At 47.5% G+C, this 72,089-nt stretch overlaps 1 long non-coding RNA gene across 1 annotated transcript; it reads left to right on the top strand.

Annotated features, from left to right (window-relative positions):
- The first annotated feature begins 46,771 nt into the window (after positions 1–46,771).
- LOC144166125 (uncharacterized) lies at positions 46,772–53,579 on the top strand. Its single transcript, XR_013321588.1, has 3 exons — positions 46,772–46,833; positions 50,524–50,587; positions 53,408–53,579. It is a non-coding gene; the product is annotated as an uncharacterized LOC144166125 (long non-coding RNA).
- Positions 53,580–72,089: the final 18,510 nt, after the last annotated feature.

Here is a 72,089-nt window from a genome sequence, read left to right as displayed (position 1 = left end):
TGATGTTTTTAGCTGATCAACCCTTAATTCCAAGTAAACGTCTTTTTGCTTACCTGGGAGACATTGGCTTTTTAAACCGCATATCATACCACGTGTAACCTCGGGGCCCCTCAGAGTGGGAGGACGCTATGAGTGTCTATTTATTTCTTTATTTTTTTACATTCTTACCCTGCCATTCCCATTCCCCCAATTTTATTGTTGTTTTAAATGAGGGGCTGTATACACCCCCACACTAACCTCTTTTAAAATCGTCACATTTACAGCACCATTTTATTAAAACATCATTCAAAATGATCAACCATTGCGTTGGCGCTCTTTGGCCATCGTTGCCCTTGCGCCATAAAACAAACAGATACATACAGATTCCTGTAAAAAAGGAGCACAAGTTTTTAGGCCTAACATTCGACAACAAACTAACATTTGTTCCTCATCTGAAAATGCTTAAGCAAAAATGCCTAAAAACTATGAATATCCTTAAAGTTGTCTCTCACCAATCGTACGGTGCAGACAAGCAGCTATGGCGCTCTTTGCCCTTAGTGGGCCTTGCGCCATAAAAACCCAACCATCATCATCATCAGACAAGCAGCTACTCCTGCGTCTTTATACTGCACTGGTAGGATCTCGCTTGGACTACGGCAGCGTCGTATATGGGTCTGCAACGAAAACGGCACTTAAAATGCTTGACCCAGTTCTGCATTTGGGGCTTTACCTTGCTTGTGGCGCCTTTCGCACCAGCCCTGTTGAAAGCCTCTATACAGAGTGCCACAAATGGTCCCTGTATCACCAGAGGATATACACTGACTTGTTTTATGCCTCTAAAATCATGTCTTTGACAAATCATCCTCTTAACTCGACCATTCATGATGCATCCTCACAGCAGCTCTTTTTAAACCGTCCATCTATTCCCATGCCGTTCCCTCTCAGAGTGAGAGCAGAAGCTTCTGATCTAGCAGTGTCATTTTCATATATTCACAAGATAGCGATCATTCATTTTATTGCACCCCGCACGGGGCACCTTGAGCAATCATGGTGACGGTACTGGCGATACCGCGGACCCCGAGCCCCCAAACATACGCTGGATCCAACCGTGGCAATGTGTTTATAGGTGGAGGGTTAGAAACCACGAACGGTGGCCGTCGGAGCCCAGGTCAAGCTCCGGCGGATGGGCTCCCTGTCTGTTTACCAGGCAGGGAGCTCCGGGACCTCTTTGGCTACCAGGGTAAGGTCAAAGAAGAAAGTACCCCAGTCTCCCTGCTTTTATACTATGCTATATGGCATTTTCAAACCCCCCCCCCCAAACGTGATCGGTCCCTGAAAAGGGGCCGCACCGAAGTATCTTTTCCTTCATTGCCATCTTTGACATTTCCTGAACCGGATAATTTCTCTCGATTTCTTGTGATGGAATCGCTCAATCCAACCCACCCTCTAGCATCTCAGTCAGTCTTCTTGATTGCAAAATATCTTGAAGCCATAGTAGGAAAATCATATAAGTGCAAAAAACAAAGGTCTGGTGAACTACTAATTGAGGTAAATGACAAGCAGCAGTCCACGAAGCTTCTAGCTCAGACTAGACTGGCTGATCTAGACATCAGGGTCACACCCCATCGGAGCCTCAACAGCTCGAAGGGTGTGATATCCGAGACAGATCTCTTGAATGAAACGGATGCGGATCTCCTTGCCGGCTTGAAGGATCAGGGCGTCACTGCCGTGAGACGCATCACTATCCGCAGAGACGACAAGGAGATTCCCACCAAGCACATTATCCTCACTTTTGACCGCGCAGTTCTTCCACAACACATACATGCAGGTTTTATCTGTTGCTCCATCCGTCCATACATCCCGAATCCGCGGCGCTGTTTTAAGTGCCAGAGGTTCGGGCATGGTACAAACTCTTGCCGTGGCCGAACGACGTGTGCAAAATGCGCGGCGCACGATCATCCGACTGACAACTGTCCATCCGACACCCTCTCTTGTGTTAACTGCGGGGGGGCGCATGCAGCCTATTCCCGCAAGTGCGAAAAATTTCAAACCGAAAAAAAGATAATCAACATCAAGGTAACTGAGAACATCACCTTCAGAGAGGCGCGGAAGAGGTTCGCCTCTTTCCCCCTGGGGAGGTACGCCGACGCAGCTCGCCGGGGGGCGGAGCGACGTCTGGTTTCCACAGGGACCCAGTTCAGCGAGTCTGACCTGGTCCCGCCCCCGCCCCCCACTGGGCTGCCTCACGCAGCCCAACCCAGCACCACGCCGCTTGCTGAGGCAGCAGCGGTTGTGGTGCAAACCACTTCTGTCGGGACCGGTGCCGCTCCCGCCTCTGTCTCCCCGTCCTCCAGTGCGTTGGAGGGTACCGAGGTGATGGACACCACGGGCCCCGCACCGGCTCCCACCGTCACCGCACCGCCCGTGCCACCTCTGGCGCCCACGACGGTGGCGGCGGTGGCGGCTCAAACGAAGGGCTCCCGAAGTGGGGCCAAGTCCGGGGGACCCGGTTCGACGGGCACCCCTCGGACATCCGACGACGATATGGACGTCGCGCCGTTCCTGCCTGCAACGCAGCGCAAGGAGCGGCCTCCGACGGCCAAGCCAGTAGAAAGGCCTAAAAAGCCTAATCCAAGAGTAACAGCCCCGAAAGACGACACATGAACACACACACACACACACACACTCCAGTCATTCTTAAACGTAAATAATGGGAACAGAAAACATCATCCAATGGAACTGCAGAGGCCTCCTTAAAAATCTTGACGATGTGTATGACATTCTGCATGCCAGTCAGCCAAGTATCATGTGTCTTCAGGAAACCCACCTCAATTCTAAACAAACAAATTTCTTAAATAGGTACATGGTATTCAGAAAGGACAGGGTTGGCTGCACCCACTCTGCAGGAGGTGTGGCCATTATCGCCCGCAAATCATTAGCATGCCACCCTCTCTCTTTAAACACTGTCCTCGAGGCTGTAGCGATCCGTACAATAATATTTAATAGGTTGATAACGGTATGCTCCATTTACATTCCTCCTGATTTTGCACTTCTGAGCTCTGATTTCGAGGCACTGGTTGACCAGCTGCCCGAACCATACATACTAACAGGCGACCTTAATGCGCACAACTCTCTTTGGGGCTCCTCCAGAACGGATGCCCGAGGTCGCCTGATAGAGAAGTTTCTTACATCCTCCGGAGCATGCCTTTTCAACAAAAAACAGCCTACATACCATAACTTAGGACACAATACATACTCGCATCTTGACTTGGCTATTGGTTCCGCAGTTCTCTTTCCATGTCTTGAGTGGGGTGTGGGCACGGACCCATATGGTAGTGACCATTTCCCCACTTCATTAACGTATATAGGTACAGGCCCAAGCAGTCCATCTTCCCATAACAGGTTTAATGAATCACAAGCAAACTGGAGCACATTCACACAAACATCTCAACTACACCACACATCCATAAAACACCTACTCGTTGAGGAGGCCGCCCAACTCGTCACGGCGCACATCCTCGACGCTGCCGAAAAGTCCATTCCCCAGGCCTCCAGTGGGTCCCGCACCCCAAGGAGGCCCTGGTGGAACGAGGACTGCAGGCGGGCGCGAGAGGCCCAGAACAAGGCGTGGGGTGTCCTTCGCCGGTACCCCACGTCACATAACCTCATTTCTTTTAAACGGGCAAAGGCTTTTGGGAAGCGAGTGCGTCGTGAGGCGAAAAGGGAGAGTTGGCGCACCTTCCTCACTTCCATCAACTCATACACTGACACACACAAAGTCTGGACACGAATACGAAAACTAAAAGGACAACAGACACACAGCCTGCCCCTGGTTAGTACAACAGGGGACACACTGGAAGACCAGGCTAACACACTTGCGCAACACTTCGAACACGTGTCCAGTTCAGCACACTACACCAACACTTTCATTAAACACAAAGCATCATGTGAGAAAAAGTCCTTGCGAGACACTAATAAGTCGAACTCATCCTATAACACCCCCTTTTCACTTCATGAGCTGAATGTCGCACTCGGTACTTGTAAACCTTCAGCTCCAGGTGCAGACAGGATTTCATACACAATGATACAACACTTACATGCAGACACGCTTGAAACACTTCTTCACCTCTACAATAAAATATTTCTTTCGGGGCACTTCCCACGCTCTTGGAGGGAGGCCATAGTAGTGGCTTTCCTAAAGGAAGGGAAGGACCCTTCCTCTCCCGCCAGTTATCGCCCCATTGCCCTGACAAGCTGCCTGTGTAAGCTCTTCGAGAAGATGATAAACAGGAGACTCGTGTACTTCTTAGAGTACAATGGTCTTCTCGAGAGCTGCCAGGCAGGCTTTATGGCGGGGCGATCTACGAACGATCAACTCGTTGCGTTAGAGTCGTATATTAAAGATGCCTACCTCCATAAGCAGTACTGTATGACAGTATTCTTTGATCTTGAAAAGGCGTACGACACTGCTTGGCGGTACGGCATCCTCAGCGATTTGAAGTCCTTTGGTATGTCGGGTAACATGTGGAACACGCTTGCCAGTTACCTCTCTGAAAGAACGTTTCACGTCCGAGTTGGAACTGCACTCTCTAGAGTTCATGTGCAGGAAAACGGTGTTCCGCAAGGTGGAGTTTTGAGTTGCACTTTGTTTATTGTAAAAATGAACTCTCTTCGGAAGGCTCTGCCACCAACCATTTCCTGCTCAATCTATGTAGACGACGTGCAATTATCCTTTAAGTCTTGTAACCTGTCTATCTGCGAGCGCCAAGTCCAGCTTGGTGTTAACAAGCTAGCTGGCTGGGCAGATAGCAACGGTTTTAAATTTAATCCAGTGAAGTGTACTTGTGTTTTGTTTTCGAAAAGGCGTGGCATTCGGCCGGATCCAGACATCAAACTCAATGGTGTCTCAATTCCTGTCAGAAATGAACACAAGTTTTTAGGTGTAGTCCTTGACGAAAAGCTCTCGTTCATTCAACATATAAAACAACTTAAACATAAATGCTTAAAGGCCATGAATATACTCAAGGTTCTCTCCCACTCTTCATATGGTGCTGACAAACAACTTCTTTTACGTGTTTTTACTAGCCTGATAGGTTCACGATTAGACTATGGAAGTGTTGTTTATGGGTCAGCAAGTAAGACATCCCTCAAAATGCTGGACCCAGTGCTTCATCTGGGGCTCCGGCTGGCATGTGGCGCTTTCCGGACTAGCCCGGTCGAAAGCCTCTATGTGGAGTGTAATAAGTGGAACCTACAACGTCAGCGAGCATACACAGATCTCCTTTTTGCTTTTAAAATTTCATCTATGCCACACCATCCTTTTAAATCAGCTTTTTATAATACATCTATGACTGCACTACTCCTAAACCGACCATCGTTCTCTGCGCCCTTCTCTTACAGAGTTAGAGAGGAAGCGTCAGAGCTTTCTGTCTCCTTTTTAGACACCATGCAAAGTTCTCAAACAGATTTTATAGCACCATGGCATCTCCGCCCTGTCTTATGCGACACATCTTTTACACATGTAGATAAAAACCGAGCTCCCACATGTGCAATTCTGCAGCACTTCTTGTATTTGCAGCAGAAGTATCAATTTTCTGAATTTTATACGGACGCCTCTAAAACTGCAATCTCTGTGTCCTGCGCGGCGCATGGGCCCTGCCTTAATGTCACTAGAACTCTTAATAGTAATACCAGTATCTTTACGGCAGAGGCTTATGCTGTACTTCTTGTTGTTAATCATATCCTTCAAAGTCACATCCCACAATCCATTATATATACAGACTCCCTCAGTGTCGTGCGGGCGTTGTCGTCAACAAAGTCTTCAAAAAATCACGTTGTAAATCTAATTGTCAAGGGTATTATGTCTGTGTATGTCCATAAATTTGAACTAGTCCTTTGCTGGGTCCCTGGCCACTGTGGTATAGCCGGGAACGAAGCAGCGGACCGAATGGCTGCTGCTGCTACACTCTCGAATACAGTAGACATAACCACATTACCCTACACCGACGTGAAACCACACATCAGACAACAACTCCGCAAAACATGGCAAACACACTGGAGTGAACAAACAGACAACAAGTTACACGTAATAAAACCTCACTTGGGACCATACACCACAGACACACGCAATAGATACTCTGAAGTCGCCTTGGCCAGATTACGGATAGGGCACACTCATGCAACGCACTCGCACCTTCTCACTGCATCTCCAAGACCTCTGTGCAGCAGGTGCGGAGAGGCCCTATCCGTAGTGCACATACTAATCACATGCAAGGCACTTCACACAACAAGACACAAACACTTCAGAGAACTCTACAGACAACATATCCCACTACATCCATCGCTGTTTCTAGGTGACGAAGCCATTGTTTCTGTTAAACGTGTGTTTGAGTATTTGTCAGACGTTAAGTTTTTAAACCTCATTTCCTATCATGCATAATCAAATCTGGCCCTATACACCAGCCATCACCATTATTGTAACTGATTTTACTATGTTCGGTTGACATGTTTTTTTTTACCTACCTTTTTGTGGTAACCACTTCACTTCATTAGATACACTTTCCTCTGGCGCTCTTTGCCCTTAGTCGGCCTTGCGCCATAAAAAACCCAACCATCATCATCATCATTTTATTGCACCATGGCAAGCCAGGGGTGTTTCTTGTGACCTGTCCTTTGTGCAGTTCGACAAAAACAGGGCACCAAGGGCAGCTATTATGCAGCATTTCCTCTTCCTACAGGATAAGTACCAGTGTGCAGAGTTTTACTCTGACGCATCAAAGACAGGTGATGCTGTGTCTTGTGCCGCGCATGGACTGAACTTTAACGTGGCAAAAAGAATGAACTTTTACAACAGCATTTTTACAGCTGAAGCACACGGCATTTTACTTATTTTAGACCAGATTGTCCAACATCAAAATCCAAAGTCCATAGTTTTTACAGATTCTCTTAGTGTTGTACGTGCACTTTTGTCTAGAAAACGCCCAAAAAATTATGTAATCTCTTGTTTTTAAGGGCCTTGTGGCGGCATACGCATCAAGTCGTGAAGTAACAATATGTTGGGTTCCTGGCTGTGATGGACTCGTTTGGCCTTGTGGGTGTACGACGCGTAAGAACGGTACTCGAGAGGGTAAGAGAAAAGAAAGTATATTCACAGCGCCACCAGAAAACGAGACAGCGGAAAAGCGGTACAATTGCGAAGCACAACAGCAACAAGACACTAGTCCGATACCCCTAACGAGCGTTCAATAGAGGAAAAAAAAATGTTCTCACAGCCGCCTCGACGGTGGATGTTCGGCGACGTCGATGGCGGGTCGTCGCCGGTCCGAGACACGGTCGAGCGCTGGCCGTCTGTCGCCAGCTCTGCCCGAACGAGACGGAAGAAGATGCACCACGTCCTACGTGGCGGGTGCAGCGCTGGTTCCGCCCTGGGCCGTGATCCCGAGCCTCGGCCAGTCGCACGATCGCGCCCCGGGCGTCTGCGGGTCCCACACGGGTCGGCGGGCCCCGACTCACACGCCTCGTACTACTCGAACGGGATCACAGGAACTGCGGGTTCGCCCCCGGTCCTTGCCCGCTCGTCAGCTCCGAGTCTCCGCTGCTGCCGGCACCGCGTTCCACCTCCAGCCCTTTTCTTCCTCCTCCACGTCTTCGTGCGCCAGCGGGTGGTCCACTTTTTCCAACAATGATGGCCAATCCTCACAATCACCCCCCACTTCAAGAGGTTGTTGCGCTCAAACAACCTGCTCAGGCTGTTCGGAGGTTGTCCGTAGGCCTTGATGTGGAGCGTTCAATGTCTATCCCAGCTCGCGCACACACGCGAGCTCGATGTTCAAAGTAACGGGTACCAAAAAAACACACACCCGTGGATGAGCAAAGGCAAAGATAAATTCCAAGCAAAAATCACACATCACTCTGACCACAGCAAAAAAAGGAACACTATGGTAGTGTTGGGAAAAAACAAAGTCAAGGGCTGTACACGCCACTAGAATATAAACCAACGTTGAGCAGACCGTCTCATGCGGTGACCGGCGCCCGCTGGCATATGCAACGAGATGGGCAATTCTTTTCTGCCATTGCAGGAGTACCCTGCCGATCGGTGCGGTAAAAGGGCCAGTTCGAAGGATAGAAGCTTTGCCGGTTCACGACATACGTTCGGTGAAAAGAAACTTCATACGGCTGTTGCCATCCCGCATCCTCCGTTTGGAGTGCTATAGAAGCTTGTCGACGTGTTTGTTCAGCCGGAATTTGGGGTTCATACTTTTTCAACATGTTTATGTGGAACAAGCTGGTTTGCGTGCCCAGGTCGATGACGTAGACGACATCATTTCTTCTTTCCAGCACAGTGAAGGGCCCCTTCCATGTCAGGGTGAGCTTGTTCGTGTCGGACGGGAGAAGAAGCAATACTTGGTCTCCAGGGCTGAGTTGACGCCTTTTCGCCCTTCTGTCGTAGTAGCGTTTCTGCACTACCTTGGCTTTGCTAAGCTGTTCGTGTGCAATGCGACAGGTGTCTTCCAGGCGTCGTCTCAGATCGACAACGTAACCGTACGATGTCTTTGTGTCCTGATCCATCCCTTCTCCTGTCCATAACTCCTTCAAGATGGCCATAGGACCCCTGACGTAGCGTCCGTAGATCAAGTCAAAGGGTGAGAAACCCAGGCTGGCTTGAGGCACTTCGCGGAAAGCGAATAGTAGCGGCGCCAGGTACCTATCCCAGTTTTTAGGGCTCTCCTGGCACATGCGGTGAACCATTTGCTTCAGCGTGCCGTTGAACCGCTCGATAAGCCCGTTGGCCATGGGATGATATGGTGTCGTGGGCAACTGTGCAAACAAGAGGAGCCTGCTCAGCTCCATCAGGCCTGATGTAAATGACTTTCCTCGGTCGCTAACAATTTCTCGTGGAAAACCAACGCGGGAAAACATTTCCATCAACCCTTCGGCAACCTTCTCTGTCTCAATACTCGGTAGGGCAACTGCGTCTGGATAACGTGTTGCAAAGTCTACCATTGTGAGGACGTACCGATTCCCCTTCTGGGAGGTTGGGGAGAGACGACCGATAATATTGATCCCTACCCGTTGGAACGGGGTCTCGATGACTGGCATACTTCCAAGAGGTACGCGCCCCACCAGATGTTTCGGTACGGTTCTCTGGCACACATCACACGATCTTACAAAGCGCGTCGTATCGGATCGCACGCCTGGCCAATAAAACTCCTCTAGCACCCTATCCGTTGTTCTTTTGATGCCTTGGTGGCCGGAGAGAATCCCTTCGTGGGCCATTTTTAGAACGAAGTCCCGGAGACCGCTAGGAACGACTAGTTATTTCATCTTTTTCTTCGATGGGAGCCGACATCGGCGGAAAAGAATTCCGTGCACGAGGACGAAGACCGTTTCTGCTGTCTTCACGGTAATTTTCCTACCAACCGAGTCGAAGCAGGACTGAAGCGTGCGGTCTTCTTTCTGCATCGAAGCGAGCTCCGTTGGGCTTATGCTGAGTGGGCTGATGGAAGCTACAGGTAGCTGGTCCACGCGTTTCGCCGCACTCGCGCATTCCTCCTCCTCCTTGACGGATGGTGGTGGCGCAAATTGGCTTGGCCTACGTAAACTGTCGTTGACCTTGCTGGACTTCGACTTCCGCTTGGAAGAGGGATGTCCTTTCGGAGAGACGGAAGTGCGTTGCTGACCCTTCCAGTTGACGTCCGGCGCTGCAGCATCACGAACGCCAGCGATATTTCCCAAAATCACCTCGTAAAGAGGGTTGTCCATGCAGGTCGCTGTTACGTGGCCGGTGAAGAATGGGCAGTCAACATACACATCGGCTTCAGGTAGGCACAGAGCAGTGCGGTCAAGAAGGTGCACAGTGCTCATTCCTCCTGTAAGCTTGGAATCGGGAACTAAAGAGCGGTTCACGATTACAGTGTTACAGCCGGAGTCGCGTAACACGGTTACTCTCCTTCCTTCCAGCCAACCGTTAGCGGTAGGCATCCGGTCCTTGGAAGCCTGGGAGGTTTTGCGGCTGAGGGCCAAGTTCTTTTGTTCATAAAGGGTTGACATCTTGTCCTCATTACCATCGCGACACTCCGTTGGACGGCTCAGCGAACATGACGCTTTGTTGGCAGAGTGTACGTTTGGGCATGTTTCCGCTTTGTGACCGGTTTTGTGGCACTTTAAACAGGAAACAGTCTTTTGGCCTGTGGAAGCCCTGGTCTTCGACCAACAGTCGGCTGGCTTGTGCCCTCGCTTGTTACAAAGGAAGTAGTGAGGCTTTCCTTCGACATCCTCGAGGTCAAACATTCTTGGAGGCAATGGCGGCTTGCCAGACTCCTTCTCCTCTCGGCGTTTCCCTAGGTTTGTAAGACCTTGGGCCTCGAGGTAGTTGTCAGCATTCTCGGCTAACTGGTCTAACGTTTGACAGCCCCTTTCCTTTAAGAAAATGGCCAGCTTATCATGACACTTGCTCAAAAACTGCTCCGAGACTATTTTGTCACGGAGAGCTTCGTAGGTTCTGGTGGTCTTAGCGAGTTCCTGCCAGTTATCAAAATAACCAACAAGCGACCAGCGAATTGGCGGCCTGTCTCAGAGTTCTCTGGTTTGGCTCCACAAATCTTGGTGCGGTACCCCTCTTCAGTGCAGCGAAATCGCTGAAGCAGGGTCTGCTTCAGCTTGGCATAATTCAGCGCATCATCTGCAGCCATGCGTCCGACGACACTCAAAGCTTCACCAGTGAGGCACAGGTTCAATGAGAACGCCCACTTGTCCTGCGGCCAATTCTGGCTCGTTGCGACGCGTTCGAAACGCTGGATGTAAGCGTCAAGTTCATCGCGCTCTTCATTGAATGTCGGGATCAGCTTGTGGGGGCTGTCGTACCCATGGGCGACGCTTGTAGCTGCAGACGTGCCTGACTCTGCGCTAGCGTTGGTCTGCTGCTGTCGTACTCGTAACAGGAGTTCAAGGACCGACCGCTCCGTTTCTAAGCGAGCTGCCGCTTCGCGATTCGCTTCCCGTTCCGCTGCGCGTTCTTCCCTGAGTCTGGCACGCTCTCTGTCAACAAATGCTTTCAACTCAGTGCCGGAGAGGCCAAATTTCTCCCCTAGGCTCACCAACTTCTCGAGCTCCATTTTTGTCCGTCACACACACCGTAACAAGGCGAGGCTCTTTAAGGTGGAATTAAGAGCAAAGTCCTGCCGTGGACGCCAAATTGTGATGGACTCGTTTGGCCTTGTAGGTGTACGACGCGTAAGAACGGTACTCGAGAAGGTAAGGGAAAAGAAAGTATATTCACAGCGCCACCAGAAAACGAGACAGCGGAAAAGCGGTACAATTGCGAAGCACAACAGCAACAAGACACTAGTCCGATACCCCTAACCAGCTTTCAATAGAGGGAAAAAAAAACGTTCTCACAGCCGCCTCGACGGTGGATGTTCGGCGACGTCGATGGCGGGTCGTCGCCGGTCCGAGACACGGTCGAGCGCTGGCCGTCTGTCGCCAGCTCTGCCCGAACGAGACGGAAGAAGGTGCACCACGTCCTACGTGGCGGGTGCAGCGCTGGTTCCGCCCTGGGCCGTGATCCCGAGCCTCGGCCAGTCGCACGATCGCGCCCCGGGCGTCTGCGGGTCCCACACGGGTCGGCGGGCCCCGACTCACACGCCTCGTACTACTCGAACGGGATCACAGGAACTGCGGGTTCGCCCCCGGTCCTTGCCCGCTCGTCAGCTCCGAGTCTCCGCTGCTGCCGGCACCGCGTTCCACCTCCAGCCCTTTTCTTCCTCCTCCACGTCTTCGTGCGCCAGCGGGTGGTCCACTTTTTCCAACAATGATGGCCAATCCTCACAATCACCCCCCACTTCAAGAGGTTGTTGCGCTCAAACAACCTGCTCAGGCTGTTCGGAGGTTGTCCGTAGGCCTTGATGTGGAGCGTTCAATGTCTATCCCAGCTCGCGCACACACGCGAGCTCGATGTTCAAAGTAACGGGTACCAAAAAAACACACACCCGTGGATGAGCAAAGGCAAAGATAAATTCCAAGCAAAAATCACACATCACTCTGACCACAGCAAAAAAAGGAACACTATGGTAGTGTTGGGAAAAAACAAAGTCAAGGGCTGTACACGCCACTAGAATATAAACCAACGTTGAGCAGACCGTCTCATGCGGTGACCGGCGCCCGCTGGCATATGCAACGAGATGGGCAATTCTTTTCTGCCATTGCAGGAGTACCCTGCCGATCGGTGCGGTAAAAGGGCCAGTTCGAAGGATAGAAGCTTTGCCGGTTCACGACATACGTTCGGTGAAAAGAAACTTCATACGGCTGTTGCCATCCCGCATCCTCCGTTTGGAGTGCTATAGAAGCTTGTCGACGTGTTTGTTCAGCCGGAATTCGGGGTTCATACTTTTTCAACATGTTTATGTGGAACAAGCTGGTTTGCGTGCCCAGGTCGATGACGTAGACGACATCATTTCTTCTTTCCAGCACAGTGAAGGGCCCCTTCCATGTCAGGGTGAGCTTGTTCGTGTCGGACGGGAGAAGAAGCAATACTTGGTCTCCAGGGCTGAGTTGACGCCTTTTCGCCCTTCTGTCGTAGTAGCGTTTCTGCACTACCTTGGCTTTGCTAAGCTGTTCGTGTGCAATGCGACAGGTGTCTTCCAGGCGTCGTCTCAGATCGACAACGTAACCGTACGATGTCTTTGTGTCCTGATCCATCCCTTCTCCTGTCCATAACTCCTTCAAGATGGCCATAGGACCCCTGACGTAGCGTCCGTAGATCAAGTCAAAGGGTGAGAAACCCAGGCTGGCTTGAGGCACTTCGCGGAAAGCGAATAGTAGCGGCGCCAGGTACCTATCCCAGTTTTTAGGGCTCTCCTGGCACATGCGGTGAACCATTTGCTTCAGCGTGCCGTTGAACCGCTCGATAAGCCCGTTGGCCATGGGATGATATGGTGTCGTGGGCAACTGTGCAAACAAGAGGAGCCTGCTCAGCTCCATCAGGCCTGATGTAAATGACTTTCCTCGGTCGCTAACAATTTCTCGTGGAAAACCAACGCGGGAAAACATTTCCATCAACCCTTCGGCAACCTTCTCTGTCTCAATACTCGGTAGGGCAACTGCGTCTGGATAACGTGTTGCAAAGTCTACCATTGTGAGGACGTACCGATTCCCCTTCTGGGAGGTTGGGGAGAGACGACCGATAATATTGATCCCTACCCGTTGGAACGGGGTCTCGATGACTGGCATACTTCCAAGAGGTACGCGCCCCACCAGATGTTTCGGTACGGTTCTCTGGCACACATCACACGATCTTACAAAGCGCGTCGTATCGGATCGCACGCCTGGCCAATAAAACTCCTCTAGCACCCTATCCGTTGTTCTTTTGATGCCTTGGTGGCCGGAGAGAATCCCTTCGTGGGCCATTTTTAGAACGAAGTCCCGGAGACCGCTAGGAACGACTAGTTGTTTCATCTTTTTCTTCGATGGGAGCCGACATCGGCGGAAAAGAATTCCGTGCACGAGGACGAAGACCGTTTCTGCTGTCTTCACGGTAATTTTCCTACCAACCGAGTCGAAGCAGGACTGAAGCGTGCGGTCTTCTTTCTGCATCGAAGCGAGCTCCGTTGGGCTTATGCTGAGTGGGCTGATGGAAGCTACAGGTAGCTGGTCCACGCGTTTCGCCGCACTCGCGCATTCCTCCTCCTCCTTGACGGATGGTGGTGGCGCAAATTGGCTTGGCCTACGTAAACTGTCGTTGACCTTGCTGGACTTCGACTTCCGCTTGGAAGAGGGATGTCCTTTTGGAGAGACGGAAGTGCGTTGCTGACCCTTCCAGTTGACGTCCGGCGCTGCAGCATCACGAACGCCAGCGATATTTCCCAAAATCACCTCGTAAAGAGGGTTGTCCATGCAGGTCGCTGTTACGTGGCCGGTGAAGAATGGGCAGTCAACATACACATCGGCTTCAGGTAGGCACAGAGCAGTGCGGTCAAGAAGGTGCACAGTGCTCATTCCTCCTGTAAGCTTGGAATCGGGAACTAAAGAGCGGTTCACGATTACAGTGTTACAGCCGGAGTCGCGTAACACGGTTACTCTCCTTCCTTCCAGCCAACCGTTAGCGGTAGGCATCCGGTCCTTGGAAGCCTGGGAGGTTTTGCGGCTGAGGGCCAAGTTCTTTTGTTCATAAAGGGTTGACATCTTGTCCTCATTACCATCGCGACACTCCGTTGGACGGCTCAGCGAACATGACGCTTTGTTGGCAGAGTGTACGTTTGGGCATGTTTCCGCTTTGTGACCGGTTTTGTGGCACTTAAAACAGGAAACAGTCTTTTGGCCTGTGGAAGCCCTGGTCTTCGACCAACAGTCGGCTGGCTTGTGCCCTCGCTTGTTACAAAGGAAGTAGTGAGGCTTTCCTTCGACATCCTCGAGGTCAAACATTCTTGGAGGCAATGGCGGCTTGCCAGACTCCTTCTCCTCTCGGCGTTTCCCTAGGTTTGTAAGACCTTGGGCCTCGAGGTAGTTGTCAGCATTCTCGGCTAACTGGTCTAACGTTTGACAGCCCCTTTCCTTTAAGAAAATGGCCAGCTTATCATGACACTTGCTCAAAAACTGCTCCGAGACTATTTTGTCACGGAGAGCTTCGTAGGTTCTGGTGGTCTTAGCGAGTTCCTGCCAGTTATCAAAATAACCAACAAGCGACCAGCGAATTGGCGGCCTGTCTCAGAGTTCTCTGGTTTGGCTCCACAAATCTTGGTGCGGTACCCCTCTTCAGTGCAGCGAAATCGCTGAAGCAGGGTCTGCTTCAGCTTGGCATAATTCAGCGCATCATCTGCAGCCATGCGTCCGACGACACTCAAAGCTTCACCAGTGAGGCACAGGTTCAATGAGAACGCCCACTTGTCCTGCGGCCAATTCTGGCTCGTTGCGACGCGTTAGAAACGCCGGATGTAAGCGTCAAGTTCATCGCGCTCTTCATTGAATGTCGGGATCAGCTTGTGGGGGCTGTCGTACCCATGGGCGACGCTTGTAGCTGCAGACGTGCCTGACTCTGCGCTAGCGTTGGTCTGCTGCTGTCGTACTCGTAACATTGATTACGAGTACGACTACAAGTTACCTTAGCTAGGTTGCGGATAGGGCACACACATGTAACACACTCACACCTGCTCACTAGCTCTCCAAGACCTGGGTGTAGCAGGTGTGGGGAGGGCCTATCCGGAGTCCATATCCTAATCACATGCAAGGCACTCGACACAACAAGACACAGACACTTCAAGGAACTATACAGACAACACATTCCGCTACACCCTTCGTTGTTTTTGGGTGATAATGCCATTGTCTCTGTGCAACGCGTTTTCAAATATTTGTCTGATGTAAACTTTTTAAACCTCATTTCCTATCATGCGCTATCAAAACTGGCCCTATACACCAGCCATCACCATTGCCGTTAATTGATTTTACTGTTATTCTGGCTTTAGTAGCCACTATTTTCTTATAGATACTTTTGTTTGGCGCACTTTGCCCCAGCTGGCCTTGTGCCAAAAAACTCAACCATCATCATCATGAGAATGGGGTGGGGTGCATACGGCAGACATTCGGAGATAATGAATAGTAGCCTACCATTGTCGCTAAAGAAGAAAGTGTATGACAGCTGCATCTTACCGGTACTCACCTACGGGGCAGAAACTTGGAGGCTCACTAAGAGGGTTCAACTTAAATTGAGAACGACTCAGCGGGCAATGGAGCGGAAAATGATAGGGGTAACATTAAGGGACAAGAAGAGAGCGGAGTTGGTCAGGGCGCAAACTAGTGTTAAAGACATATTAGTAGAAATTAAGAAGAAGAAATGGACGTGGACAGGGCATGTAATGCGAAGGCAAGATAACCGCTGGTCATTAAGGGTAACAGAGTGGATCCCTAGAGAAGGCAAGCGTTGCAGGGGGCAGCAGAAAGTTAGATCGGCAGATGAGATCAACAAGTTTGTGGGGATAAATGGCTCACAGTTGGCACAGGACCGAGATAATTGGAGAATAATGGGAGCGGCCTTTGCCCTGTAGTGAGCGTAGATAGGCTGGTGATGATGATGATAATGAATCTTTTAAATGTTTAAAATTCCTTTCTGCACCTTACATAGGTGTGAGGTTATTAAGATGGCCCTGCCGTTGGAAAGCAGCTATTGATCGCCCGTTTTAAAGAAAAGAACCTTTGCATGTTTCGCTGCTGTAGGGACAACGCCGGTGAAGAGCGATTTTCGAAAACCGATAATGAGCTAACGGCATGCCCAAAGCGAGTAGTGTACGAGGGATGCACTTGGGGTATAATTGTTTCCAGCCCCTTTTTGGTATCTAAGTGCAATATAAGGTTTTATACCGCTTTCTCAATCTCTGAAACATCACTCAAACAATCTCTGAAACCTACAAAGTTCAACTCGAAAATGACGGAACAATAGCGTTATCATCAGTAAAGACCTAATTAAAATGTGTGTTGAAATACTTGGATACTACATTACATTGGAGATTATTTGGACTCCTGAAACAATAGATTGGATGAAGTGGTAAATAGCGAAACTGGTATCTAGAACTTACACGGGTTAATTTTCATACCCCTTCAGCTGGCAGTGAAAATAAAAGATTTAGCCTATTATAATTTCGGCATAAAGAAGCTCGTCGCCTTTTCAAAGCGGTCAGTGCCCTAAGCATTCTCGAAATTTTTCCGACGGCGTAAACGGTAAACGTTTAGCGATGCATGTAAAATGTCGCGTTTAATTCAAGATATGTTATGGTACTTTTCTTTGTTTTAACAAAAACGAAGCGGTCAGTATAATATTCAACGACACTCTCTAAGTAATTTTTCAGATTATATACATCGCCATTGAGATTAGCATGACAAAATCGATAAAAGAGGTATCAAGAGCATGGTTGAGGTCCATAAATGTACGTGGTTTTAGTAATGGGCAGAGAATAGAAACAAGAAATGCTTTGTGGCCCGAGAAACCATCAATTATATCTAAGCAAATAGTCCGTATCTGCCAGGAGTTTACCAAGAGCAGGTCAAGCATTGCATTCAGTCTATTAGGATCACCGACAATCTGAAAAAGACGAATACACCAATTGGATGGCGACCAACTCGCTCACAATTTCTGTGGAACTGCCAGAAAACTTTAAGGAGGCCAAGTCAATGCCTCGGATAAAATTATTAATAAATTATCCCGTTCAAAGTTGTGACTGAGACAAAAAGTGCTTATGTTTTGCAATGTATCAATTAGAGAGCGAGATCCCTGGGTAAAAGAGGCCTACAACTAGAGATTGTTGGATTAGTCACCAACATAGTGGTGGCGCCATCATGAACGGTTAGAACGGCGGAAGGCAGCCGGAGGCATTTGCGGTGGAAGAAAATGTCGGAAGGCGTAAAAAAATAGCGGCGTCAGCAACAGAGGTACAGTGCAGAGGCACGATGACGGAGGAGCTGGGCGGAACGTCGATGTCTTCAGCGATGAGAAATTTTTAGGGGCATCACACGAATCGTTGGAAAGAACCGAAAAAAGCACGACTTCAGCACGGGAACAATTATGGGTAGACCTATTGTGGGAAAGAAAGTCCCACTCGAGGATGATGTCGTGACAGCAACTGGGTAGCACGATGAATTGAATGGTATCCCCGCACGGGGCACCTTGAGCAATCTTGGTGACGGTACTGGCGATACCGCGGACCCCGAGCCCCCAAACATAAGCTGGATCCAACCGTGGTGATGTGTTTTTAAGGTGAAGGGTAGAAACCTCTAACGGTGGCCGTCGGAGCCCAGGTCAAGCTCCGGCGGATGGGCTCCCTGTCTGTTTACCAGGCAGGGAGCTCCGGGACCTCCTCAGCTATCAGGGTAAGGTTTGGAAGAAAGTACCCCCGTCTCCCTGCTTCTATACTATGATATATGGCATTTTCTAAACCCCCCCCCAGACGTGATCGGCCCCCGAAAAGGGGCCGCACCGAAGTTTCATTCCCACCTCTGTTAACAACTGTCCTTTCAACAAACATGAATAACTATTCTCGTTTTCTTGTGATCGAGTCAGCTGACCCAACGAGACCCGTCGCTTCACTGTCGGTATTCCTTGTCTCGAAATTTCTGCAAAGCACATTAGGTGAAAAGTATGAAGCCAAAAAGCTCAGGACAGGAGAAATCCTTGTCGAACTCAACAATGAAAAACAATCCCGCACACTTCTTGCCCAAACTCGCATCCATGATCTGGACATCAAGATCACGCCCCACCGGAGCCTGAACAGCTCCCAGGGTGTGATTTCAGAGTCGGATCTGCTCACAGAAACAGATTCCGACCTTCTTGAAGGTTTAAAGGACCAGGGCGTCACAGCTGTGCTGCGCATCACGATGCGCAGGGACAATAAGATAATTCCAACCAAACACATTATCCTGACGTTCGACCGTTCGACACTTCCGCAATATATAAATGCAGGCTACATCCGATGCTCTATTCGACCGTACATACCGAACCCGCGCCGCTGCTTTAAGTGCCAGCGGTTCGGGCACAGCACAACCTCTTGCCGCGGCAAAACAACCTGTGCGAAATGTGCAGCGCAGGACCACCCCACTGACAATTGCAATTCTGACAACCTCACATGTGCAAACTGCAGGGGCCCTCATGCGGCCTACTCCAGGAAGTGCGAGAAATTCCAAGTGGAAAAGAAAATAATCCATCTAAAAGTGACAGAAAACATCACCTTCCCAGAGGCGCGGAAGAGGTTCGCCTCTTTCCCCCTGGGGAGGTACGCCGACGCGGCTCGTTGGGGGGGATGCGGAGCGGCGCCTGGTTTCGGCGGGGACCCAGTACCGCGAGTCGGACTTGGTCCCGCCCCCTCCCCCCCTGGGTTGCCTCTGGCCGCCCAACCCGCCACCACGCCGCTTGCTGAGGCAGCAGCGGTTGTGGTGGCAACCTCTTCCGTCGGGACCTGTGCCGCTCCCGTCCGTGCCTCCTCATCGTCCAGTGCGTTGGAGTGTGCCATGGACACCACGAGCCCCGCACCGGCTCCCACCGCCACCGCACCGCCCGTGCCACTTCTGGTGCCTCCGACACCACCGGCGGTGGCAGCTCAAACGAAGGGCCCCCGAAGGGGGGCCAAGTCCGGGGGGCCCGGTTTGACGGGCACACCCAGGACATCGGACGACGAGATGGACGTCGTGCCGTTCTTGCCTGCAACGCAGCGCAAGGAGCGGCCTCCGACGTTCAAGCCTTCAGATAGGCCGCCCAAAAAGCCCAATCCAAGAGTCACAGCCCCGAAAGACGACACATAAACATACACACTCCAGTAGCTCTCACACTAAATAATGGGAAGAGAAAATATTGTTCAATGGAACTGCAGAGGCCTTCTGAATAATCTTGACGACGTGTATGAGATTCTGCATACCAATCAGCCAAGTGTAATGTGTGTTCAGGAAACACATTTGAATTCTAAACACACAAATTTCTTGAATAGTCACCGGGTATACAGGAAAGACAGGGATGGCTGCACACACTCTTCTGGCGGTGTGGCCATAATCGTCTGGAAATCCTTAGCATGCCACCCTGTCACCTTGAACACTATCCTTGAGGCTGTAGCAATACGCTTAATAATATTTAATAGGTTGATAACGGTATGCTCCATATACATTCCTCCTGATGTTTCACCTACGAGCTCCGACTTCGAGGCGCTGGTTGACCAGCTGCCCGAACCATACATCTTTACAGGCGACCTTAATGCTCACAACTCTCTTTGGGGCTCTTCCAGAACGGATGCCCGAGGTCGCCTGATAGAAAAATTCCTTACATCTTCTGGAGCATGCCTTTTCAACAATAAACAGCCTACATACCATAACATAGGTCACAACACATACTCATGTCTTGACTTGGCTATTGGCTCCGCAGTTCTCTTTCCTCTTGTCGAGTGGGGAGTGGGAACTGACCCATATGGCAGTGACCACTTCCCCACCTCACTCACATACATAGGTAAAGGCCCAAGCAGTCCATCTTCCCATAATAGGTTCAATGAAGCACGAGCTAACTGGAATACATTTACACAGACATCCAAACTACACCACTCATCCATAGGACACCTACACGTTGAAGAAGCTACCCAACTCCTCACGGCGCACATCCTCGACGCCGCCGAAAAGTCCATTCCCCACGCCTCTGGAGCCCCGCGCAACCAGCGGAGGCCGTGGTGGAATGAGGACTGTAGGCGGGCGCGAGAGGCCCAGAACAAGGCGTGGGGTATCCTTCGTCGGTACCCCACGTCGGGTAACCTCATTTTGTTCAAACAGGCCAAGGCGTTCGGAAAACGTGTGCGCCGTGAGGCAAAACGAGAGAGTTGGCGCACCTTCCTTACATCCATTAACTCATACACAGATGCACATAAGGTATGGACAAGAATACGCAAACTTAAAGGACAACATACACATAGCCTGCCCCTGGTCAGTACAACAGGGGACACACTCGAAGACCAGGCTAACACTCTTGCACAACACTTCCAACACGTTTCCAGCTCCGCACACTACACAAACACTTTCCTGAAACATAAAAATACTTGTGAAAAGAAGTCCCTACATGACAATAACAGGTCAAAATCTGGTTACAATTCTGAATTGACACTCTATGAGTTGAGGGCTGCACTGAGCACGTGTAAACCTTCAGCTCCCGGCGCAGATAAGATTACATACACCATGATACAACACCTACACCCGGACACTCTTGAAACACTCCTACACCTATACAACAACATATGGCTTTCGGGGCACATCCCAAAATCTTGGAGGGAGGCTATTGTAGTGGCCTTCCTGAAGGAGGGTAAGGACCCTTCTTCTCCCGCCAGTTATCGACCCATCGCCCTCACAAGCTGCCTGGGCAAGCTTCTCGAGAAGATGATCAACAGGAGACTTGTGTACTTCTTAGAGTTCAATGGTCTTCTCGAGAGCTGCCCGGCCGGCTTCAGGGTGGGGCGATCCACAAACGACCAACTCGTCGCCCTTGAGTCGTATATCAAGGATGCGTTTGTCCATAAGCAGTTTTGTGCTACGGTGTTTTTTGATCTCGAGAAAGCCTACGATACCGCTTGGCGATACGGGATACTTTGCGACCTAAAAGCCTTCGGTGTCTCGGGAAATATGTTTAATACACTTTGTAGCTACCTGGCGGAGCGAACCTTTCGTGTGAGAGTTGGCACTGCCCTTTCAAATGTTTTCCTGCAGGAAAACGGCGTGCCTCAAGGCGGCGTCTTGAGCTGCACATTGTTCATTGTCAAGATGAACTCACTTCGAAAGGCGTTGCCACGAACCATTTCCTGTACAATATATGTAGATGATGTGCAAATATCTTTTAAATCTTGCAATATGTCAATTTGCGAACGCCAAGTCCAGCTTGGTGTCAACAAACTAGCAGGCTGGACAGATCAGAACGGTTTTAAGCTGAACCCAGTCAAGAGCACTTGTGTTGTGTTTTCCAAAAGGCGTGGGATCAGGCCAGATCCAGACATCAAACTGAATGGTGTCTCGATTCCGGTCAAAAAAGAACACAAGTTCCTCGGTATAATTCTTGATGAAAAACTTTCCTTTATCCCTCATATGAAACAACTAAAACAAAAATGTCTTAAAACAATGAATATCCTTAAGGTTCTCTCACACCAATCCTATGGTTCCGATAAAGAACTCCTGCTCCGCTTGTATACTGCTTTGGTTGGGTCTCGTTTGGACTATGGCAGTGTGGTGTATGGGTCGGCGAGCAAAACGGCGTTACGAATGCTTGACCCAGTACTACACTTGGGGCTACGGCTTGCGTCGGGTGCTTTTCGCACTAGCCCTGTCGAGAGTCTGTATGTTGAATGTGATAAGTGGAGCCTTGAGAACCAGCGAACGTACATGGACTTACTTTATGCTTTTAAAATTTCATCGCTGAATAATCATCCTTTTTATCCTGTCCTCAACGATACATCCACATCTCTGCTGTTTGTAAATCGCCCGTCCATTACTCCGCCTTTTTCACTTCGAGCGAGAGAGCGAGCCTTGGATCTGAGTGCTTCGTTTTTAGACGTGTACAGGTCATCCTCTTTAAACGTTTTACCGCCTTGGCAAGTTCGCCCCGTGTACTGTGACCTTTCTTTTATAAAGCTTGACAAAAATCGGGTACCGCGTGCTGCAATACTGCAGCACTTTCTTTCTTTGCAGTTCAAATACCCACTTACTGAATTCTACAGTGACGCTTCTAAAACCTCCACTATGGTGTCGTGCGCTGCTCATGGTCCGAATTTCAATGCAGCCAGAACCATGAGCGTGCACACAACAATTTTTTCAGCAGAAGCGTACGGAATTTTACTGATTGTACGGCATATCCTTGAAAATCAAATTCCCAATTCTATCATCTACACAGATTCTTTGAGTGTTGTTCGCGCATTGTCATCGCATACACCCCCCAAAAACCACATAGTTAAACTTGTATTCAACACTATCATGTCAGTGTATGCGGAGAAGCACCGGCTGCTCCTCTGCTGGGTCCCAGGACACGCTGGGATCGCTGGGAACGAGTTGGCAGACGAGAGGGCCGGTGCTGCTGCACTCAGGAACACTGTAGACATAACAAGCGTACCATATACAGACCTCAAGCCACACATAAGACAACATCTGCGCAGAACATGGCAAACACACTGGAACGAACAGACAGACAACAAACTACATGTAATAAAGTCACACTTGGGACGGTACACAGCTGACTCACACAACAGAAACACAGAAGTCGCTTTGGCTAGGCTACGGATGGGGCACACGCATGCAACTCACTCGTATCTGCTGACGGGATCTCCTAGACCCCAGTGCGGCAGGTGCGGAGAGGCCCTATCCGTAGTGCACATACTAATAACATGCAAGGCACTTCACACAACACGACACAAACACTTCAGAGAACTCTACAGACAACATATTCCCCTACATCCGTCGTTTTTTCTAGGTGATGATGCCATTGTTTCCGTGAAACGTGTGCTTGAGTTTTTGTCAGAAGTCAAGTTTTTAAACCTCATTTCCCATCATGCATAGTGAAATCTGGCCCTATACACCAGTCATGCTCATTGTCGTTTTGTGATTTTACTTTTGTTTTGCTGAGTTTACGTAGGGTTTAAGGTTTCACCCCTCATATATCACTATTGTTTTGGCGCTCTTTGCCCCAGTTGGCCTTGCGCCATAAACATCAAAAAAAAAGAAAAAAAAGAATTGAATGGTATACGAGATTGTTCTGGATGACGACACGAGCAGTGCAGGTGGATAGCGGCTTAATGGGCTTTGAACTGGCCGTGTGTAACAAGAGTCAAGAAAGGGACGTCATGACTTTTTGAATAGAACGGCAGAGGTCGGCGTGGATGAAAGAAACCTCGGATCGAGTGTAGATGAGAGCAATGGAAGGGACACCTTTCAGAATTACGCCGATCACATTTTTAGGCGAGAAATGAGGAATTCTGTGATTCTATGGTGACACAGTTCTTGTCTCCGGAACAGCGGCTTTTAGTTTTCTTCTTCGGCATCAGTGGGGCGGCGACGCATGGGAGACATCGAACAGCGACGTGGAGAAGCTGAACTGCGGCTCGCGGAAGTTGGATGGTCATTTGGCTCAGAGGGTACATACTACGCGACTGGGTGAGGTGCATACGATAGAAAGTAAGGTGTGGCGTAAAAAGCCACCTGGAGATAGCTGGTGGCCGGCGGCAATATGCGGCGGCGACAGTAGCGGGCGACATGACCTGGTGTTCCACATGCGAAACAAATCGGACGACTTTCCTGCGTGCACCATGCACCGGTTAGGTGGGGACTGCTCACCGGACTGATCGGTGGTCGTGCTGGTAAAGAAGCGCGGACACGGGGCGCTGGTGAAAATGAAGCGGCAGGAAAGGAAGCGGCAGGTGGGTATCCAACAGTTCGGCGAGGAAACGAATCAGGCTGGTGGGATAGCTGTCCTGCTACCGAGGCGTTATGCTGAGCCGCTGGCAGTGCCTCAGCGACCTCTTCCTAGATAACATGCTGACGTGAACGCGCCAGGGTGAAAGGCGGGTCTGAGATGCAAGGAAGGACGGAGACTTGGCGGGCCACCTCTTCGCGAATGAAATATTTGACTCGCGCAAACACCGCAAGGTCCCCTTCATACACTGCGTCCACACTTGACCCGGGCTTTTCCCGAAGACAACCTTGCCGACTGAGGCCTCGCTGCCTTCGCAGCTCGTCAAAACTGGCAAACGTAGATGACGTCAGCGACAGTTCGAGGGTCCGTGGCTAGTAACATCTGCAAAGCGTCGTCATCAACTCCCTTCAAGATGTGTTGGACCCTCTCTGTTTCTGTCATGGAATATTTGACGCGCTTGCCCCGGTCGATGACATCCTCTATGTACCTTGTGAATGCCTCCGTAGCCTGCGGTCCTCGCACGTGTAAAAACTGCTCTGCACGAAGCTTGCTCACCATCGGGCACCCGAAGACTTCGACGAAGTTATAGCGAAAGGAGGACCACGTCTTATTGCGGGATTCGTTATTTTTGTACCACGTTTCCGCGAGGACGTTGAGAGAGAAGGCGATATTGATCAATTTCTGCTTCGTACGCCATTGATTGTGGTTACTCACACGTTCGTACAAGGAAGGCCAGTACTCAGTATAATTGTCGTCTGTGCCGTTGTATTTGGGTGGATCCCACTGGAGCTGTGCGCAATAGCAGATGACGGTTGGTGCCGACTACGAAGACTGCTGGCAGAATTCGTGGTTCATCATGGACAGCGTTCGGTTACGTAACTCCAGGGTGGGACCGAAACACCTGACCTCAACCACTTGTAAGGGATATAGTTCACCCTTTGGTAGTAGACCGAAGGTCGTGTATTGGCAGGAGCAGAAGCGTGCTCAGGTACAAGCGTGCAGTCGATTGCCGAACTCCCGCGACGAGCACATTCGGCCACACTTCTTTCGCTGCTGCCACCATGCGTGCATACCGTCGTGCAGGGATTGAACACTATCGCATGGCCCTCTTCCTTGATGTGGCGCATACCCTGATAAGGTGATGGCGTTACAAGAGCTGCTCATTAGCCTTGCTACAATATATATAAAAGAAAACTTCGAACAAGGCACAAACCACGATTGTTGTCCACGTTTGAGCAGAGACTTGTCTTCGTATATATATATATATATATAACCCCATGCCACGATTCGTCTCACCTGCGTCCTCCCGCCACGTAACAATATATATATCTATATATATATATATATATATATATATATATATATATATATATATATATATATATATATATATATAGTCTGAAAAGATAAAAACTCACACAGAGCGCGAAAAAAATAAGGTTAGTAGAGACAGAGACAAAAGAGAATGACGTAGAAAATAAAAATAAGTTTACTGACGTTTCAGGGAGAGGACTACCTGAAGAAAGGGAGACTCTGAAGAAAGGGAGTCCTCTCCCTGAAACGTCAGTAAACTTATTTTTATTTTCTACGTCATGTCATTCTCGTTTGTCTCTGTCTCTACTAACCTTATATATATATATATATATATATATATATATATATATATATATATATATATATTGTTACGTGGCGGCAGGACACAGATAAAACGAACGATGGAATATATATATATATATATATATATATATTGTTACGAGGCGGGAGGACGCAGGTGATACGAATGATGGAATGGGGTGAAGCGACCTATTTAAAGAATGGGCATGGCAGCCTTAAGATCGCGCGCGCTTGGGCACAGCCACTTCGTCGTCTTTGTCGTCTCCGGCCGGTAGCGGGTGGGTTACAGGTCTAGTGAGGGAAATTCATTTATATTTTAAATGCGGAGCATCTCCTGCTCCAGGAGATGTCACTGGTCAGTAAGCCATCCGCAGCGCCTCTGATGATGATTGTGGCAGGATTCACATAGGGATTGGCCAACCAGAAAACCCATCACGAGATAGCTGCGCGTTCAACCAACGTTGTCGTCTTCCCGTAGGGGAACTGCTGAAGAAGAAGGAGAAGACAAAGGTGCGAAGAGGAGGGCTTGTACGTTGGTCTCAGCCGGTACACCAACGTCAACAACCTTTACCTCACCAACGCTTAGATGCGAAGCATCTCTTGCTCGGGGTCATGTCAGTTGTCCATGCCCGCCCGCAGCGCATCTCATGATGATTGTGGCAGGATGCCCCTAGGGATTGGCCAACCACGGAATCCATCACGAGATAGCTTCGCTTTCAACCACCGTCGTCATCTTCCCGTAGGGGAACCGCTGAAGAAGAAGGAGAAGAAAACAAAGCTGCGAAGAGGAGGGTGTGTACATTGCAATCCATCACGACATAGCTTCGCGTTCAACCACCGTCATCATCTTCCCGTAGAGGAACCACTGAAGAAGAAGAAGGAGGAGAAGACAAAGCTGCGAAGAGGAGGACGTGTATGTACTCTCAGCCGGTGCAACAACGTCAACAACCTTTACCCCACCAACGCAGACGGAGGCTACCGATTCTACCACAGAGACAACAACATCGACAAGAACATGATGGACGAGTTTCGGCGCCTCGAGAACCACCGCCTACTCACCGTCACACAACAGTAATTGCGTGCCTTTGCCACCGGTGTTGGCCCGGACGTGGAATTACCTCTGGCTCTACTAAACACCAGATCACTCACCATAACGGTAACACAATGGAACCCCACGGAACCCCCATGATGCTTCCCATCCTCAGCGGGGTTCCCCATGCGAAGATGGTGTAGGCTTTTCATTAATAATTTATTTATTTAATTTTTCACTTTTATTTATTGATTGATTTATTTGTTTATTTATTTCTTATATATTTATTTTTGTTTTTTATTTGTTTATTGATTTATTTATTATTACAAGAAACTTCACCTTTGCTTAGGGGTATAGCAGAAGTGGGTGTACAATATTCTGTACTATGAGGAAAGATGATAACGCACAATTGATGTTTTTACCTACGCCCGTCTGAAAAAAGCGATAAATGTCAAATGATTGAAAAAAAAGCAAACAACCACAATGAACAACCAGTAGACAGGTTCAGAGACACCATGCACAGAATGAAGTCGGATGGAAAAACATGTGAGGGGGTTAGCACTAGTGCGTCTGCGCGCCTGTCAAAAAATGTTGCTGTGGCAGTGCACGAACAGTACCAGACAAAGCATTCCACCCCTATATTGTGTGAAAGAAAAAACTGTTTGAATTGTGAGTTGAGGCCAATATTGGTGTGACACTGCGATTGTGATGTCTCCGCGAGGATGCGGGCATCAAATTGTGATTAAGGAGTGAGTGATGTGGCGAATATTCGACAGGATGTAGAGGTTTCAGCGACTATATGCGCCTGCGCGTGGTAAGCAAGGCTAGATTTAGCAACAAAAGTGCAAGGGTGGCCGAAAAATATCTGCCGTATCAACGGCGTATAACTCTAAACGTTACATTTCATTTCATTTATTTGCTCCTTAAAGGCCCGAAGGCATTACTTAAGGAGGGGGGGGGGCTTGCGCCAAAGTATAAGAATACATATACCGAAAATAACAACAACAACAAGAAGACTACAATAAAAAGCAACATCAGTTAGGAATAGCGAAACTATTGTAAACATAATTAGAGAGAGAGAGAGAGCGAGAGAGAGACAGAAAGAAAGAGAGAACGTGACAACGGGATTTTCACAATCGATTCGGCAGGGGTATTACGTGAAGGCTGAAAGGTTCGCCGTTTCAAGTTTTTTGCGAAATAATTTTCGGTTAGGGCATGAAGCTATGTCTTTGGGTAGAGAATTCCAAATTGCTATTGCGTGAGGAAAGAAAGAACTATTCATTGATAATGTATGGCACTTGATTCTAGAGATTGGGTGACTTTGGTTCTTGTTTTGACAGATCTTGTTTTGACAGATTCGATTTTAAATATTTCGAGCTGCTTGTGCGGGTGCCACAAGGGTGAGGCGTATTCGATAATAGAGCAGAATTATGTCTTCTACATCAGCAATTAGGTACCTTTAAAAGTTCTAGCTAACCTGTTTCTTATATAACGAGGTGGTTGTACGGCTAGATCTCGGATCTAATATAGTTGTATTGGTCATGATAGTTTGTGTCAAAGATAACACGAAGATACTTGTAATTGTTTGTCCTAGAGAGACAGCAGTTGTTAAACCACTAGAAGAACTCAAAAGGAGATAAACATGTACTGAAGGCTAAGATAATATCCTTATGAAAGTTAATTTGCGTGTGCACGTTCTTGCGCCAGGAATAGAAGCTAGCAAAAGATTCGTTTAGAAGTCGGTGATCCTTTTGTGAGCTTATGACCCTATATAAAGCGTAGTCGTCTGCATAAAGTCGTATACTGAACGTTACATCACTCCTTGGGTCATTATTACATAGAAAAAATCAGTGGTCCAAGGGATGAGCTAGAGCACGAGGAAACCATGAACGGACATCCGCAGAAGAATATTCGGCAAAGTTAAGAGACAGTTTGCGTGTTCTTGGAAAAAAATGTATAAATCCCTTGAACATGAGAAGGTTTTCAGTACTGTGTTTCACACAGTAACAGTAAAACTTTGAAGAAACGCTGCAATAAAGAACGCGACACGAGCGAAGGGAACACCGGACGAGCGCTTGCTCACAAATGAAGGTTAATCAGAAAAGACGCAGAACATATCCCCTTCCAGTGAGCAGATGACACATGCGTCTCCAATAATCAGTAGGGAAGAACCCAACAACCACAAAAAACTATAAAACTCTACAAAAACAAAAACAAAGCAGCTTCAACGTCTGCCACAGGGTGTGAAACTCTATTCCTACCAAGATACGCAATCTTTTTCGCGTGTAAGGCAATAGGTTCGTGAGTGACACAATCGTCCCCTCTCGGGCTTATCTTGAACGCCTCAGCTATTTCTCTGGACACAATTTTTCTATACTAGAAAAAAGGCCTGCAACCACCAGGATACCGGGATTTCCTTCAATGCTCCGTGAGATGTGACCACAGCCTCTTTCAGGGACACTTCATGCCCTCTGAGGCGCAAGTTGGCGTATTTTGTCCTACGCATTCGCTACCGCAAGCCAGTGGACGCGCGTAAAAACAGCCAACATTGCACATGACATGACTCGTTTCGTGTTTCACTCTTCCTTCATTCCTGCCTGCGCGATGGTCACCGGAAAATATTTTATCGAGCAAGAACAAACCGTCCAAACTTTGTTTTATGCTGTCAACAGAACCTTAACATTGTACCTCGAACCAACTTTTTTCAACGCGTGTGACATTACTTCTGGCATCCTGTTCCTACCGGCCAATACTGAAAATATATCAACTTAATTATTTTTTCGTATACTGAGGCTCTTTCTCTGTTCCCTTAGTTTGTGTCACGTTTTTTAGAGTTGCGCATTATGAAGGTGTTGAAAAGCAATATTATCAACTATCCTAGCTTTTCATTCCGCTGGAAGGCCTGTAAATATGGTATCAATTTGGCTACCGCAGTCCATACTGCAAAATAAACCTGAACCCTTGGTGATAACCACGCTGCAGCTTTCAATTGATGGCGTTTGATTAAAAATACTCCCTTGTATGTTTATAAAAAATTCTTCCTCCACCTTCCCTTTCTCCCTTTCCTTAAATCTCGAATTTTTTTCGGGTTGTCGATGATCCTGCTTTGCTGACTGCAATGATTTAACTGCTTTTTTGTAAACTCTAGACGCGTATAGACTATCTTCTTTGATACTGCCGCGAACAATGCATAGGATTTGTTTATTTATGTTCTGTCTTTTGACGCCCGGCTGGTCCAGGCTGTGTTATCTGTGTCCTGTATGAAGCGCATGTTCCATTCTTTCTTGCTGATGCCGCACGGATCATCCCATTTGAGAGGGAGAATGTTTCGCCCAATCACCACTATCCTAGAATTGTCTTAGTTTATCCACAGTGTGTTTCATGTAATTCGACGGTTCGAGAAACACCCACGCAAAAAGATGAATGGCCGCAGAGCAGACGCCGCGGCGTTCGATTCGCCGAAACTCGCTTGCGTACGTCACTTTGTTGACTGCTGCTTTGATGCCTGTGGATTTTTTTAGTTGTTAAGGGAGCACAAATTCAGTCAAAACTTGTTTTTCCTTGAAGGCAGCTGTGTCATTTCTGGCCTCGTGACAATATAACTGATGGTACCTTGGACCACAGAGGTGTTCTTGTATCAATTCTCTTTCCATTATCTTAACCATGTACCCTCTTCACAACGTTTCATGACATCAATCGCACTGACGATGCCTCTACTATCGGTACTTTAGCTTGCATTACTCATCACTTTTGTGGCGTAAACCTCCATAGCGAAGTGTATATTCTTATATATTACTTTGCAAGTGTCGTTAAATGTTCCATTGACCGCTTCGTTTCTGTTGAAACAAACAAAAAGAAACTTAACATACTTGGGTGAACCACGACCTTTTTCAGGCATCACGAAAAGTTTACCATTTACGGCGTCGGAAAGATCCCCACAATTCTCCGCGCATTCATCGCTTTTTAAAGGTCAATGAGCGTCTGCATGGCAAAATTAAGAGAGCTAAAAATTTCTGTTTCGCTTCAAGCTGTAGGGGCTATGGAAGACTAACCCACGTTAATTCTGATAATCTGTTTCACCAACTCACACATAATTTACCTGATTTTTTCCTGGAGACCGATTATTCTCCGATTCCATAGTAATATAGATGGCCTTGAACGCCTGTTTTAATTCAGTGTTCGCTGACGATAACTGCGTTATTCTCTCATTTTTGAGCGCTTCTTGCATAGCCGATGTTACAGCAGTAGACAAGGGATCCGAATCTTTATTTACAGAAAAATGTGCGAGACTCGGCAATATTTCGAGTCGATCTTTCGTAACCTACATACTTTGCGCATCGCGTTATCCCATTATCATTTTTCGAAAATCGCTCTCCACTGGCATTGTACCTACAGTATGGAAACCGTCAAAGGTATTACCTTTTTTTTCAAGTGGGCGATCACAAACTCCTTTCGAACTACAGGCCGATGTCTATAACCGTACACTCAAGTAAGCTCCTCGACCCCGCACGGGGCACCTTGAGTATTCATGGTGACGGTGAGCAGCGACACCGCGGACCCCGAGCTCCCAACATAAGCCGTGTCCAACCGTGGCGATGTGTTTAAAGGTGAAGGGTAGAAGCCGTAAACGGTGGCCGTCGGAGCCTTGGTCAAGCTCCGGCCGATGGGCTCCCTGCCTGTCTACCAAACAGGGAGCTCCGGGACCTCTTTGACTACCAGGGTAAGGTCAAAAGAGAAAGTACCCCCGTCTCCCTGCTTTCCAATGTATCATATGGCATTTTCCAACCCCCCCCAGACGTGATCGGCCCCCGAAAAGGGGCCGCACCGAAGTTTCCTTTCCACCACTTCCTGACTTGAGTCCTCAGAAACCGAATAACTATCCTCGCTTCATCGTGATGGAATCTGTAGACCAATCAAAACCTCTTGCTTCACAGTCGGTATTTCTCATTTCAAAGTTTCTTGACGGTATTGTAGGAGGGTCGTATAAGGCCAAAAAACATCGAACCGGTCAAATTCTTGTCGAGGTCAGTAGCCAGGATCAGGCCAAAAAACTTCTTGCTCAAACCAGCATCGCCGATCTGCCAATCAGAGTCACGCCCCACCGCAGCCTAAACAGCTCCCAGGGCGTGATTTCCGACTATGACCTACTGAATGAAACTGAAGCCGACTTGCTCGAGGGCCTTCGTGGCCAGGGCGTAACAGCGGTCAGGCGAATAACTATACGAAGAGATGATAAACACATACCAACAAAGCACCTCATCCTAACGTTTGACAGGTCGAGCCTCCCGGAATATATCAATGCAGGTTTCGTGCGATGTCCAGTCCGGCCTTACATCCCGAACCCGCGGCGCTGTTTCAAGTGCCAACGGTTCGGGCACGGCACGAACTCCTGTCGCGGCCGACTTACCTGCGCTAAATGCGCCCAGCACGACCACGCGTCCGAAAATTGTAACGCGCAACAGTGTCTTTGCATAAACTGCCAGGGTCCACACGCGGCCTACTCCAGGACATGTGAAAAATTTCAACTCGAAAAGAAAATCATAAACATCAAGGTAACCGAAAACATCACCTTCTCAGAGGCGCGGAAGAGGTTCGCCTCCTTCCCTCTGGGCAGGTACGCCGACGCAGCTCGCCGGGGGGCGGAGCGGCGTCTGGTTTCGGCGGGGACCCAGTATCGCGAGTCGGACTTGGTCCCGCCCCCGCCACCCCCCTGGGTTGCCTCTGGCAGCTCAACCCGCCTCCGCACCGCTCGCTGAGCCAGCAGCGGTTGTGGTGGCAACCTCTTCCGTCGGGACCGGTGCCGCTCCCGTCCGTGCCTCCCCATCGTCCAGTGCGTTGGAGGGTGCCATGGACACCACGAGCCCCGCACCGGCTCCCACCGCCACCACACCGCCCGTGCCACTTCTGGTGCCTCCGACACCACCGGCGGTGGCGGCTCAAACGAAGGGCCCCCGAAGGGGGGCCAAGTCCGGGGGGCCCGGTTCGACGGGCACACCCAGGACATCAGACGACGAGATGGACGTCGTGCCGTTCTTGCCTGCAACGCAGCGCAAGGAGCGGCCTCCGACGTCCAAGCCTTCAGATAGGCCGCCCAAAAAGCCCAATCCAAGAGTCACAGCCCCGAAAGACGACACATAAACATACACACTCCAGTAGCTCTCACACTAAATAATGGGAATAGAAAATATTGTTCAATGGAACTGCAGAGGCCTTCTGAATAATCTTGACGTTGTGTATGAGATTCTGCATACCAATCAGCCAAGTGTAATGTGTGTTCAGGAAACACATTTGAATTCTAAACACACAAATTTCTTGAATAGTTACCTGGTATACAGGAAAGACAGGGATGGCTGCACACACTCTTCTGGCGGTGTGGCCATAATCGTCCGGAAATCCTTAGCATGCCACCCTGTCACCTTGAACACTATCCTTGAGGCTGTAGCAATACGCTTAATAATATTTAATAGTTTGATAACGGTATGCTCCATATACATTCCTCCTGATGTTTCACTTACGAGCTCCGACTTCGAGGCGCTGGTTGACCAGCTGCCCGAACCATACATCCTTACAGGCGACCTTAATGCTCACAACTCTATTTGGGGCTCTTCCAGAACGGATGCCCGAGGTCGCCTGATAGAAAAATTCCTTACATCTTCTGGAGCATGCCTTTTCAACAATAAACAGCCTACATACCATAACATAGGTCACAACACATACTCATGTCTTGACTTGGCTATTGGCTCCGCAGTTCTCTTTCCTCTTGTCGAGTGGGGAGTGGGAACTGACCCATATGGCAGTGACCACTTCCCCACCTCGCTCACATACATAGGTAAAGGCCCAAGCAGTCCATCTTCCCGTAATAGGTTCAATGAAGCACGAGCTAACTGGAATACATTTACAGAGACATCCAAACTACACCACACATCCATAACACACCTACACGTTGAAGAAGCTACCCAACTCCTCACGGCGCACATCCTCGACGCCGCCGAAAAGTCCATTCCCCACGCCTCTGGTGCCCCGCCCAACCAGAGGAGGCCGTGGTGGAATGAGGACTGTAGGCGGGCGCGAGAGGCCCCGAACAAGGCGTGGGGTGTCCTTCGTCGGTACCCCACGTCGGGTAACCACATTTTGTTCAAACGGGCCAAGGCGTTAGGAAAACGTGTGTGCCGTGAGGCAAAACGAGAGGTGGCGTTCCTTCATAACATCAATAAACTCATACACAGACACACGGAAAGTATGGACAAGAATACGCAAACTCAAAGGACAACAAACACACAGCCTGCCTCTGGTCAGCACAACAGGGGACACACTCGAAGACCAGGCTGACACCCTCGCACAACACTTCCAACACGTATCCAGTTCCGCACACTACACAAACACTTTCATGAAACACAAACAAACGGCCGAAAAGAAGCCTATACTAGATAACAATAGGTCAACATCTTCTTATAACTCAGAGTTTTCATTGCATGAGCTGAGGGCTGCTTTGAGCACGTGTAAACCCTCAGCTCCAGGCCCAGACAACATCACATACACAATGAAAGAACACCTGCACGCAGACACTCTTCTAACACTCTTACACCTATATAACAAGATATGGCTTTCGGGGCACATTCAAAACTCTTGGAAGGAGGCTATAGTTGTAGCTTTCTTGAAGGAGGGAAAGGACCCGTCATCCCCCTCAAGTTACCGTCCTATTGCCCTGACGAGATGCCTGTGCAAGCTCTTCGAGAAGATGATAAATCGCAGGCTCGTGTACTTCCTTGAGTACAACGGTGTTCTCGAGAGCTGCCAGGCAGGCTTCAGGGTGGGGCTATCGACGAACGATCAACTGTTAGCTCTCGACTCGTACATCAAGGATGCCTTCGCGTACAAGCAGTATTGTTTAAACTGTGTTTTTCGACCTTGAGAAGGCATACGACACCGCTTGGCGTTATGGGATCCTTAGGGACCTCAAGTCATTCGGTGTTTCGGGTAACATGTTGAACGCTCTTGTCAGTTACTTGTCGGACAGGACGTTCCGAGTAAGAGTCGGTGGTGCACTCTCAAAGGTTCACGTGCAAGAAAATGGCGTGCCACAGGGTGGCGTGTTGAGCTGCACTCTCTTCAGAGTAAAAATGAACTCTCTTGGTAAGGCACTGCCACCTACAATCTCTTATTCCATGTATGCAGATGACGTCCAGATATCCTATAAATCATGCAATATGTCAATCTGCGAACGTCAAGTCCAGTTTGGTGTAAAGAAACTTGCCGGCTGGGCAGGCAAGAATGGTTTTAAATTGAATCCGGTAAAAAGCTCCTGTGTTGTGTTCTCCAGGAAGCGCGGTGTCCATCCGGACCCAGACATTCATCTTAATGGCGTGTCGCTTCCTGTGAACAAGGAGCACAAGTTCTTAGGTGTTGTGTTTGATCCCAAACTCGCATTCATTCCCCACATCAAGGAACTTAAAAATAAATGTCTCAAAACAATGAATATACTTAAGGTTCTCTCCCACCAATCCTACGGTTCCGACAAAGAACTCCTGCTTCGCTTGTATACTGCATTGGTTGGGTCTCGTTTTGACTATGGCAGTGTGGTATATGGGTCGGCGACTAAAACAGCGTTGCGAATGCTTGACCCAGTGCTACACTTGGGGCTTCGTCTCGCCTCGGGTGCTTTTCGCACTAGCCCTGTCGAGAGTCTGTATGTCGAGTGTGATAAGTGGAGCCTTGAGAACCAACGAACGTACATGGACTTGCTATATGCTTTTCAAATTTCATCACTGAATAATCATCCTTTTTATCCTGTCTTTAACGATACATCAACATCTCTGCTCTTTGCAAATCGCCCATCCGTTCCTCTGCCCTTTTCACTTAGAGTGAGAGAGCGAGCCTCGGATCTAAGTGCTTCGTTTTTAGATGTGTACAGGTCATCCTTTTCTAACAGTTTACCGCCTTGGCAAGTTCGCCCGGTGTCGTGCGACCTTTCTTTTATGAGACTTGACAAAAATCGTGTACCACGAGCTGCAATACTGCAGCACTTTCTGTCTTTGCAGTTTAAATACACATGTGCAGAATTTTATAGTGACGCTTCTAAATCCTCCAGTATGGTGTCGTGCGCTGCTCATGGTCCTAATTTCAATGCAGCCAGAACCATGAGCGTGCACACGTCAATTTTTTCAGCAGAAGCGTATGGGATTTTACTGATTGTACGACACATTCTTGAAACTCAAATTCCCAATTCCATCATCTATACAGATTCTTTGAGTGTTGTTCGCGCACTGTCATCGCACAAGCCCCCCAAAAACCACATAGTTATTCTTGTATTCAGCACTATCATGTCCGTGTATGCACAAAAGCATGAGCTGGTCCTCTGCTGGGTCCCAGGACATGCAGGGATCGCTGGGAACGAGTTGGCAGACGAGAGGGCCGGTGCTGCTGCACTCAGGAACACTGTGGACATTACAACGGTACCCTACACAGACCTCAAGCCACACATAAGATAACACCTGCGCAGAACATGGCAAACACACTGGGACGAACAGACAGACAACAAACTACATGTAATAAAGCCACACTTGGGACGGTACACATCTGACTCACACAACGGACACACTGAAGTCGCCTTGGGTAGGCTGCGGATAGGGCACACCCATGCGACGCACTCGTATCTGCTGACGGGATCTTCTAGACCCCAGTGCAGCAGGTGCGGAGAGGCCCTATCCGTAGTGCACATACTAATCACATGCAAGGCACTTCACACAACACGACACAAACACTTCAGAGAACTCTACAGACAACATATTCCCCTATATCCATCGTTTTTCCTAGGTGATGATGACATTGTTTCCGTGAAACGTGTGTTTGAGTATTTGTCCGACGTCAAGTTTTTAAACCTCATTTCCTACCACGCATCATGAAATCTGGCCCTATACACCAGCCATGCTCATTGTCGTGTTGTGATTTTACTTTTCTTTTTGCTGATTTTACTTAGTGTTTAAGGTTCCACCCCTATCATCGACTATTGTTTTGGCGCTCTTTGCCCCAGTTGGCCTTGCGCCATAAACATCCAACGATCATCATCATCAAGCTCCTAGAACACAAATATTTAACACATAATGGAGTACCTTGAATCAAATACGGTACTTTCAAAAGTGCAGCATAGTTTCCTCCGAGCTTTTACATCGTGACGAAACTGGTAGAATTTATAGATGACATATTTTGCAGCATAGACTATGATAGCCATATACTGTGGTTGCTATATAATTAGACCGTTCAAAAGCGTTTCATACTGCTATTTATTCTGAATTACTGCGTAAGTAAAGTGCAATACTGAAAAACCCATCCTTTGTTGGATGAACTTCTAACATTCTTTCCGTTTTAATTCTGTTTTTACCTTCTGAATCTTCTAGTACGCTGCCTCTTCTGTGGGTTCTATTAGGCTCTGTTCTTCGACCGCTGCTTGCTGTACTACTGACGAATCACCTTCAAGGTAACGTTAGATGCAGTATACAACTTTATTCAAACAACTGCGTGTATTATCAGGTAATCCGCTACCAAAACAATCGCCAAATTTAAAAAAAATGATCTTTTGCTGTCTTGTGTTCGTGGTGAAACAGGTGGCGGCGAAACATTAAAATAATAAGACCGTAATCGAGACCTTCAGTACATGCATAGCCCCTTTGCAGTTCTGCTACTCGCTCAACAACTGCTCTCTCTATACGGTAAACAATTACAATAACCTTCATGTTATCTTTAACAACAAACTTTGATGAACGAAAGGCATGTGCTACAATACCGCTAAAGCCATAAAAACCTTCGTTATTTAGGACGTACGTTAGGAAAAGCTACCAAATGTTTTACAAGACAATAGTCTACTCAAATATAAAATATGCCTCACCCGTATGGAGACCACACAAGCAGTTCTGAATTAACAAAATCGAATCCGTCAACAGACGAGTGATTCAATTTTAATACCGCCGTTGCGGACAATTGTTTTTGCCCACCCTTGCTCTGTTCTTCCTAAGTCTAACCTTGCGTACCATACTCGGACACATAGAGTCAGTACAAGATTTACATTCTGCCATAATTTAACCATATAACTGACGCAGTAATCCTTAATTCCCCTTTTTGAGGCCCTAGTCCCCGCTGAGCCATGACAATACTAATTTTACACCAATATTTGCCGGAAAACAGTAATTCAAAGATTGATTCTTCCCTCAAACTCGCACAATATTGGGGTGGAATGCTTTGCCTTTGCTTTGCAGTTCATCCGAGGCAATATGTTTTGACGGCCGCACCGACGCAGTTAAGTTCACCCCTTCACATATATTACCCTTCAGCTTCACCTTCTGCTTTATTGTATGGGTTTGTATCAGACTCACTGTGGGTACAATCTCACTGATTTCTACATTGGTGCGTATTTGCTTTTTTGTTTTCAACCAGGGGTAGATACATTACATTGATTGCGTGTTATCCTCTTCCTTCACTGTTCAACACACTGGTAAAGGGATACGTATCCATAGCAATGAGGTACCAGGGAAAAAAAGTCAACCCAAAAGTTAGGTGCTTCCTCAACTGTCAAGATCCCATAGGGGTAAAAAAAAGAAAGTCCGCAAAAAAGATCAGTGAATGCATGTATATGACACGCGTCTGACGATTACATGTGTTGAAATATAAATTGAAAGATTATTTTAAAATTACGTGAAAGAAACATGCAAGAGCATTACACTTTGGTTGTGGTTCTGGGAAGAAAGTAAGGTGCACATAAAAGCAGCGAAAGAGGTAGTTTCGAGTTCCACTCAAACTACCAAAACACGCATCCAGAGTGCGGACCGAAAACGCGTTTGGTTTTATTGTCGAATGGTTTACCAATTCGGCTATCCGGGCGGCTGTGTTTCCCGTCAATGTCTGGGGTATTTATATTTAGGACAACTATCTCTAATGCTTGAGGGTAGTAGCCAGTTCTACTCTGACATGAGAAGGGGTGAAATGGACCTTCTTTTTAAACCCTGGGCCGTGATGCGTGCGTCTACAGCCGTTCATGACAAGTCGGCCAACGAGAAACCCTCTTATGTTACCATTCGGCAGGAACGCAGTCAAAACTAAGGACCTCGGTGTGCTTTTCAGAATAATATGGTAAGGAATGAAGGACTAGTTGGGGAAATACAGAAGGAATCGTTAGAAGTCTATAATGCCGAGGAAGGCATAGTGGAGTGTTTGTCTTTTTTTACTAAATGTAGTGAAGCACCAATTTTTAAATTTTATATAGCAAACAGGTGAAGAAAAACATCCGTACAGAGGGGGGGACCGAATCCACGTCTTCGGATGTAATCTCGGGTGCCTACCAAATCTGCTGGCTGGGTGCCTGTATTCTCTGTCACTTTCTGGGATATTTAAATTTAATACTATCTCTAACGCTTTAGGGTGTAGGCATTCACTATCAATAGCGACATACAAGCTTGAGTTCCTGACGAAATCGTTTAACCGCTAAAAAACCGAACACAACAAATGCGACAGTACAAACTGTACTGTAAACTGGTTTATATCAATGAGGTGCAAAAGAAATAGATATCATGATGGCGAGACGAACTGTGCGCACGACTCACAAGACAGCTTATTGAAAAATATATGGGCGGTACTAAACCATCTAATATAACACTCGCACAGGGAAATGGACGTGTCACTGGCACCAGCAGTTTCTTTAGCGTTTGTCATAAGCCTCCCACATAATAAAGCCCGTTTGGCTAGGCTTCTGCCTCGAATTTGGGAATTGCAATATATCGGCTCACCCATGCTCTTTAGGCAGTAGGATAAAAGATGGGCAACATGAACTTTTTTTATATTTTGGGGGTGCTCCCTCAACAAGTTGTCAATGCAGCGGCAAGTAAGTATGATAATTTCTCGATGGCTACATACCCTAAGGAGGTGGCAATATATTCATATCTTTCATCAATAGTCCATCTGACATGCCGGCCTGGTGTAGACACAGCTGTTGGAAATTTGGCTTTTCTATAATTCACCCTGTCCTTAGTGCGGGTTAAATACCTGCCCAGGAATAACCCGCAGCACATGCTGGTGTAGATGCATTATCACGAGCGCGCCTGCTCGGCCAATCTGTGCCAATGATGTCGATTTTGTGACTAGTCAGAAAATGTGGGCCCTCATTTTGCTATACACACATGATGACAATGTGAAAGTTACTATGCTGGTTGCATTGGTGAGTTTTTTGTGGGCGTGGCAGCGCAGCGTATTCCTCTCCAAGATATGATGCATGCAAATGAGTTTGGGATCAGTGAAGTTTGTGTCTCTTCTCGCATCCTTCCTAGTACACTGTCAAAATATTTCTTGCACTCATGCTGAAGAAAGCCATACGTATAGAGGAAACTGAGTGCCGAACTGCAAGGCATCGCCCCACATTACCGAAGGCAATAGCTGTTACCAAGGAACCCCAGTCCCCACGAGATGCTCTCAAAATGGCCCCTCAAGAGGGTTCGAAATATCTGATGTAAAAATTAAGGTCAAAGTGGTACGCAGGAGTGTGTGGCGAAGGGGATGTTGGCATCGTCGATTTTGACCCGAAAAACGACTTCTGGCTCAGGTGGATGGCATGGATGTGTCCCCCACCACTAGTGGTTTTTTCACCAAAAAATAAGCACAAACCTTGCAATTACTGTTGGTGTTCCTCTTTTTTTTAGTTGTTTATATATAACAATTTTTTCAGGGTTCTTCCTTATCCCAAAAGAAACTCGTGCGCACGCCACTGAGTGCTGCGCAAAACGGAATGCACGATTGAATTTTCGCTATTTCCATTGGTTTGTAAGCAATTATGATGGGCAGGTTGAATTGATTCTTTTACTGAAAAGAGCACTCAAACACGACACAGGCACTTCAGGCGATACATGTGCTGTTGGTCTGTCTTGAAGTGATCAATAAAACCGAGAAGTAGTAAATCATTCCACAATAAATTGTGGTCTCAAGTGCGAAAACTACACATATTTATTCAGTCACATCAAGGGGTCACAATGCTCAGCGCTCGTCTCACTGTTCTTCCCACCATGCCAACTGTGTCAGATTATTTTAGTACTCGATTCTTTAAAAAAGAAAGATATTGGACAGTGTAAAATCTCAATTGCCTGTTTTCCTCCGATGCGCGGGGCGATGGAAGAACCGGGAGAGAGCCTCAACAGTACATGAAGGACATCACCATGCAGTGCCGCGTGCTGCCTTATGACGTCATGGAGAATATCTGCGACTGAAATAAGTACGTGGGTAGAACCAGAATCCCTATGTTCATGCACCACGACACTTTGTGCCGAGCTGGTTACTACGCAAGCTCCTATGTTCCTTAGGCAGTTAACCTTGATGTGACCTTTTCGCCATTGAGCCCATGAGCAGTAAAGTATTAACAGTATGATTAGTAATATTGTTACAGTTATATTTTCACTCTCTAAAATTATGAGTATTATCCAGACGCTATAATCCCCATGCCTCGTGTGAGTCATTGAGCAGTCACAGGTGGACGCGAATTGAGACATCCGGGAATCAAATGAACGACGAGACGAATATCACAAAAACATTAACCGAGCAACAAGTGCGGCGAGACAAACCGTCGAAAAAAATTCTGTAATACAACGAGGAAATTTTTACCTGCCCAAACAGCAATGGTACTTACACTCAGCTGCGCAAAGACAAATGACGCCGCCGGAAAACCACAACAGCTTTTGGCTCCTCTCCCGTTGTTGGAGACCAGGCCTTTTCACTTTAGACAGCTTTCTGAAATTGCCTCTGAATGTTCTAAATGACCGGGAGCACCGGATCGTATTGTAAGAAGGTTTTCAGATCTCTCCTACAGTGGACAGCGTTATTACACGTTCGCAATCTCGGCGTCTGTAGCGCGCACACGGTATCGGTGCTCTCCATTTGATGGACAAATGCTGGTAAAGTGGCGAGTAGAACAGCACGCCACAGATCACATCACGAAGGCTGCGCACAGTGTTCTAGAAGGTCGAGCTAGCAGACGCCAGGCGCTCCTCCAGAGGTGCGCGCTCACGTGGGCTTGGTCTTTTGTCTTGGTATGTTTTGTGTGAACTTTATACTGAAGAACTGGACGTTTAAAAAGCTCTGCTATTAAAATGATTAAAATGGCCTTAGATAGACGGAAAACAGCAATATTCAGATGTTCAACATGGGCAATAAATGACATAAAAATGTTTACACCTGCTTAAGTTTAGTGACTACTGGTGCGAGTTTTAATTCCACTAAAGCAATACGCGACATAAAGGCCACGGGCTATTTTCCGTAATATAGGTACAGACGAGGCAATGAAAACTTTTCAATGCTCATACGTTTTGCCTACGCAAGCTGTGTGCAAAAAGAGTTTATACCTAAACATTAAGCAGTAGTCTAGAATGCCGAGGAACGTGCATGAAAACGGTTTGAGCGTTTTGCCCGACATTCACCGTTTGTAATGTTAGGGAAGGAAAGGATCAAAACTATGCCTTAGTAGACACCGAGCCCACTCTGGCAAATTACACATTCGATTCTCTATCAATAAAGCTATTCCGATGACAGTGTTCATCAAAACTGTATTTGAAAATTATTGTAATGTAATTGTATTTTATCCTAAGGCGGTTGCTAGTGCTGTTGTAACAACTCAAGGAGCAGAGGACTTTGTTTTTAACACCCACACTGTGACTCGTGTGTAGGCGCCATGTGAAGGGACTTCGGCTGATGCGCAGTGGGCCCTTTTATGCTGCACGTAGCACCAACGCTGCTAGAACTTGAATGTCGCTAAGCATAAATGGGAAAGACGAGGCTACTTGAATTATACAAAATGAAAAGCTACTGTCTAAAACAGGGGCAAAAATGGGGAATCAGTTTGATTGATAATTTTTATAACCAAGTTTGCCATTTTTGATCTTATGACAGAAGCGTTTGCAAGAACACGCGCCGAGATTTTAGACACACTGCTCTTGATAAGCCGTAGACACTTGAGTGACGGGTCAATGGTTTGCCAACTGGGTTCACAGAAACCCCAATGTGCCGTACCAGGACACCGGCTGCCACCATCAAGAGTGAAATACATTTTTATTAACATCAGTATCGTGGCAATTGACAGAGATAAACTTGCCCGGGTAGATTTGTACGGCGTTTGATGCGTAACGTGATGGCGTCAGTTGTTTATCACAACTTTATTTCTGCAAACACGCAATGGAAAACCCTTATAAAAATCATAGCGCCCTATATGCTTTCCTAGGCCTTGCAGGCTACTGTCTTTTATATCTGGATTCGTTAAAACAATCCTCATTTCAAATGACATAGCCATAATGGGTGACATAAGTTAATCATGTATACGTGTACTAGGTGACTGAGCACGCCTTTAGCCTATTAGATTCCGTATCACGGCCCTTGTCTACCACAGCTGCTTTATATTGCCCTTAGCACCTATTTATAAACCCTCACCAATGAACCACTACACAGTAGGGGCCCTTCCGTTTATTTACTTATCAGCTTATTGGTTCTGCGAGAAACTTTACCCTCGGAAACCTCTATCTCACATCTGGAACACTGTCAGGGGCCTTCGAACAGCACAGCAACGTCGGCCTTTCAGTGCTTTGGCGCTTCATCAGAAACGCCGAGAGGTCGACGTAGCGGAGGACTTTTGCTTAAGAATTGTCAATGGTGCAGCTTCGCCAGCCAAGCGGACATACGCGTCGTCCCCGTATCACGCGACTCCTGCATGGACGTCCCATTTTCAATGGTAGAGTTCGATGTGGTGTTACATCTGTGCCGAAGTAGATCTTCACCAGGACCGGATGGAGTGACGTACGCCGCCCTGCGTCACCTCGGCCAAGAAGCCCGTCACACTCTTCTGTATCGGCTGAACCAGTCATGGCAAGATGGTTTGGTTCCTGAGGATTGGAAGGGTAACCGCTTGGTCTCAGTTCTGAAAGCAGGCAAGTCTCCCCTTGACCCAGCATTATATCGTCCTATAGCGCTTGCAAGCTGCATTAGAAAATTATTGGAAAGGATGGTTTTAGGTCGTTTGGAATGGTACCTTGAGCACCGTAAAAGTTACCCCCATGTATGGCTGGATTCCGACGCCGACGTTCATCCACCGACAACGTAATTGACCTTGTCACATCGGTACAGCACAACAAATACCTCAAACGTTTGTCAGCCGCTTTGTTTCTAGACATAAAAGGAGGGTACGATAACGTAATACATGACGCCGCTCTGGGCGGCCTGCAAGATGCAGGAGTCGGTGAACGGACATTTAGATGGATTCAAAGCTTCCTGCCAGGAAGGTATTTTTTCGTTGAGACTTCAGATGGCCCAACGCCACAGCACTTTGTTTCTTGTGGAGTCCCGCAAGGAAGTGTGCTTAGCCCTACATTGTTTAACCTCACGTTGATAGGACTTACTACCGCATTACCAACCAACGTCCACCTCTCCATCTATGCTGATGACATCTCATTTGGGCATCAAGAGTTTCAGGCCCTCAGATTTGGGCCCGACTTCAGAAAGCCGCAACACTAACATCTCTGTTCCTGCGTCGAAAAGGCCTGGAAATATCTCCGGAGAAATGTGCACCGGTTGCTTTCATCCGCAAAAAATGTCGCTGTAATAAATTTCTTTAAATGGACAACATATTCCTTAAGTCAAAAGTCACCGTTTTCTGGGAGTTATTGTGGACCGGGATTTATCATGGACTCCTCAAGCTTCATACCTGAAAAAAAAGGCTAACTGCAGTCGTCCAGCTAATGAAGTTTCTGACCGGAAAGACGTGCGGTGTCTCCGTGCACTCAATGTTACGCCTATACGATGCCCTGTTTCTCGGTGTTTTGCGTTATGGCCTGCCTGTATTAACCAACACATGTAAAACCAACCTACAGGCAATTCAGGTCATACAGGCCCAGGGTCTTCGTACATGTCTCGGTCTCTCGCGTTGAGCCTCAACTGTGGCCACAATTTGCGTTGCAAGGGATCACCCGATTGCAACCCACATGACAGTGGAGACACTGAGGGCACACATTAGGCAACTCACCCGGTTGCCCCATCACCACCTTGCATCCCTGCCTTCAACACGACCGCAGGCATCTTTTTGTAAGGTGGTTGCCGCTCACAGTGGGATCTTGCCATCCAGCTATGCACCTCCGTCTCGGCCCTCGTCGCCACTTTGGTGCCTGTCGCAGACACTGCACTTAAACATCCCGGGAATAAAAACGAAAGCGGGCCTTCCACCTAGCGGTCTTCAACAGCTATCCCTACTTTTTCTACATGAGGCATACAGAGACGGGATCCATGTCTACACGGATGGGTCGGTCACCACATCCAGTTCGGCCGGCGCTGTTATGATACCACAAAAGTCGACCGAAATTTATTTTAGGCTTTTAAACTCGACGACGTCAACCGCTTCTGAATTGGAAGCTATTCGGGAGGCCCTTCTATTCATCCAGCGGGAATCGCCAGAAAAATGGGTTGTACTATGCGACTCGAGGTCCGCTGTTCAGTGAATCCAATCCGCCCTCCGCCGCGGCCCATACAAACAACTTGTGGCTGAAATCCGGTGCTTATATGACGCATTAGTCAGGCATAGACATGATGTTGTTTTCCAGTGGCTCCCAAGCCACTGCGGCATTACTGGGAACGAACAGGCGGATAGAGCAGCTCATGGCGCCCACACACGTGCAAGATTGACCCGCATCCCTCTATCACCCACTCATGCAGCAAGGTCGCTGTGGTCCGTTGCCCGGGAAGTCACTCTCGCGAAGTGGAATAAACCCGAGTTCTCAAACGCTCGTCTTTACTGGCTCGACCCAGATTTGCAGCGCCACCTACCTAATAACGTGCCACGCTCGGACGTCACCTTATTTTGTCGCCTGTGGCTAGGTGTTGCCTTCACCGGTGCTTACTCCTACACCATTGGAATGGCCAACAGCCCTGCTTGTGATGCGTGCGCCACCGACGAGACGATTGAACACCTTCTGTGCCATTGTGACCGCTTCATAACGCTGAGGCAAGAGCTCTCCACCACACTTCGCCGACTCGACGACCTCCCCTTTACAGCGCAGACAATTTTGTGTCATAGGCGTTGTCCATCACAGGCCGAAACGGCTATAAAATCCCTACTGCCCTTTTGAAGGACACGGGCCAGTCAGAACGATTGTACGGACATTACTGATGTGCAGTGCCCTTAGTTGCCAATTTTATCCCTGGACCGTATTAGTTTTGTGCATTTTCTGGTTGTGTGCGGTGTTTGTACCGCCTTTCTAGTTGCTTGGTCACGCCTTGTGTTTTTTCTACGTTTCTTTCTCTCATTTTCTCCTTTATTATGTATCGCTGTCCTTTCTTTCCCTTTCATTTTCCGTATCCCCTCCCCCCTGAGTAGGGTAGCCAACCGGACAGTATTCTGGTTAACCTCCCTGCCTTTTCTGTACTATTCCTTCCTTCCTATTCTTTCTGCGAGAAATGCAAGGGAAGTTTGCAAAACGAATGTCGGCTTCCACTTTCTATTTTTAAGAATTTAAGGGTTATTGAGTATTTCACATTTGCGAAGCATGATTAGAGATATTTAGAATAGTCAGAATGTTGCTGTCAAGAATCTGCCAAGCCGCTACTAACATTTGTTTGTATTTTAAATGCTTCGCAACTCTGAACAGGTTGCCGTACGTGTCTCAGCCATTAGTTGTTGGGTAAATTTTTCTGGACCTCCACAAACTGTGCCACAGTCTGGTAGCAAGACCACTGGGTGGATAACAAACACCTTTCTCGAAAGCTTGACGACAAATGGCAAAATAAAGAGTAAGTCACAAAAAACCTCTGATAATTTAGTTTTGCCTGTTTGACTTGAAAAAGGCTAACGCGCTTGCGGCTGCTATTCCAGTCACACGTTCCTTAGGATGTGGCATGCAAATTAACGTACAGATAAGTGTGAAAAGACCGATAAAAATTATCATGTCAAAATGTTTATTCGTGGTATTGTAATGCGTTCGGGGGAAATACAGGTCAAGAAGGGGAAGACGGCAGTAAAAGAGGTCAACGCACGCAGGTTGGGGTGATGTCCCAGGGTTCACATAATGCGCGCGTTTACAGGTCCTCTACGGTCGCCTTGCTGTTGACCTTAATTGCCACAGGATGTTTTACTCAAAAGAACTTGTGAAGGCAGGTGTTCTGCGCGTTTTTTATTTGTGCAGAGTTTTTTTATGAAAATATGTCAAATCAGGTACAGATATATAAGGCACTCGAAAATACGTGCATGGTATGTGTCTCACTTTTTTGAAACTATGAAGACTGTAAGTCTATTTCTGGCTTTTATCTTCATTACGGCTCCGCTGTAAGTACGTTTTTGTTGAGTACAAACTTTGTTCGAGGTGCCTCAAACGCCTTTCTGAGCCAGAAAGCTGTTCAAAAGGGTTGACAAGCAATTAAAGGGCTGATGTTGTGCGTCCACTGTATGCCAGTGTACTGAGCTTCGACCGCTGCGTAGACGTTTTCTTACTTCAGCTAACTTTTCCTTATTCAAGAACCTAACCTAAAGTTTACTGTTTACTTGTTTCCACTAGATGCTGAATTACAGGCAAAGGCTTCTTGAAGGCTTGCAGAAAGTGGCAGCAAAGTATTGGTGAAGAGACAGGAAGTGAGAATGGAGCAATAAATGTTGGTGGTGTCCCAAATTTGACGCCCCCTATTTGAAGACGATAGTTGTTCTTGGGCTGCCTAAACCCACAAATTTTGGCCTGCCTGTATGTCTTTTACAAATTAGTCCATCAATATTATGGGACAATTCAACGGCTACGTTCAAGTGTCGGTGCCGTAATGTCATCATAAACATAAACATTTTTCGCTTTCCCACAAGAAATACAGGTCGCGCAGCCTTTGTTTAGGTATATTCGCTTCAATATAAATATTTAGGATGCGTATATGCACGACTTGAGAGCCCTAAATTGTTGTTTTGCCTGACTAATTTTGGCGCTTAAACTGCAGTATTAAATGCCTAAAAATCCGGCCACTACTCATCAGCAAGCCGCGCGACATACACGCAATGATCCGATGCAGCTTGCTGGTTTCGACATTGCGGCCGCACAGGCAACACCGTCACAGATGGACGCAATAAGGCGCACTTCTGGGGAAGTTGGTATTGTATGCTAGATAAGTAAAGCGCACAAATAAGACAAACTACAATGGAGGACAACCCGGACAAGCTCTAGTCTCGGTTGTCTTCCTTCATCCTTCGTTTTTTTTTTGCCGTTGACTCAACTAGAGGTGATTCAGCGTTCTCACTTCCTGCTTCCACCACACAACGGCTGAACTGAAACACTGGCCCGGCTATTGCAAGAAACTCTCACGCGCTATGGAGAGCAGTGTCGTCTCTCCTCCAAACGATCCGTTAGTCACATTGTTATTCTCGTGGGAACAGGTTGGAGGTGGCAGTCTGTGCATCGGCGCCAGTTACGGCGCTTGGCTGCACTCACCTTCACACCGGCTGCGGCATCTCACGTGGTTTCACTTCAAAGTTGAACTGCCATGGATGCCAAGTTTCTATAAACTAGGTCAGTAAGGATTTTAATTAAACATAATGCCGTTATGAACAAGTGGTATTTCACGCCAGGGGCCACTCATCTTACATCGGAAAAAAAGATTTTGAAGACTTCCTTACAGTAAAATATGCTTACATATCGTTAGGTGGCCTCAGACTGAATGTGACAGGAGCGATGAAAGGCGATATTCCACTGTCTTACAAAAAAGTACGTTGCCCAGACTTCAAGGTGCCTGGACGTCACACTACGTGAACACCTTAGAAACGTACGACGTGCGCACACAGGACATTTGAGTGCTTAGTGCAAGGGTTGGGCCCTTCGTAAGGATTGTGGCCATGTTTACGATGAGTGTGAGGTCATTTTAAGGAACAACATCAGGTTACAGGGCAGATGGTAGAAGAAGCCAAAATGACACGTCTTGGTGACGCATAGGTCCCTATACCGTCCCTAAGCCTTTCAGAAAAAGAACTGGGTTATCTGTTCCCCGCGGCGGGGCCACCACGCGTTACATGGCGCCCCCATTTTTGTGTTGCTGTATGTGTAATATATACTGTGGTTTTCTTCATTATGTGCCGTGTCTGCTAGTTTACAGGCTTGTTCACGCAGCTCGGCTGTTTTGTGAATACTTAATTAGGTGTTTTTCGAAAGAATTCTTAGTTAGAAGTCAACGCTTGTCCGTGTCTCCACTCATCGTCTTTTGTCCTGTTGCTCGCTGTGTAAACAGTTCAATGAAGAACCACATCGAAAAACTCTCACGTTTGTCCAATAAATGGCAGAGGTATTTACAAGGCAATACGAACTATGTATAAGCGGCCATTGTAGTTACAGCGAGGCTGCGCGTCAAATATCATTGTCTTTGCCGGAAAAAGAGGCCAAGCGCTGTGAGCCAGTGTCCGCAACGCCGTTATCTGGAATGGCGCGAATATGTTGAAAAATCAGCGTTTTGTCAAAATACCTATATGTGTGGTACGCATGAAGGATGCGCAGTTCGTAAAATGCTTGTTTATAACGAAGCTTTTGTGCTTTCAGCTTTATCCTGCCTCGCGCGGAGAGATTAGAAAAAAAAATGCTGCAGTGTAGTGAAGTTTAGGCACACAACGCATGTCTCCATCATGTTTGTCAATCAGTATGTTTCGGCAGTTTTCATATGCAACTAGTTCACTAGTTGAGTTTGAAATCGCTGTTTAGGACAAGTGTTTTACCGACTGTACTCTCCTGCTCCGGTATTTCTAAGAACATGTACGCTTTAGCTGTAGCTTTGTAGATTTTTAGCTTTAGTTTTTAGAGTGTTTGGACATCATTTCGGGCATCGGTAGAGGCTTCCTTTCATTTCCTCTCTAACTAATCTAAATGTGGTACTGGTACCACCCTCCGTTTATTCCTACATGTGGACGGCTGCTTGGTTCGTCACGGTATTACAGCATGCATACCAGAGAGGCGGCACTGAATGTGTGCCGCCAAAGTGGCAGGACTCCTAAGGATACGAACAGCTTTCTGTGCCATAAGAAACCCGCACAAGCTGGCTCTTGCGGTCGAGTACCGTGCTCAAATATCACATCACAGAGGCTATAGACCCTACAGTTTGTCTAAATACGCTGCCAAATGCACATATAATGCCTTGGGTTGTTTCTTACCACAGGTTTTGAATATTTGCACCCCTTTTAAAATTTATTCAGGCATGAATACGTTCCAAGTTTTTTCCAACCTTAAGCTAACTGCTGGAAAATAACTATGCCTTTGCTTTCCGCAGCTATTACTGGAGAGGCTGCATTACGAGCAGCGTTACCTATGAGTCATACATTTCTTATGTCAAAATTTAAGACAGGGGCCGCACTTTCTAGTTGTTTCTTTAATTTGGTTTCTGCAAAAAAATGCTGGTCCAAGTGCTGTTCACTTCGGTGTAATTCTAAACACAAGATGCGAAAAACAAACTGGTGAAGATTTCGCTTCCCTACTGATGCTGCACGGGAAGTTGCATTCGCTATTGTTACACATTTTGTCTTTTTTTCGAAAAGCTGTGCCAAACGAGAAAACGTCCGCGTGATATGCCGTGTTATTGAATACTGAGTAGCCAAAGCAGGACTAACAAAAGGGTGTGGGATTCAGTAGGATGTATTTGTAGGTACGTTGGATCGGCACAATTACGTTTGCAAAGCCTTTTTAAAGAAAGCGATGGCGTCATAATGCTTGCGATTGTTTAAAACAATTCCATGGCTATTATGTTAATATATGGCAAGCCTCAGCAGTGTTTGTTACACATAACACTGGACTTCAAAGAGTGTCTTGTGCACCAAACCTTTGTAGTTTGTTCAGCCGAAATATTGTGGGGAGAAACACGCTTGCCTCACGTAATGCGCAGTGACAGCGCCCGTATAAAATGCGTTAAGATTCTGGCTTCTGTCCACTGTGTGTCTCAGCATAAAAAAGCAACAAATATTTGTAATTCGTCGTTTACAGATTTGAAACCCGTCTTTTTGTGTTGTCAGGTCCCTAGGCAACGTTATGGTGACTGGTTACTCTTTTGATTCGAAGTGCGGCGGCAATTGGATTGTAAGTATTGCGTTTTGAATATTTTATAAAGAATTCTTAGTACAACTATTCTTTTTCTATGAGGTTGCATTGGTACTATATGTTGTTGAAACTTGGAAGATACAATGTCGCAAGCATTACCTATTCAGACAAGATCAGGGCTCATGCAGAGCTGTATCTGATGCATTACAAGTGAAAGACAAATAGTTACGGAAAACAATTCAGTATGTCTTGAGCTTCGACACAAAAAGAAGAATATAAGCAAAATGTAAGACGCGGATTCGGTCAGGGAATAAACACGTGCTAAAGACATATTAGTAGAATTTAAGAACTGATGGGTATGTGCACGCAATGTAATCCAAAGTAATGCTTATTAGGAGTAACATAATGTAATGTAATGCTCATTAAGATGTAATGTAATGCTCATTAAGAGTAACAGCGTGGATCCCTAGCGAAAGCAAGCATGGCAGGGGCGGAAGACAGCTAGATGGGCAGATGGGATCAAAAAGGTTGCGGGGATAAATTGGTCATACCTAGCACAGGATCGGAATAATTGGATACCTATGGGAGAGGACTTTGCCTTGCAGTGGACGTAGATAGGCTGATGATGAGGACATATACGCGGTATCTTATCGTGGCTTAGGAGCAAGGACAGTGGTAGTTATCCAGCACAATAAGCAGCTCACCAGCATAGCCTTACCGGGTAGAACATTCTGCAAGCTGAAGTAGCGCCCAGGGCTATTGCCATAACGCAAACGTTTACCAAAGTCGTAAATAAAAATTCGCTGCAAGCGCGCTGTAGCTTCTCCTGTGGGCACATTCACCGGCCAGCACCCCAAGTAATTGGCCAATATGCCGCAGACAAATACAGTGTTATACGCATTAACCCACCCACTGTTCCGTCCGGAGCAAAACGAAATCGCCCAATTTTGGCCTGAGAGTTATTCCGCCAGACCCCTGGAAGCGAGCATTAGAGGAAGATCCCTTTGATCATATATCACGAGAGAACAAAGCACTTAAGGATAGTACGCATCCCCTACCCTATACAGCATAAACACCTAACGAACTGTAGGAACGTCAGCCCTGTACACTGCGCACTAACACATTTGGCCCACCCACTAAGTGCCCTATATTGCACACCATCGTATATGTCGATGTACACCGCTGCTGTGCAGCACCTAGAACGTGTTTAATAGGGCAAGGTCTGTGCGCAAGTCCTACTACATTCGCTAAATACCTCCGTTTCTTCTTACGACCTTTGGGAGAGACGTCTGAACAGCTGCGAATTCAGTGATACTTGAATAAGGCTTGCGTTCGGGCTTGTTCGTATTGTATATCGTTCATCTTAAGCGCTGAAAAAAAAACAGGGACCCAGAAGACAAGGACAAGCGCTACTTCCAACTGAATTTTATTGAATCAGGGTGAAATATATTGCAGGAAAAAATACAAGAGATAGAGAAATGGTCACGATTATACACAGAATAAAATAACGGAATCGCTTGCCGCTGTCCGACACGTGTCAGTCATTACCACGACCAGTTCTTTCTCAAGAACGCTGCCTTCTTATCGGACAAGGCTACTGATGCCGTGCTGACACACTCAAAATCGACTAGTTGCATTTCAGCTGCCTGTACTATCTCGTGCGTGCGCTGATCAGAGTCGTGAAACAATATCGCTGAGTTTTAAGGGAGTATAAGGCTAAAAAACCTCAAGGAGTCATTGACTGATGACTCTTCCCCATTGAATCTTGTAATAAATATGTTAACTCTCTCTTATTTACTCCCCTCCCCACACAAAAGAAAATGCTTAGAACCTGTGCACGTATCAGGACGAGTAATCGCCCTCCTCTGACGGGTCGTGGTTGCACAAATTTCGCTCGTAAAAGCATCGTCGGCTGGTGCGAGTATAAACACACGCATTGAAACTTTTGTCCTTGTGGGTACTGAATAAAAGCACACACGCCCAGACAGTAGGCGGATACTACCACGAAAAAAAGTAAACGTTGAGGCCTGCGAAGAGCAAAGGAACACGAAGAACGTGCCGGATCATTTGCGTAGAGTGAACTGAAGTTTTTGATTTTCCTGGTGCCAGTTGCTGCGGTGCTCTACACGCACAGCTGAACACAAACCATCAACTCCACTTGGGACTCTGTACGTTACCTTTAACATTGTAACAGGGATTTTTCTAGGTCTTAGATGTGTCTGAGCTACAGAGAGCTAGGCAGGTTTTGCCTGGGGTAAACCTAAAAGAATGAATACTTTATACGGTGCGCTCTTTCTCATGTTATTTCCTCCACATTGATTTTAAAGGCAGCAATTGTGTTTGCACTAGTACTAAATGCGTTGCAAGAACAAAACAACCCTACATGCCTTTGTTATATATACCCTGAGTCATTTTATTGTGCATATAGTGAGGGGGTTGTAGAGGAAAAACAGCAAAGTGGTACAGTTGCAATGGTATAATTTGGATTCAAAACATATACATCTTGATACGTCAGGTCAAAATGCAGCCCTGAGATTCTTGTATTGCATCAGTGAAGCTTTGAATATTTATAAAGATGTTCATAGTAGTATGTATATCCTTATGGTTGTGTAAAAGGATTTAGTATCTACCGGTCTTTCGGCGCAATTGGGTTATAACTAGAAGTTGTTTAGTTCTGAGTGGAATGAGCTAAATATTGGTTAACTTAAGTATTGGTTGGAATATTTGTTCTAAGAAAAAACGAAGGGTATGTTGTCATTGATGGAGAACGCTTTAGTTAGGGGCAAACCGGTCTAATGCAAAGAATGCTCAAAAGGTTTTTGTTATTTTTTGTTGATACAACTCCATGCTCTTTTATAGTGCAATTACGATTCAGACTGCGGCCGAAACTGTCGGTGCAAACCTGACCGAGAAGGCGTAACGATTGGATTATGCGTCCCCCGGAAGAAGTGAGCTGGACACTCCCTATTGCCACGTTCTATGAAGAGTTTTAAAAAAGATCCTGCCTACTACTACAATTTTGGGGCAAATATATGGGGAAACTGCTGGTTTAGCTGAAATAAAGTCATTTTTGCGGAAGCATTTGAGACGCTCGTGTTGTGTGAGCTAACTGAACCAGAACACTCCGCGTGTCCGTCTCTCTGTTGGCCAACTCAACTATACGACTAAAAGAAGGGGAAAGAAGGCTTACAAACGCAAATTATTACCCGCGCAGCCAGGAGAACGCGTGGCCTACCACAAACACCCCTCAGAGGAAATAGGTGCCGTAACCTGCGGCCGGCTCTAAAGTAACTTTTTTCTTTCTGAAAAGGACAATATCCAACGTGGCACAGTGAAGGCAGATCACTTTTGTTTAACAGTTTCTTTTCAAAAACCGCAATGCCTGTGTGATTCAGGAATGCGTTCAGAAAGCATTTATTGCATAAACTGTTGCAGACGCTTTGATCGCACTTTTGTTGGGATGTGCCACTGACAAGTTTCTTGCTGCCCTTTCAAATTAGAAACATAAAGCGGTCAATGAATCTTGGCGGACTGCTGAAGGATGAATGCAATCCGAATTTTTAATCGAGCAGAAGCTTTTGGTCCCACATCAGTAAAATATTCCAGAGGTAAAGTTTGATACTGTCCGTAGTGGCTGGGCGCACTTATTGCTTCGTTTTGCTAACACCGTGAAGCGGAGCATGCAATTCAAATTTTTAAAGAAACCTCACATTAGTCTTCCGAGGGCAGAAAAAGCTTAAGGCTGCTATGCAGTCGCCAACGCACGCCGCTGACGACGTAGTTTGAATGCGTTAAAGATATAACGCGCGTCACTAACACTGATATCAGCGTCGCGTCCGTGGCTTGGTGGATTCCGCTTCCGGCCACGAGAGTGAACGGACGCAGGATGGATGCTCCGTCAGGGGCGGCTACAGCGGCCAAGCAAGGCCGCGGAAACCGGACGTTTGGAAATGGAAACGAGGATTATCAAGTTACGCTGCCTACCCTGCCAACAGGTCAGAGTGTTGTCAACACTTTATTTTTACACGGTGATCTCCGGGCTCGCCCATATCGGGTAGAAGATTTTCGCGACGCACTGGCTCGTCTGTCGCTGCTCCCCGAAGTTATCGCTTTGGGGGCGTATCAGATGAGCCATGTGTGGGCCGTGACGTTTAGCAGCGCTGAAGCTGCGAAGAAATTGGCCGCCGAAACGGAATTTAAAGTGAAGGACCGTCGGTGTTTGGTGATTGACCCTATCGACCAGGACGTGCGGATGAAGTTGCACTGGCTACTTCACAATGTACCCGACGAGGATGTGCGGCTGGCGTTCGCTCCGTACGGCAAGGTGACGGAAATAACAAAACAGAGATGGAGGGTGCAAGGCGTTACCGACAAGGGCTCCACAACTCGCGCGGTGTCCCTCAAGCTGAAGGCAGGAGTGAATATCGAAGGTATCCCACATCAGATTCCAGTGGCGGGGGATAACGCCCTTGTGGTGGTTGCGGGCAGGGCACCACTCTGTCTGCGCTGCCACTCAATGGGTCACGTGAGGCGAGAATGCCGTGTACCCAAGTGCACCGTCTGTCACCGGTTCGGACATATTGAGGCGAACTGTGTGCGCATGAACGCTAAAGTTGTAGGACCCACCAGGAACGTCGAGTCGTCTGAGTTCCTTATGGACGAGGACGAAGCGGAAGAATCTGCAATTGGAACTACCGAGAATACCACCAAGCAGGAAACGCCCACCCACACTCGTGTTGAGGAAACGCCCCCAAAGGATGCGCAAGCAACCATGCACCGCCAAGGTGAGCTTCTGCCGACACCTCGGCAGGAATTCGAGGACGCCACATCAACCGCGGGAACCAGTGCTGTTCTCACGGGGACGCCGAGTCAAACTGGGGAAGTGAAAGAAACAGCCGGACCAACGACCGCCAACGTTGTCGCAAAACGTCCCCACGGGGACGTGAGCAACGAGGCTAGACGCTCTGGGGAACGCAACACGGACGAGCCACCACCGAAAGCGACACCGCTGAGACCACCGACGCTTCGACACCCAAGTATGAATGTGCCACCGAGTAGTCCACCGGGCGAGCGGCCAGGGGGGGCACAACCACCGTGACACTCAAGTGCTGCGTGCTTTCGCCGGCTAGGGACCCGCGGACAGACGAGGGACCAGTTCAAGGCTCGAACTGATTGTGAAGTGCTTTTTTTTCATCCTTATTTCTATCGCGTTATCACGGGTGTGTGTGTGTGTGTGTGTGTGTGTGTGTGTGTGCGTGTGTGTGCGCGCGCGCGCGAGTATTTACGTAAGTGCGTGGAATGGACTACGCCTCAACAGCACGAGTCGGGAAGGCCAAGAACTACAGCCCTACATTGTGAGTCACACGCCAATGCATTTGTTTGTACGGGAGAGGTACCGCGCATTTGGTACAACTAACGACCATGAGCGCTAATTTCCAGACAGCACTACGTGTAGCAACGTTAAACGTTAGGGGTCTTGGGTCTAGAAGGCGGCAATGCCAATTAAATCGTCTATTTCAGGACAATGAGCTACACGTGGTTGCTGTACAGGAAACTAAAATAGAGAGCGAAGTGCATACTGATAGCATGGTGTCGTCTTTCCGTGCACATTATAATGTGTGTGTGAGCCACGCCGTGGGTTCCTCCGGTGGTTGCGCCGTTTTTATTCGTAGGGATCTCGGTGTTGTGGAACAGGCAGTTGTGAGCTGTGAATCTGGTCGACTGCTTGTCGTAGACTTCGAGTTGTCTGCTATGTCTTGGCGGCTAATCTGTGTGTACGCCCCAAATAATGAAGCTGAGCGAAAGGTATTTTTTGAGCGCATTGAACAATACTTAAATACGGAAAAAATAATTATTGTCCTCGGTGATTTTAATTGTGTTTGTTCCGCTGTAGACCGCGCTAGAAATCGGCCTGTCAGGGACAAGAGCGCACTTTTTCTAAGTGAATTGGCACATGATTATAACTTAGAAGACATCGGCCAGGTATTGCAATCCGGCGTGCGACCCACTTTCACGCACTTTCAAGGGGAAAGCAATGCACGGCTTGATCGGGCTTATGTATCACTGGAACTGCTGCCAAACTGTAGCAAATATGACGTAAAACCAGTGTCCTTTAGCGACCACAGCTTAGTCATGTTTGAAATCGGAAAAATTGAACGAAAGACGCGGTTCAACTGGGACTTGTGGAAATTCAACGCTCGGCTGCTGAACGATTACCTTTTCGTAAAAGCGGCTATAGAAAAGATGAGCCAGATACTCACGGCTGAAACGACAACCATCGCGGCTGCATGGGAGGTCTTTAAAGGCGAGATAAAGACTTTGGCCATTGAAAGGGGTTGCATCCTTCGACACGAAGAAAAGAAAAAGGAGCGAGAACTGCAACAACAATTGCAGTTCCTTGTAAGCATGGAAGGAATTGAGCCCGGTAAATTTAGTAAGCAGATAAGAGAAGTCAAGAATCATCTTGAGGCATTAGACGTAGTACGGTACAGAGCAGCAGCGATAAGAGCGCGTTCTAACCAACTCTGGATGGGCGAGACGCCCACCAAACGCGCTCTAGCTGATGAAAAGAGGTACGCCAGCAGAAATGAAATAAAGGCAATATTTTTTGAAAACGAAGTACAATGTGAAAATGACAAGATTAAGCAAGCATTTGTATCGCATTACAACAAACTGTTTGGTCAGAAGAATCGCCTAATGGAAGGATTCGAAAAAGAATTTCTACATTTGATGCCAATTCTGAGTAGGGATATTAAAAACCGCCTTGAAGAACCCATATGTCTCAAAGAAGTAGAGAATGCAATAGACGAGCTGTCACCAGGAAAGTCGCCTGGGCCAGATGGGCTCGGGGCGTCATTTTATAAAACGTTTAAATGTCAGCTAGCCATTATTCTAAATCGATTGTTTGTTGAAGCTTACGAGTTAAAACAAGTACCCCCTTCTTTTCGGGCTGCGCATATGGTGCTAATCCCAAAGACAGATGATCTGGAGAAGCTGCAGTCCGTTGAGGCATATAGACCCATTAGCCTTACCAACGTAGACTACAAAATTTTTATGAAGATTTTAGCAAAACGGATGCAAAGTGTGATTAAGGAATTGGTAGGGCCTCATCAAACCTGTGGTATACAAAATCGTTCCATAAGCACCAACATTCATGTCGCACGAAGCGTTTTGGAATGTGTTGATGCATTCGCGGGTCGAGTAGCGATGCTACAGCTGGACCTGGCGAAGGCGTTCGACCGAGTGACACATGACATATTGTTGCGTATATTGGAGTATGTCAACGTTGGCGACGTGATCCTGCAAGGGGTCAAAATGGTGTACACAGATTGCAGCACACGAATCATTGTTAACAAGTCCCTCACAGAACCCATCCAAGTCAGATCGTCTGTGAAGCAAGGTTGCCCCCTTGCCCCGCTGCTTTTCGCTTTATATCTCGAGCCGTTTTGCGTGCGAGTAATCAGGAACGAAAATGTACGAGGCTTTAAACTACTGGCGGCTGAAGTGAAATTGCTTGCGTACGCGGACGACGTGGCTGTGTTTTGTGATGACAGGGCAAGTCTGTTGGAAGTCGTAAGGGTAGCGACCGCATACTGTGACCAAACAGGGTCTGAAATCAACTGGCGCAAATGTCAGGGCTTCTGGCATGGCGCTTGGGACTGTACGCCCGAAAGATTTGCGAACATCGAGTGGTCTGTGGTGCCGGGGAAATACCTGGGAGTCCCGCTGAACCATTATCGTGAGAGCAAGCAATACTGGCTCGATGAAACTGAAAAGATAAAAGAAAAGGCCGCAGCTTGGCAGGGGCGAGATCTTTCGATGTTCGCAAGGGCCGCCGTATGTAATGTGTTTCTCATTGCCAAAGTCTGGTATGTGTTAACCTTTTTGTGTATGCCCAGAATGTGCCTACAAAAGGTGAACCGTGTGTTTGCCGTATTTATTTGGAACTCGAGTTGGGAGAGAGTTAGCCGTACTAACTTGTTTCGCCGTGTAAAAGACGGAGGGCTCGGTCTCTCCCATTTGTTTCTACGGCAATTAGTGTCTCGTTTTTGTTTTGTCAGAGACCAAAGTAACGACTTTCTGAAAACCGTCATACAAGTGAGATTAATGAATTTCATTCCGAATTTTATAGTGTCTTCTGTTGGCGGCCCCCGACAAGGGCTTAATGGATACCTCAAGGAAGTGACAATGGCATTCCAAATGCTACAAAGCCGATTTTCGTTTGAATATTTTCCGCAATTACAAAGAAAAAATTGTACAGAGACTTAGTCGACACAATGCTACCGGTACCCCTTTACAGAACCGTGTATTCCCAAGCACCAGGGCAGGACGTTCTTAAGCGTGTTAAGAGAATGCCAGTAAGATCAACGGTTAAGACCTTCTTCTTTAAACTCCACACTAATACATTACCGGTAAATGCATGGTTGCAAGAAAAAGGCTTTTTCGTTCCTTGGACAATTAACTGTTCTGTTTGTAAAAAACCAGAAACCATTGAACACGTTTTTTTGGATTGTTTGGACCCAATATTCTTTTGGGACGTGTTACAAAGAACACTCAAAAAAGAACTACCGTTAACGCCACACGGAATAAGGTATTTGCCCGTCGTAAACGACGGAGGAATTCCTTTTGACATGTTCATGCTGTTAGGCCTTCACAGCCTATGGAAGACTAGGATGGGTGTACGCCATGCTGATCTAAATGCCCGGCCGGTACGCGAGAACTTCATTGAAAGTATGGTGCAAATGCGAGAGCTATATAGTGTACAGAGCCATCCGCCTGACTGGGTGGCGTTGTTGAATGACCTTGCTTCATTGAAAAGATTTTAGTGTGACAATCGTCAGCCGGGTTTCAGCTGGCGACTTTTAACCAGTGTATGTGCCTTTTGTTTGTGTATGTCTAAACAGGCATTTAATAAAAAAAAAAAAATTCGTGGCTCGGTCGGTTGTGCGCCGGGCACCTTGCGTTCCGCCCGCGGCGTCATGGGTTCGAAACCGGGCGCCGGAAACTGTTATTTCTTCCTGGCTGCGGACGCGGACTACGACAAGGCACGCATGCGGACTACGACAGCGCACGCCAACGCCGCGTGACATTGTGAGTTACTAAAATGCTATGCATTTAAAAAATTAAGAGACAAATGTGGCCGTGTAGTGCAGTTGCACAGCGTTTTTTGCGTTCAATAGATAAGAAACGGGCTATAAGGACAAGAAGTGTGCTGTTTCCCTTCTGCCGAAACATTATGTATTGTCCTACAAGGCACAGCACAGTATTTGCGATGACAATATTGACTGCGCTGGCAGAAAAAGCGCTGCTAATGTCAAATACAGATACGCTGAGCTTTTTTGCACTACCATTTTCTGAACGTCCCTGCTACCAGTCAAAACATATAGCCATATCGAACGATTCATTGAAGGAGCCTCGTCCCAAAATTTGCTCTTCTACTGTTGTGGCTGACCCAGCCCCGCCAGAAACTGCGCTAGGAGAAATAACTTCTCAATCGTTCCGCATCTAGTTATTTTGAATTGACGCGAGATCTCGGCGGTCTTTTTGCTAACGCACGCACAACACAGAGTGGCGTAGCCCCGAAACTTGTGTATAGTTCGCCTTCGAGGTAACTCTCTGCTGAGGAATTCAGAAAGCCTTCAGCAAAAGTTAGGTATGCAGCCTCATTGCACACATTAAGGCCAAGGGCAAAGCTTACTTAAACACAATAATTATTGAACACTTAACACGAGGTAACTGCTTTTCCTTTAGCAGATATGTTGAAGCAGCACCACAGTATCACCACAAGCAGTGTTGAGTGCCCTTTGCTACGAATGAGCATGCACTGTGTACTGCAGGACCCCAATAACACAGCTCCTGAAACAATCGTCCCTGACGAGAACAAGCGGTTTTGATTCTACCTTAAACGCACATGAACTTCCCGGCCAGGGCTATGCGGCTTCGCTCACCAACACGACCAAAAAGTACGTGGTTGTGAGGACACACATAAGACACGGTTTAACGGGGGTGACCACGACAAGGATGTTTTTGATATCTCAGGGTCCGCAGCCCTTCTGCCATTCATGTCTGGGTGTTGAGATAAACGCTTCTGGCATGGTGCGCAATCATGACGTCAAACAGAGTGGTAGATAGAAAACTTGTGATTTACGAAAAATTCTGATGTAAGATCACGCAACATGACTTGCTCTAATTCTGCCTATTGCCAAGCACAATGTGTGTCTGTGCATTTATTCTTACCAACCAGCGTGACGCTCCTAGGCGCCAATTACGGATCGGTAGCGGGAACCGGATGATAATAAAAATCCGAATAAATTGTACCGAAACTCCCGTTGCGGTATACGCCGTCGACACATCCTCACTCTTTCCGGGGAGTCATGTGGCTAGGAAAGCCGGTATGCATTCATACGCTGGTATGTGGCCGTACGACGCTGCCCTTTGCTGTGAATACGGGTATCCAGCGGACTTATGTTCGTAATCGCTGTGAACGGCATCATCCAGTGGCTTAAAGTTAGCCCTGCGATGGCACGCGGTATTCATCCCTTTCTGAAAGATTAACGTAGAATACGTTTGAGTGCTTAGCACAATAATACGCAAAACCTTCACGTCATGTTGCTTGAAAGTGAATTTGGGCCAAACAATGTACCCACTGCTATTATATCACCTTTGCCCACCTCAGGTACAGTGAGACGCTAACGTGTTTCTTCTACTTCCCATTTCGTTTCGATGTCGACAAACCCACCACATGTCTCGCAATCTAACGCTAGGGAATTGGTCAAGTATGTTGACAACTCCGACAGCGGCCAATCAATGATCCCCCAAGACCCATTTATTCGTGATGCCATTACACCCACACACTATTCTCGCACGTCCACTGGGTCGTACTCTTCAGGGGTCAGTACCCCTCCCGTTAAAAATTGAAGACCAATCATGAATTCACATAACGTGCGGCTGCAACCGGCTACCCACACTTATGCTTTCGCATATGTAACGATGTTTCTAGGTTTCTCTTGGATTTTCTCAACCCTACATGTTATTGATTGAGCACTGAATGATTCCCCAGAGGCAATGCCAGAAAAGTATCTTGTTGTCTTTCAATATGGTCTGGCTTCATGCATTGCGGCTTCGTAATATCTTTTGAGAGTAGCTCGCCAGTAGAAATGCTGAACCCACATTAAAATGTATCGGGGGTGCAGGCTTGACCACAGTACTTGGCTAAACGACGTCTAGCAGCCAAAAAGCTGTATCCGTGCCCAAACTGGGTTTGAAGGCGAATTCTCCTGCTCTCCCTATTCGAAAATATTTTCAACTTCCTAAATACTCCTGATTCTGAACGATGCGGTCACGTGTTCTCAGGAGAAGATATTGATGTGACTGTGCCTATTGTAATTTCCTTTGCAGATAACACGGTGGAAGTGAAGCGGGTCATGTACAGTGACTACCAGAACTGCGTGATTACAGAAAGCTCCCACTTTATTGAACGTAAGTCTCAAACTCTGGCATTGCTCAAAGTATCACTGGTGAAATCCTTTTTCGGAGTTCTTTTTACCGTATTCGTGAAAAATTCTGAGACCGGCCTAAAATCACCTTCGCCCTCCCTTTGAATGTGTTGATAAAGAGAAAACATCATTTGTGGCTTAATGGACATACCGAAGATAGGCGGGCCAACATAGTGTCCTGGGTCACAATTTACTGCTGCGGCAGATTGTGGAAACGGCCGAACGCAAAAGAAGGCGGGGACCGTGACGCAACCTTGTTGTGGTGGTGGCACCATTAAAGTTGCAATACCCACTCAGGGGAATTGGCCAGACAATAGGCACCATTCCAAAAAAAAGCTGTAGTTTTGGAGGGAAAAGAAAATTATTTAAATATTGGAATGTATTACCAGTTTATGACTAGAGAAATATAGTGAGGGATTATGAACATTAGTAAAAAAGTAAAAACACCATTTCATGAAACTTAGGAAGTAAGAATAACGAAGGGAGAGAGTGGCACAGACGAAGCAGTGGGCAGGGCTCGCATAGGTATGACTGGGGAATCCAGCAAGGCTAACATGGCTAACATGGCAGATGGCCTGAATCTTGAATTATTAAGTGTCACGCCCGGCAAACATCCCAGTGGCAGAATCCCAGTTCTTTCGCCGTGAATGACAAAATCAGTGCAGCAGAGAGTGGGAGGTTTACCCGGTTACATGTGCCTTCCAAGTACCTTCGTCTTATAGACGAGAACCGTTGGCAGAACAAAAAGAAATGGTCGAACGTTTCAGCTTCGTTGCTGAATGCGCGTAGTGGCGACAGGGTCAGACTACAGTGGTACAAGTAGTAATTTAAGTATGGCAATCGACAGTATATCCTAGTGAGAACCACTTCGCAAGCTCGCAACTGGCTTATGCTTTAATTCCTTGAGTACTGAAAGTGCTCGGCCTCCGAGTCATTGCGAATAGAATCAGGCATACGTTGAAGTAGGCACAGCCTACGAAAGCGAGCCGAAGAAATGAGGTTAATGGGCTGCAGGACCTCCGCTACTGAACCACCCAATGCCATTCCCACCAGAGCATCCGGAAATTCATTAGGCCAGATAGCTGCATATCCAGGTATCCAAACCAAACGAAGCTCTCGCAAGGAGGTAGGCGATACAGAAGCAAAATCTCGACGTAGGGAAAGTTTATGTTGAGGAAATAAGTTAACAACACACAGAAAATAAATCGACGAGGATTATTGCCTGTTGTTGAAAAGAGTCAAGCTTTAGAAGGGTAGAGACTATTGCGAAAAATTCTGCGGGGAAAGAATTATTAAAATTACGCAACCGGAGGGAATGTTGCAAGTTTGAAACGTCTGTATATTTTCGCCACTGAAGCGCACACAACGCTGGCGACTGAAGTAAGCGACTCCCCACAAATCGCGGTACCTTTTTCTTGCCTTCGAGCTATTGATGCAAGGTACACAAAAAACTATTACCTCTTTTTTCCCCAGAAAACGAGTGTTACTTTGTGGCCTTAAGTAAAATATCTGGCAACGAACTATATAGTCCGCATCTTTAACTAATACACGTAACACCTGCGCCTGTCTGCGTACGCAGAGTGCACCTTGTGGGTTACGAAGGACGTGGTGGACGAGGTGCCACAGAACTGCATCGAGCAGTTCGCTGACATCTGCGGAAAGGCTGTGAATCTGCGTGCCAACAATATCTGCGAGGACGACTACACCGACACCGAAGATGGCGACATTTAGGAGCGGCATTAAGGCCGTCCCTATTAGTCATTTTTCCTAGGGTCGCCTGTTTGTAGCTGTAGCATTTCTAGAGGAAATATTCTGGCGCGGTTGCGGTAAACAAATCTTTTTGGCATACACTGTGCGTCCTGTTGCCCGTATGAGAACAAATAAAAACATTTTACTATGACAAAAGAAATAAAATGAAAACAAAACCAGTGACCTTCCACACTAAAAAACCGGAACCAGCGAAGATGGGCACACTGCAAACCGCGCTCGTACTGAAACACGGATGTTTGCGATTTGCGATATAGTATACGTTTCAGCTGATTAGTTCAATGAAACTTACCTAAAGTACGGTTTTAATCTAGGAGAAAAGCGTGGGACTGCCTGTTTCCTCCCTGCGCCGTAGGCATGTTACCGTATGTGTGACTTACGAACTTCACTGAGAGCAGCAGGAAGGTCGCATCGGGCGTTGGGAAGCCCACCTTAATATCTCCCCCCAGCATAATCGGTACGTCAATTATGTTCGCTGAGCCACCCCCTTCCCCCAAATAACGCGTAAAAATGGCATTGGGGAGATACACGCCACACGTGGCCCAAAGAAGCGGAGAAGGTGGAGAGGAACAAAAAAGTGGGGTTGTAACCATACTCTATCCGTAGAGAGGCATTCTTCGCTGTGCAACACGCAATGTGTAAATTCTACTTACAAAGACCAAGCTCATACCTATACACTTAAACTGGGCTTCACTTCTGAACACAACGCAACGCCGAAGCAAAATGTTTCCAAATGCAGTATTTTCCATAAAAGCATATAGACGCCTGTGACCTTGTTTTATTTATATAAATTATTCCATGTGCTGAACGCAAGTCCCCGAGATGTATTTCCCACAGGCGCTGAACCGGGGTAAACATGTACATGTTTGCTGTAGAACGAAAACATTGGAAACTCTGTTAGTGAAACCGGGAGTGTTTAAGGGAAGTATTTTTTGTCTATTTGAAGGCGTATGTGGCTTTAAAAACGCAGAGCAGGAGAGTCAACTTTCCCTTGACAATGACGACGACCGTAAGTGAACTGAAAGGAAACCTATCCCAATGCCCCGAATCAAACCTGGTTCCCTCACGTTCTGCATACGATGTCTATTCTAACGCGGCGTTCCCGCACGGTCACTGCAATTTTGATTTGGGGAGCTTTGCAATTACGGGCAAAATTAGAGCAATAAACCCCGCACCCCTCCGTGTAATGCCGAGGCTTCTTCGAGCGGAGTGAAATGGCGAAGGGCCAAAGTCAGACCGCTGCGATTGAAAGCCCAAACTTCGTGCGAGTCAAAGTCAAAACTCAACAAGTGTAAAGTCGTAGCCGTATTCCCGTCAGAACATCGACGCGAATAAAGTCGAGACATTATTCGAGTCCAAAGCAGGACGAGAAAAAAGTAATCCCTAACGAGAAAACTTCGCGTTCAACTGGCGTCGTTGTTACAAAGAGGGGCGCAATATTTATTTTCTTCGCTACACTCAATCAAGGATCCCTGTAGACTGAGCGCTGTGGGCGCAGGCGCGAAACTAAACTTAACAGCCACAACCTCTTCACCTGCAATTCATGCAGACACCCCTAACTAGCGAAGCCCCCCCTCCCACCATCTTCCGATCTCCTTGCTTTGGAATTCGGCGCGTGAGTTCTATATGAGAATACCAGCGCAGCTGCTGTCTTGTTTCACCAATCCGGTGTCGGTGAGTCTGCACTCTCGGGACTGCATTGCGGTAAGCAGAACTCTATCGCACAATATTCAACATCCTCCGACCCTGAAATGGGCGCAGCTCATTTACTGAACGTGTCCAGGTGGCACAATATATGCACCTTGGATTATAAGTGGTTCCTTCTGGCAGCCAAGAGAATAGCGCGTGCAACCATGCCAAACGGCAAACACTGGGGCAGCGGGACCTGTTTTAAAAGCCTTCCCGGGATAGAAGTCGTGCAGCAGCAACAGTGTTTTTATTGTCGCGTTGCTGAATGCTGTGGGAGATGATTAGGAGTGTGTTGTCAGACCGAAAGAGTATTGCTGCAGCTACTTTTCCGACGATGGCGCCGTCAGCCGTTAACGCTGTGTGAAGCGGCGAATTAACTATACCTGCCAGTAGCTGTTGATGGCTTTTTGCCGCGTGTTGGCCGAGAGGTAAAGAGTCGGCCTACAATAAAGTTGGCCAGAGGAAGCACTTACGACTCACTCGCATTCAAGAAAACTCTTTTTACTTATATGGAAATTTTAACTACTGTAATTCCTTGTAATTCGAAGTCTGATATCTTGAAATATTGGTCAGTGGGACCTTTTTTTCTTCGTGCATTTACCTCCCATAGGCGCTATGTATTTGCCCCCCTTTTCCTTGAAACGTTTTTTCAGGGGACCGCGGCTATCTCAAAATATTGACAGAGAGGACACAAAGCAAAGTCGCCGAAGGCAGCTGATTAGGACTTTGTTCTAACCATAATCTCCCCCATATATGCCGAATTTGGTCACGAACAGGACATTTGTGCTGTACGAGGCCGATGTTTACGTTACGGGAATTTTGTACGACGCCTACATCGTCGATAAAGCTGAGGACGATAAAGCTGATCATGAGGACGACGACAGCCTCAAGAAGTGCTGATAATTACAGAAAGTACAAGGATGCTGCGCCTCCGTCGCATTGAGATAGAATTTAGTTCTGGCGATTAACACTTAATGCGGTGCATAGACAAGCGTTCTCCAGCTGCTCTAGAGCAGCTGGAGAACGCTTGTCTGGAATCATATGCAAACGCTGAACAGGCGAAAATCACGCAATCCTTCTTTTATCTATAATAAACACTCGTTCGTTAGTTTTTTAAAATGATATATAAAATTTAATTTATAATATATATTTATATAATATATTATAATTATAAAATAATATAATATAAAAATATACATATTTATATTTATTTATATATTTATATAATATATATATAATTAATATAATTATTTTATACTATTTTATAAAATTAGTTCGCCTTTATTAAGAAAGCTAGCCTGTGCGATGGAGCTTTTGTTACCAGCATTACCTCTTATTTCAGCGACCAGGCAACAAATTTACCGCATTTTCCTTAACTTGAAACCCTACTTATCTCGACATTTTCAGAGGTTTTACGACTTGGAGTTAACGAGAGATTACTGTACTTTAATAATAGCCCAGATGGTGCGTAATGCTTCGAAAATCATGGCCGCGCTCCCAAGCGCTGCTTTTAAGGCAATTTTACTGAATTTTTTATCCGCTCTCAAAAACCCACCCTCCTCGAGGCCTCGAGATATTTAGACTGAGTGCCTTGGAGGCAAAGTAAGTCCCTGTTTCTTCAATTTCCATGGCTTTCCTCAGCCTAGCGAGCGCGCCTCATACCCTTACAAGAGATTTGGCGTTGCGCCGAGTATACAGCGCGGGAAAGCTCACGCTGTTCTATAAAGCGACCAAAACTGGCGGCAACGAGGTTCCTTTAACGTGTCACTTAACAACGTGTAAATGCGCAGCCCTTGTTGCAGCAAATAACCCAAAAATCTGCGACTTACGTGTTTTGTCTTCATTTGTAGTAAGGAATGGCCTTTCCTTTTTTTCCTTTTTCTTTTTCCCTACGGGCTGCCCTCTTCAGGTTTCATTAAAGGTTTTCTCCCTCTCTCTGGCCTGGCGAGGTCGGGCCCTGTGACTGCAAATGCAGCTTTCTCCGACGCCCGCTCCCGCAGCAGTGGAGCAGCCTCTTTTGTCACCCTTTGATGCGTATGCTCCGGCACGCACCGTACGAGTTGTAACCATTAGCAATTTTAGAATGGGTTCCGCCACCTGCAGCAAAAATGGGTGATCTGTCTTACAGAGCAGTATAGAGTGCTGCAAGCGTCTCTCCAGTCGCAAAAACCGGTCGCCCCCTTTAAACACAGGCAAGTTGCTCAATAGGAAGGCCTAATCAGGAAGCTCGTCTTTTCCGATGCGGCGTATCGCGCTCCCAAATGATTCTTTCAGAAATTGGTGAAACGGTAGGTGCTGCTCTTCTCTCAGTGTTTGAATGAGTGGGCTATTTTTGCGTTATGCTTCCAGTTGCAAAAATAGGTAATCGATGTTGTGACCTTTGGCAGGCAATTTGCTACAGCGTGTGGGGTCGAGCTAGTAGGCAATACATTGTACAAATTTCAAGCGCAAAATATCAGACCGGACGAATTTCCTGTTCAGACGGATTTCGGAATTTTCGAATTTCAAATTTCAGATTCTGTCTCAAATTTTGCGGGAAATTCGTACAGTTTGCTACAGTTTTAATAGGTGCCAGCTCGTGAGGCGTAACTTTCCCGGAATAGTTAACCTCTAACACCACTGATGGAGTACAGGAGTAAGGGGGCGCGCGGCTGCTTCGGATTCACAAGCCAGTCGCTGAGCAAGCCACGTCGGTCTCCTACATTACCTTTCACAATATGTGAACTTCTTGGGAGCGACTCTCCGAATTTCGCAAGTATACTCGGTCATTATTGACTGGGCATTCCCGATTCCCTGGGTAATGTCTTCGCTTGTACCTCCATGACGCAGATTGTCAGGAAAGCTTTACAGAGGCTTGCCGATTCCCTTGCCAAAAACAAATGCGAACATTGAATGTGTCCACAAATTCAACCTGGTAGAGGGTCACGGAAGCACGGGTTTCAAGTCGTACATTTGGGTGTCCTGCAACATAACGAACAGCTCCAGTTCATTCGGCTACAGCGCCTTCAAAGGTGCAAAAGTACGTCTTATAGCCATGACAAGCATTACAATTGTTTTTCATCCCTTTGGCTTTGCAGGTAGGCAACTTCGCCCTGAGCTTCAAACTCACATCAGTGAAAATGTGGGGGTTAGCTCGTTCGGTATAATAAATGTAGCTATGCTGAGTCGATATCATCTCAAAATGGGGAAGAGCTTGAACCTATTTGTTCCACCATTACATAATGTCTCCCCGGCGCGGTGTGTCCCAGTCATGTCCAGCAACCGCAATCCTTAATTTCACGGTTGGTGTTGCCAAATTAACAAGGTTCAGATAGTCAAAGGATCTCGTCATTGCTTTCAAGATAAAGCGCTTAATGTAGCGTTGATAGCGAGCAGCTGTAGCGTAGTTTGTAGCGTCTAGTTGTTGCGACCCCAGTATGCTGGTAGCGGGGCCGGTCGCCGTCGCTCCGTCGAGCCAGGACTAGGGGAGAGCTTAGAGCAAAGTCAACGGGTTTATTTACATTTTTACAGTGAGTTGTCGAGATGAAGACAGAAGACAGATGACAGTCTTGGCGGGCCGCAGCACGCCCTTTTTGTTGACCCCCGATCCCTAGTTCCCTAGGTTAGGGATCCCCATACAAAACAATGCAGACCAATGGTGATGTGTACGTTCCTCGCTGTGAAGCACCGCCCTCGGGTAGGGACACGCCTTTCAGGTATGTCGGCAGATGCACAGCACACGCACACACACACACCCTTGCCACTCGTCAGGAGCCTGGGCGCCGCGTATTCTTTTGGTGTCTGCCGCGCGCTGCGTTCCCAGGGAGCCTAACAGCACAGATTAACAAGGTTCGTGGAATCACTCCAGGAAGGGTTAATGGCTTGACCATTGCCACTGCCTTCTTCGCTGTGCTGCCGCCGCTACTGGGTCCTATTGTCCGGTCGTCGCCGTCTGGGCTTTCACGCGCACACGCGTTCAGTTGCTTAGGCCGGGGCAGACCGGCGGCTCCTTAATCCCTTTTGGGGCGACGACACTCAACACCGCTCAAAAGCCGCTGTCAATCAGTGGCCGCCGCCGCGTTGTCGGCTTCCTTTCGTTTCCGTCGACAAGCGGTGGGGAGGTCGACCGGCGGGTGACCGACCCGCGCAAACATGGCGCCAGTGAGTCATAACAGCTCCTCCGCCGACGGGAAGATCTCGGACGTCGTGTAGTATCAGCTGCTCGACGGGAGAGATCACAGTAGCAGCATTCTTTCAGCACCATTGAAACCACAAAGACCAACCTCCCGAACCAGCAAGAGCCGGCAATGAGTTTTCGGCAACCAGGCTGCTCTTTCAAAGGTGCTACAATGCACCTACGCTTTTCAATTTTTTTTTTCATATGGCAACCACACCAATACTCTTGCTCACAGCTAAAAGCTTAGACTGAGTTACTCACAACACTACTCAAAACCATTACTGAAAACGTTCCTCAACTGAAAACAAAAGAACGCGAAAGAAAAGCTAGAAGGCTCTGCTTAATGTGTCAACATTGGCATTGGCAGAACCCTTCTTATACTTCACAGTGAAGTTAAGCTCCTGAAGCGCAAGGCTCCAGCGTAGTAGTCGCGGATTCTTTCCCGACATTTGCGAGAGCCATGCCAGCGGGCAGTGGTCAGTGAAGAAGACGAAAGAAGTTCCGTAAAGGTAGCAGGCCAATTTTTGGGTGGCCCACACAATGCAGGCACATTCTTTTTCTGACGCACTGTAGGCCTCCTCGCGAACTGAGAGTTTCCTGCTGGCGTACACCACTGGGTGCTCGTTCCCGTTCTCATCCTCCTGGCAGAGTATTACTCCTAAGCCCCTATTGCTGGCATCGCACTGCACAATAAAGGGACGATCATAGTTCAGTGCATGCCGTACGGGCGAGTTTACAAGAGCCGTTTTGAGGCCTTGGAAAGCATCCTCCATTTCTGGTTGCGGGAATTCGCTAACCGCCTCTACTTTCAACTCGTCAGGTCGCCTCCTGCCCTGCCCTACCACGCGCCCTAGGTACCGTACTTCGGCGCGAGCTAGCTGGCAGTTAGCCGGCTTCGCTGTCAGTCCAGCGTGTGTCAAACGTCTAAGGACATCGCTAAGATGGTACAGGTGGTCTTCCCATGTATTGTAGTACATAGCAAGGTCGACTAAGTAGAAAACAGCGTATTCTTCAGCCCCCTGCAGAACTCGGTTCATCAGCCTTATCCCGCACTTCTCCAGGAAGCCCGCAGTCAGAACGCTGCTGAACACTGAACCCTGGTAGCACTGTATCTCCTTAGGTAAGGCCACTCTAGAAAAAATACACAGTAGTGCGTTGACTACTTCTACCGAGCTCTGCTCCTTCATTGGGATCGCCTCTGGAAATTTGGCTGGTGGACAAACAGCGGTAAGCAAATACCGGTAGCCTGATTTTGTCGCTGGGAGTGGTCCCACAACGTCTATTACCAGCCGGTGAGGAGGCTCCGGAATGAGCTGAACAAGCTTAAATGGCGCTTTTCCCTTCTCGTGCGGTTTTCCCACTCTCTCACAGGTGTCACACGCTCGTACGTGGTTCTCAACTTCTTTGAAGCATCCTGGCCAATAAAACTCCGTTAGGAGCCTATCTTTGGTCTTCCGAGCTCCTGAATGCCCCGAACAACCAACTCCGTGACAGAGGTCAACAATGTCATGCCGATACTCAGCTGGAACTACAATCAGGTCAAACCTGCGACCTTTTTCATCCTGCTAGTGGCGGTACAAGATGCCGTTTTTGACGGGAAAACTGACATTCTTCCTCGCCACCCCTTCTCTGACTGTGTTCCAAACCTCCTTAAGGCTAGAATCGCTTTTCTGCTGCTCGATGAGCTCGTCTCTTGTCACTTTCTCCCGTACATTGTCTAGTGATTTTGATACAGGCAACACGAGCAGCCACTCTTCCGATTCCCCTTCAGCTATATCAGCGCTAGTCTCCTCCGACCCCTCTCTCTTTTTTTCAGTAGTCGACGGGATAGTAGACTCCGCTGAGCTGACTCCAGCTGGTGTTGCTGTACTTCCGCTGAAACTCGGTTCTTTCCGCTCTAGTTTGGCTGCTGGCGTGCGTGCTTTAGCTCTAGTCAAGGCTTGGACTGTTCCCTCCTGAAAACTTTTCCCTTGTTCTCCAAGCAGACGGTCGGTCTGATTCGAGAACAAGTAGGAGTACTGCGAGGGCAGCTTGTCTGACACCGCCGCTTCCGTCTCTACTTCTCCGAACGGCCCAGTGATGACTACTCGAGCTACCGGGAGACAAATGCTTCCCTCTTGCAAAACCGGTTTAATCCATGCGCACTTGCCGTTGTAATCTGCTTGTGCCACATAGTCCGGGTGCACCAGATCAATGGTTGCCCCACTGTCTCGTAAGACGTGGCATGGCTTCCCGTTCACTGTTAGTTTAAAAAGGTAAGGACTAAGTAGCTCCTCACTAGTAGCAGAGTCACAAGTGTACGAAAGGGCTGGCCTGGGCCTACGACAGCCTATGGCAATGTGACCGACCTCCTTGCATTTGTAGCAGGTAGGTGGTTGCCGCGCGTCAAAAGGACTCTTTTTGGAAGAAGTCTCCGAAGCCTTTCCCTCCTGTT

The sequence above is a fragment of the Haemaphysalis longicornis genome, unplaced genomic scaffold, assembly GCF_048455015.1.
Source record: "Haemaphysalis longicornis isolate Haplotype H1 unplaced genomic scaffold, Haemaphysalis longicornis Haplotype H1 scaffold_16, whole genome shotgun sequence".
In the NCBI taxonomy this organism is placed as follows: Eukaryota; Metazoa; Arthropoda; class Arachnida; order Ixodida; family Ixodidae; genus Haemaphysalis; species Haemaphysalis longicornis.
The sequence above is the reverse complement of the archived record's forward strand: the minus strand, read 5'-3'. Positions and strand labels throughout refer to the sequence as shown.